Source organism: Podarcis bocagei (assembly GCF_964188305.1).
Source record: "Podarcis bocagei genome assembly, chromosome: W".
NCBI classification, from domain to species: Eukaryota; Metazoa; Chordata; class Lepidosauria; order Squamata; family Lacertidae; genus Podarcis; species Podarcis bocagei.
Genome location: NC_138131.1, coordinates 28,799,159 through 28,871,247, shown reverse-complemented (window position 1 = coordinate 28,871,247; position 72,089 = coordinate 28,799,159).

Sequence of the window (72,089 nt, the reverse complement as noted above, 5' to 3'; positions counted from 1 at the left end):
TCATCTCGGCCAATGTCATATAGTCCATCACTTTCATCTGCCATTCTTCCAAAGTGGGTAGGTCTTGTATCTTCCAATACTTTGCGATGAGTATTCTTGCTGCTGTTGTGGCATACATAAAAAAAGCTCTATCTTTCTTTGTCACCAATTGGCCGACAATGCCCAAGAGGAAGGCCTCTGGTTTTTTAGAAAAGGTACATTTAAGTACCTTTTTCATTTCATTATAGATCATTTCCCAGAAGGCCTTAATCTTCGGGCATGTCCACCAAAGGTGATAAAAGGTACCTTCAGTCTCTTTACACTTCCAACATTTGTTATCGGGCAAATGATAGATTTTTGCCAGCTTGACTGGGGTCATGTACCACCTGTATACCATTTTCATAATGTTTTCCTTTAAGGCATTACATGCCGTAAATTTTATACCGGTGTTCCATAACCATTCCCAGTCAGCTGACATAATGTTATGTCCAACATCCTGAGCCCACTTAATCATAGCCGATTTAACTGTTTCATCCTGTGTGTTCCATTTCAACAACAAGTTGTACATTCTAGATAAATTCTTAGTATTGGGTTCTAACAATTCGGTTTCTAATTTTGATTTTTCCACCTGGAAGCCGACTTTCCTGTCCTGTTTAAAAAATTCCATTATTTGACGATATTGGAACCAATTTTCCACTTTATGCTTCAATTTCTCCTGACTTTGTAATTTGAACTTATCTCCATCCTGTTCTAAAATTTCCCAATACTTCGGCCATCCGACCTCCATATTGAGTTTTTTCACTGCATTAGCCTCCACTGGTGACACCCATCTAGGGGTTTTGTTTTCCAATAGATCTTTATATCTTATCCAAACATTAAACAATGCTTTTCTGACAATGTGATTTTTGAAGGCACTGTTAACTTTATCATACCAAAGATATGCATGCCAACCAAAAGCGTTATTGAAACCTTCCAGATCCAAGATGTCTGTATTCTCGAGGAGCATCCATTCTTTGAGCCAGCAAAAAGCTGCTGCCTCATAATACAATTTTAGGTCCGGCAGGGCAAAACCCCCTCTTTCTTTAGCATCTGTCAGTATTTTAAATTTAATTCGGGGCTTTTTGCCCTGCCAGACAAATTTCGAGATATCTTTGTGCCACCTCTTAAAACATTCCATCTTATCAATAATCTGCAAGGTCTGAAACAAAAATAGCATTCTAGGCAATACATTCATTTTAATTACTGCAATTCGGCCTAACATTGACAGTTTCAAATTTGACCATATTTCTAAGTCTTTTTTAATTTCTGACCAACATTTTTCATAGTTGTCCTTATACAAATTCTGATTCTTGGATGTTAGATAAACCCCTAGATATTTGACCTTTTTGACCACAGTCAAACCTGTTTCCTCTTGAAATTTCTCCTTTTCCATATCTGTTAGGTTTTTCCCTAAAACTTTGGTTTTTAGCTTTGGGAGAAAAAGGTTCCCTCTCTCTCCAGAGGGTTCCTTGTTCTCCAAATGTCTATCAAGTCCATATTTTCTGTCATTTCGAAAAAAGTCTTAGGGAGTCTCCCTTCTTTAGTGACTGTTAGTCTTTGTGCCTTGTCCATATTAGTGGAGACCACGCCATTCATGTCTCCCATGATTATCATATTGTAATCCAAATAGTCCGTCAAAGTTTCATGAAGTCTCTTAAAGAAGTCAGATTTGCCTTCATTTGGTGCATAAATTCCAACAACTAAGAATTTTTCTCCTTGTACTTGTATCTCCACAGCCAGATATCTCCCTTGTTCATCTTTGAATATCATTTTTGGAGCCCATTTCTCCTTCACATATATTACAACTCCTCTCTTCTGAACTTTATCTGATGAGATAAATTCTTGTCCTAGCCTTTTATTTGAAAGTAATCTCCTATGGGCTCTGGTTATGTGAGTTTCTTGTAAGCATATCAAGTCCAATTGTTCTTTATTCAATATATGAAATACTTGTCTTCTCTTCAAAGGCCCATTGAGCCCATTACAATTCCAACTAAGGAATTGCAGAGCCATCTTGTTATTTTCTTAAGGCTCCTCCAACAGCTCCAAGTTGTTGCTCTTCTTCTGATGGTGGTGGTTTTTGTCCAAACGAGAGATTCAGGATGTCCAGTGCTCTCCTCTGTTCTGCAAGTACGTCCACAGTCCCCTTCTGTAAATCCTCCTGGTATCTTGCCAAAAATTTGTCTTTATCTTGAATTGTCTTTATTTTCACTTTCTTTGCCTTGTAGTCAAATGACAGTCCTTGTGGAAACTCCCACCTAAAGCGAATAGTGTTCTTCTTTAGCAAGAGAACCAAGTCCTTGTAAAAGTTTCTTAAATCCAAAATGTATTTTGGGATGTCTTTGAAGATCTGTACAGCTGAATTTCCAATTTGCAGGGCCTTTTCAAAGTGTAATCCTAATATTTTGTCTCTTTCCTCCTTGGATCTGAGTGTGATCAAACAGTCTCTCGGTGTCTTTCTATCTTGCTTTTTACCCAATCTGAAGGCAGTCGTAATTTTAAATTCGTCTTCCTCAAGGTCCCAGCAATCCGCAAACTCCCGTGTCAAGTATTCCACAAGGCTGTCTCTTTCGTTCTCCGGAATCAGTCTTAATTTTAAATTTCTCTCTTTCCTCTGTAACTCCCACAAGGCCAAAGTTACATCATGCTCATAGACCTTCTTGGCAAGCGGCTCTAGCTTCTCCTGTGTCTCTCCGGCAGTGGCTTTGGCCTCCTCGGCAATTTGGCGCGTAGTGGCGTTCTCCTCTACCAATCTATTTATAGATTCTGTATTCTGGTTTAATCTTGCTGATATTTCTGTTAATTTTTGTGTGTTCTCTGAAGTCTGTTTTGTCAAAGACTCCAGGGTTTGGTTTATCTTGAGCAGGGCCTCTGTCACAGCTTCCATAGAAACGGCTGCTCCTTTGTCTTGACCTGTTGTTCCTGCTGATCCGGCTGTTGCGCCTGAGATTGAGCCTCTTTTCTTTGCCTGTTGCAGCTGCAACTGTTGTTGTTGCTGTTGTTGCTTAATCTTGGCTCTTGTGACTATCTCTTCTTGTGGGCCACTCATGTCAAGGTCAATTCCCACGGGATTTGTTCTCCCTTGGAAAATTCCACTGTCTTAAGCCGTGCCGAACTTTACTTTATCCTCTAGAGGGAGCAAATCAAAATGGCCATAGGGCAAAATTTCCAAGTACCAAAACAAAGGAGACAGTCCAAAAAGTAAGAAAAAGGGAGATTAACACAGTCAAAGTCAATGTTACTAAATACTTATAACTTCAAATTGCCACAGTTGCCCAATTTATACTGTTTCTTCTTATGATATACAATAGTCAGGCAGTGTGGAAACTTTGTATCAAAGTATCACTTCACAGGGAAGAGTCAGTTCAGTGTACTAAGAAGGCAGACCGTTTCGTACATTCAAACAGATGAGACAGCAGAGGTTTTTTTCCTCCAAATAAGTCATGCAGTTAATGGTCAGATTCGCCTCCCCTCTGCCCTGCTTGCTAGAGGGGAGATCAAAGGTTTAAATGTCCGGTTTAGCTGATCAAAGGACGGATTTAAACGGATGCAGGTTTAGAGCTCCGTTGCTTTCGCTTTCATGCAGTCGGGGGGAGGCAGACTTCCTTTGTTTAAATCTCCCCCGTTTTTAGCCCAATTTTTAAAATTGAAAGAGTCCCGGTTATTTTTCAGTTCTTACTCACGGGGAATCAGTCCGAATTTCTTTTCAGGAAGGAATCGGCGCTCTCCGCTTATGGCGACGCGGCTTCACTTCGCAGGCTGGGTAGCGACTCTCAGCACCACGCTCACTCCCGATGTCGATCCGTAGCCTTTAAAAAGGCTCTTTCACGGTACCGGGGGGCGCGAAGGTGCCCACCGAGTCTCCTTGTTCTCAGGCTTCAGCGCCTGGGATTTTAGGGGTCCCCCGCTTGCCGTAGCGGGTAAGACCCGAACTTGCGAAGCAGTCCTTCTCCGGAGCTCGGAGCTAGGACCGCCATTAAGCGCTGGCACCGACCGGAAGTCCTGAATGCATTCGACTTCCAGTGGCCCAGATCCTTTATCCTCTCTGCGGAGAGACCAAGATGCGCCGCCGTGGTTGCAGCGCCGATCCGAAAAGAGTGAGCCGCAAATTCACCCGCGGGTAGCCCACATGCGGCCAAAGCCCTTCGCATCACCCGTGTAAACTGATGCCTGGCCAAAGGTGAGCCGTCGGCATGAATTAAGAGGGGGCCTGGGCTACCAGGCCTTAGGTAAAGAAAACGCCTCGTATCCCTAACCGGGCATGGGCCAGGGCCTTGCACCGCCGGCAACCTTAGAAGGGCCCCCCTCCCCTGCTGGTCGGTCTTGGAGCTCCTAACTTGGACTATAAGCTCGTTTGTTGACAGGGTCAGATCACCAAAGAGGATACCCCTCCGGGCTTGGACAGCCCCTCCATCGCAAACCACCTCCCCTATGCGAAGGGCCCCGAAGAAGGCTATGGAGTAGGCAGCCGAGAACAGGCGAGCCTCATATTTTGACCAGCATATGGCACGTAATTTTTTGTGTATTTGGGTCAGAACCAGGTGGTTGCTGCCGGCGCCACCCATCTAAAGCCTTACGCACTATAAATTTGGCGCATGGGTCAGTGTCGAAAAATGTTTTGCCAAAATATTAAATCCCCTGCAGACTGAATATTGAGAGTCCTGGGGCCCTGCCCAGCTCCCTCAAGTGAGCTAAATAATGGAGGACTTCCCTCGCTGAGGGAACCGGGTTGCGTTTTGACTTGGGAAACTTATTGCGGAACACTAGGAAGTCGGCCCACGCTTTCTTGTAGGATCTCATTGTGGAAGGGGCGACTGCACCGAATACTCCCTTCAACACTTCTTCCTCCCAAGACTCCAGAGATGCTCCGGGAAAGGCATCGATGACTGTTCCGCATCCGGCGCTAATAAGTGGAAGCGCTCCATCTGAAAGCGAGACAGAGCATCCGCGATGTCATTATTAATGCCGGGCACGAATTTGGCCGAGAAATATATATTGTTCTCTAGACACAGGAGGACGAGGCACCGCAACAAGTTTCCCACCCTAGGGGAGCGGGTGGCCTGCCTGGCAAGAACCACTACCACTGCCTGGTTATCTGTGTTGAAGCAGACCCTATGATTGCGAAACTGGTCTGTCCAGAGGTGCACTGCCACCAAGATGGGGAAAAATTCAAAAAATGTGAGGTCCCGGGAGATAGGCTGGCCCTGCCAGTCTTTTGGCCACCTTTCTGCACACCACTGGCCCCTGAAATATACTCCGAAACCTAGGGACCCCGCAGCATCTGACTGAACCTGGAAGTCGGCATCAAGCGTCAAGGAGTCCTGCCACAGGGATATCCCATTATAATTTTCAAGGAATTGCAACCAGACTTCCAAATCTGCCTTGACTTCTTTTGAGAGGCGAACCCTATGCTGTGGTGCCCTGAGACCTGCCGACAGTCCTGCCAGCCGGCCACAGAAAGGGTGACCCGGGGCCACTACCCTACAAGCGAAATTTAAGTGACCTAGCAGAGATTGAATTTGCCTTAAAGTCACCTTCTTCAGCGGCAAAAGCTGTAGTATTGTCTCTTTAAGGGCACACAGTTTTTCCCGAGGCAGTCTGGACGTTTGGGCTATAGTATCTAATTCAATGCCTAGGTAAACCAAAGAAGTGGAAGGCCCCTCAGTTTTTTCTGTGGCTAATGGCACCCCTAGCTCGCCTGCTAAGGCGGTGAAGGCCTCCAGGAGGGTGGAGCACCGCTGCCTGCTATCGGCCACCAAAATAAAATCATCGCGGTAATGCGATATGCCCGACGACCCTGTCCTAAAGCGTAAGGCCCAGTCGAGAAATGTACTGAACGACTCAAAAGCTGAGCATGCCATGGAGCAGCCCATAGGCATTGCTTTGTCAATGAAATACGCCCCCTCGAATCTAAACCCCAGCCAACGGAAGTCAGCCGGATGCACGGGAAGAAGGCGAAACGCCGACTCAATTTCACATTTGGCAAGAAGTGCCCCACGCCCGAACTTGCGGATCATTTTTACTGCTTGGTCGAAGGAGGCGTATTTTACTGTGCAAAGCTCCTGGGGGATCGCATCATTAACCAACCCTCCCCTTGGGTATGAGAGGTTGTGGATCATGTGGAATTCCCCTGGGGTCTTTTTTGGTACAATGCCCAACGGGGATAGATGAAGACCTTCCACTGGAGGCTCAACAAAAGGACCTGCCACCCTACATGCACTGATTTCCTTCTCTATCTTTTTCTTTACTTCCTCTGGCCTCTCCCTGACTGATTTCTGATTTTGTGGGTCCCTGGTGTTAGGGGGGAAAGATACAGGGATCCTGAAACCCGTGGAGAACCCCTCCCACAGGTACTGTGCAGCTTTTCGATCGGGATATTGATCCAACAGGGTTTTGAGGGGCTGAAGGCGGATGGGGGAGAAGGCTAAGCCAAGATGCAAGTTACTGGCGGCCACCTGGCCCTTGTTGGGAGGATCTGGGGGCACCCCTGTTATTACCGTGGGAGAACCCCCGGGCCCCACGAAAGGGCTGCTGCTTGTTCTTGAAGCATGCAGAGGCAGGGTGGTTGCCCCCAGCACCGCTCACATTCGTGCAGATACTTACAGGAAGGCCGCGAGCATACTCCCCTGTTGTATTCCCAGCAATGGCGGTGCCGACTAGCCTCTGTCTTACCCGCCTTGGCTGAGTCTTGGCCTTTCTTTCCGATGTACGGGTTGACGTCCTCGCCCCAGAAATTAGGATCTGTCAGATCCCATCGCGTGGAAGGCAGGAGAGAAGCGTTTCTACGGAAATTCTCCTTGTACGTTAGAGCGGCATTTTGCCCCGCGAGCGCGTGGGCCCTCCTCACGTGAGCCAGGTACGCAACCAAATCCATGGAACGCCGCGGATAAGCCACACAAACGACTCCCATAAATACCTGGTATCCATCCAGCCAGTTCTCGAAGGTGCGCTCTGCCCTAGGCATCCTATACCTCCGCCTACCATAGGAGCGCCTCTTCTCACCTTTACCCGTTATCTTAGTCAGGGGAAAAAGGGTAAACATGTCAACATAGTCACCATTGAGGATCTTATTCCTCTTCTTCTGTGACAAATGGTTCCCCAAAATATAATCAGTGGGTTGATTAGTAGCGACTTTTACATCTTCCACCAATGCCCCATCCTTCCATTCTAGCACACCATTAAAGGTTCTACGATGGGAATTGGCCCTCCTTTCATGTGCCCAAAGTGGAATCCCATGATTCGCCTCACCCAAACCCCAGTAACCATCCAAGGGGCCCTCGCTATCCGAATCCGAGGATGATGTACCTGAGTCATCCTCCGTCTCGGACTGCTTACTTATTTTCTTCTTCGAAGAGGTATGTTTCTTCTTGGACTTTCTTTTCCCTCCTTGCACCTCGACGTTGGCTGGGTTCATGCTGGCGGCTACCTGGACAACTTGGGGCTGCGCGTGCTCCTCCTCCAAGGCGGAGCCCGCACTGTCCTCGGTAGAGCTGTGCTGGGTCTGCTGCTCCTGAAACACACTAGGGATATCTACAACGTGTGAGACAGCGCTGCCACTGGTACCCGTGGCCGTCGCCCTCCCCTTCCCGGTACTTTTTGCAGGCGCCTTTCCTTTACCACTGCTTTGGTTGGCTTTTCTAGCGATGGCTGCCTGGGCACGGGTATTAGGGCGGCTGACGGTAGCCGTGACCGACGGGGTGCTAACTCCACCCCCCGCTGAGCTGCCCTGCTGCCCTTGACAGCTGGGAGGAGTATCCGGTATCACGACCTGTGATGGTTCAGGGACCGGCGGGGACAAAGTCCCTCTGGACCTGCACTGTTTGTAAAAAGTTTCGAAAGCTGCCATGAAACATTGGGCAAAAGCTTGGGGATCGTATGGCATGGCCAGCACCTGGGCACCACCAATGCCTGCAGCGAGTGCGGCTTGATTACCTGAGGTGGATGGTTGCTGGTCCCCACCGGAAGCCATTTGCTCTCCTGACGTAGCAAGGGTAGGTACTAAGACTATTCGTTCGATAATACAGTGCTGTCCCCCCCTAGGATGACTGTGTTCCCCGCTAGTCAGTGCTCACTAAGATGACCTAAATTGTGCTCAGCTCAGAATTGACTGTGAACTCCCCCCTAGTTCTGTATATCCTAAGCAAACTTACAAACCACCACCGGCCAATGCCCAGCTGTTGGCAACACCACCTAAAGCTGCACCCAGTTCAGTATTGTTTACAATGACTTGGCACAACGTTGAATCTGGAAGGGCTGGTTGCCCTAGTTCAGAATTATCAACACTGACCCAGCTGTTCCTTTACCTGTGGTACTGGCTGCCAAGTTCAGTACTATCGGCACTGGCTAAGGTTCAACTTAAAATAGAAATGCAAGCTGCAACAAAGTTCGATAATCTCAACACTGGCTTAGCCGCTACTTAACTCTTTAGACGTTAGCAGAACTAATTCCAAGAAATACCTACGCTGGTGCAGCTGTAACTTAAACCAGTAAAAGCTAGTTCAGAACCACTAGACGTTGGCAGGACCTATTCTAATAATACCTACGCCGGTGCAGCTGTGACTTAATTCAATAAAAGCTAGTAAGACCCACTAGCTCTATTAAGTAAAAGAATTAATTTTTTTTTTATAAATCAAATACTGCTATTATTAGCATTTAACTATATATTGAATTGTATATCCTAACCAGTAAGCTCAAATTAAATTTTCCTAACCAATAGGTTCAAGCAAAACCCAAATCCCAGTGAGTGAGGACGTTTATATTTATAGAGGCTATTAGTTCAACTTCCTGAATGAAGGAGAGGGCTTAACTAACCACTGCCAAATAATCTCCACTATACCAGGCACTGTGCCCCAACAGCATAAAAGCCACTTAATTATTTACAGCACTCAGCACTTTAGCACCAACAGCATAGAAGCCACTTAACACTATACCAGGCACTATGCCCCAACAGCATAAAAAAACCACTTAATTATTCCCAGCACTCAGCACTTTAGCACCAACAGCATGGAAGCCACTTACAAATACTAAAGCACACAGCACTTTTGTCCCCCAGCCGAATGAAAACCAAGCAATCCAAGAATTAACCCCCGATGCCTTCAGACTTACTGCCTAAATCAATGCACAACTATACCCTGAAAAGGAAAGTTCCTAATCAGTAAAACTATGAAACCGCGTACGTAAAGGGTCTGATTGAACTGTGTGCAAACCTTGCTTGCCCAATTGCCGCTTGCAAAGCTGCTACCTCTGCTTTTTTTTTCAAAGAATACTCTGCTTGCATTCAGAATATGTTCCTAACGCCACACCTAAAATGGCCGCCCGTGCCTCCACAAGTGTCCCTTCCCAAGATGGCGGCCGTGATCTCTTCCCCTTACCTCAACAAAGATAGCCGCTCGCACTACCACCACGTGTGCCCACAAAGATGGCGCCTGTTCTCTGCCCTTAACAAGCCCTTAACAAAAATGGAAGCCTCTGCTTTAAAACCCACACTTAGTGGAGGCGGGGGTTAGAACGGGGGGCGCGGACCTGGCGCTAAGAGGGAGAAAAGCAGGAGAACAGCTAAGTGAGGCAGCCAGCCGTTAAAGCCAAGAAAGTAACAAACAACCAAACGCACAAACAAAATAGCAAACTGAAGGGGGAAAACCAGGAAACCCGAGAGCACAGCAAGGAAGACAAGAAAACAAACCGCTGGCGAGTACCCCCGCGATCCAGCGAGAAGGGGGGAGCGGAAGGTGGCTGCGCTCCGTGTACTTTACCCCTCCTGCTCTCCGCCTTCAAACAATACGCTCCCTGCATTGCCTGATCGTCGGTGTTGCAGCCGCTGCCTGGTCCTCCAAACTAACAAGGTAAGTGTCCTCCACGCGCAGGCAAGCAAATCGGAAAGTTCCCAAGGAGCCGCTGGTGCCTCCCAACCTTCTTTCTGCCGTCAAAACACCCCAGCAAAAGTGATTTCAGCTCTAGTGGAGACTGTGGTCTCCTTAGTGATTTAGCTCTGTAGGTGTGAAGCCAAGCACGAGGCAGAAGGTGCGGCTCGCAACGGCTCCAAAACAGCGACGAAAACCTCACAGAGAAAACCCGCTCAGCTGGAAGGGGCAAAGAGGGCGGTCCCTGGGCGTGCCTAGCCTTAAATAGGCTAGACCACGCCTCCCCGGCCCGCTGATTGGCGGGCCGGGTCGTCGACACGCCCGGGGATTCCCTACTCTCGCGGGGGCAAAGGCTAGCCCCGCGTGAGGATGTGGGAGGATTTCTGCCCGCAACCCCCTCTCCTCTCAAGTCGGAAATGGCTTTCTGGGAAATGATATATAATGAATTGAAAAAGGTAATTAAATATACCTTACTGAAGAAACCAGAGGCCTTTCTCCTGGGCATTGTCGGCCAATTGGTGTTAAAGAAGGATAGAACTTTCTTTATGTACGCAACAGCAGCAGCAAGATTACTCATCGCAAAATATTGGAAGACACAGGAGCTACCCACACTGGAAGACTGGCAGATGAAAGTCATGGACTACATGGAATTGGCAGAGATGACCAGCAGAATCCGTGACCAGGGAGAAGAGTCGGTGGAGGAAGATTGGAAGAAGTTTAAAGATTACCTGCAGAAGCACTGTAAAATTAAGGAATGTTGAAAGGACGTTTGATTGAAAATAAGTGGTACTGGTTAAGAGATGCTTATGAAAATGTAAATAGGGAATGATAATTGGAAATGGATATTTATAATAATAGGTTAATATATGGAGTAAGGATAAAATGCTAGAGGGTAAGGATTTGCTGAATTTAATATTTGAACTGGAATACAAAATGGGAGGTGTGAGGAGGTCAAGAAATTAGTGAAGAAAACATAAGATTTGAAAATATCAATACATTTTTAGCCGTTTGGTGGTTTTTTCCTCTTCTTTTTATTCTCCATTTTTTATTTTTTTCTATCCTTCTTCTATCAACTGTTTTTCTACAGTGTATTTTTTATTTGTCTTGTTTTTGTAGTTTAAATGTTTAAACGTTTAAATGTTGGATTTTGTTTTTATTGTTTCTTGTCTGTGAAAAATTAATAAATATCATTTTTTTAAAAAAGTGCATTAACACCGAAGAACACGACTTGTAATAAGCGAAATCCAAGATTCTTCTTTCTATGTAGCTGGAACCCAAAACAAGCTGTTTGGCTTTGTTTAGGCTTATTACATTTCTCTTTGCTAGGGTTGGGGTTATGGTTAGGGTTAGAGTTACTGTTAGGGTTAGGGTTAGGGTTAGGGTTAGGGTTAAGGTTAAGGTTAGGGTTAGGGTTAGGGTTAGGGTTAGGGTTAGGGTTAGGGTTAGGGTTAGGGTTAGGGTTAGGGTTCGGGTGAATTACCACCGAAAGAACAATCCAAGTTTATTTGTTCTCCTTCTATTGAGATAGAACCGAAACACCTATGGTTCATTTCAGCTGATAACAAACATGTCACTCTGCGATTTTTGAGTGAATGTGCATTCTATAAAATAAATGAATCTTTGGAATATCTGACAAAACAAGGTGCGGATAATAGTAGACAATTGGCAGAGCTCTCAGCAAAACTTGATCTGAACACGCAAAGTGTGAATGAACTCAGCAAGAGGGTGTCTTCAAATACAGAGACTATTAATAAACTTCTAGAGGACTCTGCCACTACTCGAAAGATTGCAGAAGAAGCTAAGGTTTCTGCAGATGCCACTCAGGAAAGGATAATACCAGTCTGTAAAAAGTTAGAAGACCATGAACTGGCTTTGTCTATGCTCGAGATACAAAGGATGGAGAGAAATCTGAGATTGAGAGCAGTGCCTGAAAGCGAAAAAGACGACCTGGTGGACTTCCTTTCTAAAGAATTCTCGGACTTTTGGCAACAGGAGTTGGAGAAGGTAGAAATTAAGATAGTGTCTGCGTTTAGATTGGGCAGAAGACAAGGCAGAAAGAAGCCAAGGGACTGCTTGATAACTTTAAGATCAAAAGAAGAAAGAGATAAAATGTTGAATCTGCATTTTCAAAGAACTCTGGAAATTGAAAATGCTTTTGTGGAGATTTTCAAAGATATACCAAAACATATTTTGGATGTAAGAGCCCATTATAAAGAGCTGGTTGATTTATTGAGAAAGAACGAAATACCCTTTAGGTGGGAATTCCCTCAAGGCCTATCCTTTAAATACAAAGGAAGGAAAACCAGAATAAGATCTGTCCAAGACAAAGAGCAATTCTTACGAGACAACGAAGAAGATCTTGTGAAAGGGACGGTCGAAGTGGAACCAACCCAAGCAGTAAAGGAAGCAACAGACATTTTGAACTTAACATTTGGATTGAAATCACCGATGGAAGGTGAACAACTACTTGGAGCAGTGGGAGGAAAAAGTAAATAGCAACAGGATGGCTCTGCAACTTCTAAGTTGGAATTGTAATGGTCTTAACCTTCCCCGAAAAAGACGAAATGTTTTTCATATATTGAAAAAAGAACAATTGGACTTGATTTGTTTACAAGAAACTCATGTGACAAGACTGCATAGAAAACTACTTATCAACAAAAGATTAGGATAAGAATTTATTTCATCTGATAAAGTTAAGAAAAGAGGAGTGGTAATCTATGCAAAGGAAAATTTCCCCCCGAAATTGATGTTTAAAGATGAACATGGAAGATTTTTGGCAATTGAAATTCAAGTTCAAGGTGAAAAATTCTTGATATTAGGGATCTATGCACCAAATGAAGGGAAGTCGGAATTCTTTAAGAAGCTGCATGAGATTTTACTGGACTATTTGGATTACAATTTAATCTTGTTGGGAGACATGAATGGAGTAGTATCTACAAATATGGACAAATCACAAAGACAGGTAGTTTCCAAGGATGGGAGACTACCAAAGACTTTTTTTGAAATGACTGAAAATATGGACTTGATTGACATTTGGAGAACAAAGAACCCTCTTGAGAGAGAGGGAACTTTCTTTTCTGAAGCTATGATGACATGGACTAGAATTGACCAAATATGGGTTACTAGTGGGATGGCTCCAAAGATAAAGAAAGTGGAAATCTGCCCAAAAACCTGCTCCGACCACAATGCCGTAAAGATGGAGATGAAGTTAACAACAGCTGGTTCCTTTAGATGGAGGATGAATGACACCTTATTTAGAGATGAAGAGGTCTACAAAAAGGCTCAAAAAACTTTGAGAGACTATTTTGAAATAAATTTAAAAACGGATGTGGAAAAATGAGTAATCTGGGACGCAAGTAAAGCTGTTATGCGAGGATTTTTAATACAACAAAACTCTATAAAGAAGAGAAACCAAAATGAGAAGAAGGATAAGAAGGAAAAGATTAAAGAAGGAGAAAAGAAATTGAGATCTAAACCAAAGTCCCAGGAGATATTGAGAGAAATTAAGTTACATCAGACACAATACATGGAATTGATGAACCAAGAAATAGAATGGAAGATTAAGCAAATGAGACAAAAGACATTTGAATCTGCGGATAAGTGTGGTAAACTTCTGGCTTGGGAATTGAAGAAAAGGCAAAAACTAAACACGGTTACAAGCCTAGAGGTGGAAGGAAAGAACATTTATAAACCAAATGAAATTAGAAACTGTTTCCAGAGTTATTTCAAAAAATTATACTCACAAGGGCCGCAGAATGAAAGAGATATAGATGAGTTTCTTAAGAAATTTGGTCTACAAAAAATCTCTCATCAAAGTAAAATAGACCTGAATCAGAAAATAACTGAACAAGAGATAGAAGGTGCCATTCAAAACATGCAACTGGGCAAACCTCCAGGACCAGATGGGTTGACTTCCAGATACTACAAAGCCTTGAAGGAGTAGTTGTTACAACCTTTGAAGGAAGTCTGCAACGAAATTTTGGAGGGGAAAAAGGCACCAGAATCATGGAAAGAAGCGTATATCACACTCATACCGAAAACAGAGACTGAAAAGACTCAGCTTAAGAATTACCGCCCTATATCATTACTTAATGTGGATTACAAAATTTTTGCAGACATTTTGGCAAAAAGATTGAAAAAAGTATTGGTGGAAGAGATTCACAAGGACCAAGCAGGCTTTCTCCCAAGAAGACACTTGTCAGATAATGTGAGGAACATAATAGACATTTTGGAATTATTAGAGGTGAACATAAACACTAAAGCAGTTCTGATATTTGTGGACGCGGAGAAAGCCTTTGATAATATTTCTTGGAGTTTTATGAAGAAGAATCTACATGGGATGGGGGTAGGGCAAGGATTTGAGAATGGTATGGGTGCAATATATTCTGAACAGAAGGCTAAGTTAATTGTAAATAATGTGGTAACGGAAGAATTTAAAATAGAAAAAGGGACACGACAGGGGTGCCCAATTTCCCCACTACTTTTTATATCAGTCCTGGAGGTTTTGCTAAACATGATTAGAAGTGATCAGCTGGTTAAAGGGGTTCAGGTCGGAGCCAAACAGTATAAGTTAAGGACCTTTGCAGATGACTTGGTACTTACTTTACAAGAGCCAGACACTAGTACGAAAAGGGTTTTAGAACTAATTCAAGAATTTGGTCAAGTTGCAGGATTCAAGTTGAATAAACAAAAAACTAAAGTTTTGGAGAAAAACTTAACAGCTATGGAAAGGGAGAGGTTCCAGAATGAAACAGGGTTGACAGTGGTTAAGAAGGTGAAATACTTGGGGATTAATATGACATCTAAGAATGTGAATTTGTTTAAAGATAATTATGAGAAATGCTGGACAGAAGTTAAGAAGGATCTAGAAATATGGTCAAATTTAAAGCTTTCCTTGTTAGGCCGAATTGCAGTTATTAAGATGAATGTATTGCCTAGAATGTTATTTTTATTTCAAGCATTGCAAATTCTTGACAAGATGGACTGTTTCAAGAGGTGCCAGAAAGACATTTCTAAATTTGTCTGGCAGGGCAAAAAACCCAGAATAAAGTTTAAAATTTTAACGGATGTAAAGGAAAGAGGGGGATTTGCCCTGCCGGACTTAAAACTGTACTATGAATCAGCAGCTTTTTGCTGGATGAAAGAGTGGCTGCTCCTCGAGAATACAGATATTTTGGACTTGGAAGGTTTTAATAATGTATTTGGATGGCATGCATATTTATGGTATGATAAGGTTAAAGCGCATAAAGCTTTTAAAAATCACATTGTTAGGAAAGCATTATATAATGTCTGGATCAGATATAAAGATTTGTTGGAAAATAAAACCCCAAGGTGGCTGTCGCCAATGGAGGCTAAAGCCGTGAAAAAACTTAATATGGAGGCCAAATGGCCAAAATATTGGGAAATTTTGGAACAAGGGGGAGATAAAATGAAATTACAGAGTTATGAGAGATTAAAGTCTAAAGTACGAGACTGGCTCCATTACTATCAAACCTCCGGCGAGGTTCGCAAGAAGGAGGGGAAAATGACCAAGAAGTGTTTTCTCTGCCAACAGCCGGGACATTTTGCCAGAGTCTGCCCTCAGAGAAAGGCGTGGCAAGGAATGGTGGGGGCAGCTGGTGGTGAGCAGGAGCAGGGAAACGGCAATGCTTGGCTGCAGGAGAGCGGGCACAGCAGCCAGGCGAGCAACCAGTGAATGTGCCCAAACCAGACCCCCCCCCCGGGCAGCCATAGCCATAGAGGTGGTGTTAGAACTCCCTAACGGACACCCTATTAAGGTGAAGGCATTGCTGGATTCTGGCAGCTCTTGCAACTTCTTTAGCAGGGATTTTGCACTAGAACACCAGCTCCACGTGGTGCCTCTAGAACACCCCTTGCAAGTAACGGCCATTGATGGGAGAGAACTCTTGGGGGGGGGAAGTGACCCACCAGACCCCTCCCATGAAAATGAGGGTCTCCAGACACACTGAGACAATTGCCTTTCACGTTGCCACATTAGCCGGGCCACCAATCATACTGGGAATGAGCTGGCTGGCACTGCACAATCCAGTAGTGGGGTGGCATCAACGGACAGTCACCTTTGGGTCAGCTCACTGCGTAGAGCACTGCCACGAAGGGGAAACCCTGAGGATGGCAGTAGCCAGGGTGGCAGGGATGGCGGTGGGAGAAAAGGGGAGAGTACCACCTCAGTATGCAGACCTGGAAGAAGTCTTCAGTGAGAAAGAGGTGGATAGACTGCCCCCTCACAGGCCCTTTGACTGTCAGATCAACCTGCTCTCAGGGGCTCAGTTACCAGTGGGTAAGCTGTACGCCATGTCGGACAGGGAGATGCAGGAGTTGCGGAAGTTCATTGACAAGAACCTGAAGAGGGGTTTCATACGAGAATCAAGGGCGGTGGGGGGCAGTCCAGTGTTCTTTGTAGACAAAAGAGACTCCAAAGAGCCCAGATTGGTCGTAGATTACCGCGCGGTGAACCGGGTATCAGAACCAGTGACCTTCCCTATGCCCAGAATTGATGACATTTTGGCCAGGGTAAGGAAAGGGAAGGTCTTTACCAAGCTGGACCTTCGGGGGGCGTACAATTTGATAAGGATGAGAGAGGGGGACGAATGGAAAACCACGATGTTCACCCCTCTGGGGGCCTTTGAGTACCTAGTTATGCCCTTCGGATTACAATCCGGTTCGACCTGCTTTCAAGCTTTCATGCACCACGTGTTGGGGTCCCTGCTGTACAAGAATTGCGTGGCCTTCCTAGATGATGTGCTAATCTACTCGGAGAACGAGGAGCAGCATGTTAAGGATGTCAGGGAAGTGCTGAAGAGGCTGCAGGAGCACCAGCTGTGGGTCAAACTGGAGAAATGCCAATTCCACGCCCGAGAGGTTGAGTTCCTGGGCTACAGGTTGTCGGACAAAGGCTTAGCCATGGACCCAGGCAAGGTGCAGGCGGTACTAGAATGGAAGACTCCCAAGACCCGGAAGGACGTGCAGAGGTTCCTGGGGTTTGGAAACTTCTATAGAAAGTTTATCAAGAACTTTGCCCACTTAACGGCACCCATAACTGATTGTCTCAGCAGCAAGAAGAAGTTTAAATGGACAGAAGCGGCTCAGCAGTCTTTTGAAAAGCTAAAGAGGGCATTCGCTTCGGAAGAGCAACTCTTACACGTGGATCTGCAGAAGCCTATGAGATTGGAAACAGACGCGTCAGACAGAGCGGTGGGAGCTGTGTTGCTCCAGCCGGGAAATCGATCAGAGTGGAAGCCGTGTGCCTTTTTTTCAAGGAAGCTGAACAAGTCCGAACAGAACTACACAGTGTATGACCGGGAACTGCTTGCAATTCATGAAGCCTTTCGACGTTGGAGACATTTTCTAATAGGCGTGCAGCACAAGATCCAGGTGTGCACGGACCATAAGAACCTGGAATATTGGAGGACTGCACGAGTTCTCAACCAAAGACAGGTGCGATGGGCACAGGAGTTTTCCAAGTTCTTCTTTGAAATTCAGTATGTGCCGGGAAAGGAAAACGTCAGGGCAGATGCCCTTTCCCGTAAACCAGAGTACTTGGAAGGAGAGGGGGTGCCGGAAGTACGACATGTGATACCCGAGGACCAATGGGTGTGTGTGGGAGTGTTGGTAGGGAGACAAGAACTAGCCGGGTTGACGAGGAATGACGAGTACGCACAAACTAAAATCAGGGAGATACGAGACGCAGAAGAAAATCAGGGGGGGGGGTTTGAGGAAAAGGAGGGGGCTCTGTACTATAAGGGAGCATTGTACATACTAGAAGGGGACCTGAGGAGAAGAGTACTCAAACAACTACATGATAACCCCACGGCGGGACATTTTGGTCAACACAAAACCATGTTGCTTGTCACCAGGCAGTTCTGGTGGCCAAGAGTGAGGGAAGATGTGCGGAAATACGTACGGGGGTGCGAGCACTGCCAGAGGGCTAAAGGGGAGAAGGCAGCACCTGTGGGGTTACTGGAGCCCTTACCCACCCCTGGAAGGCCCTGGGAGGTGGTATCCATTGATTTTATGACCGATTTACCCAAGTCCAGGGGGAAAACAGCAGTCATGGTGGTAGTGGACTGTTGATTTATTAGTGCGTGACCTGCTAATTGATTTACGGTCCAATTAGCTCTTTACAGCGGTCCGGCACGCTTCCCACTCAGCGGCGCAATCTGCTTCGTTCCGTCACGCCTAGCAGAGTAAAACACAGTGGCAAACTGTCACGTAGCTTCCGACAAATACACAGAGCACCAGATTGTCCATTTACAGCTCTTTATTGCATCCTTTCTCAGAAAACTCCAGGACTTCTCGCAGCCATGACAAACTGCGTCTTTCTCAAAGACCGAGAGGAACAGTCAGAAAACTCCTCTCAGCTTCCAAAGCTGACGTCAGAATGTTGAGGCATCATGGGAACAACTTAACCTCTTAAGTTCCGACTCCCATACCCCCTCTGCATCACATTCTGACAATACCTGTGGAACATCCACATGCCTATCAGACTTACACTGTGCGAAACTTACCCACGCACCTGTGGCCTGATATCTTTCAGGTGGAATACCCTTCGTTGTGCGACTGGATCGCCTGGGCACAAATTCAGATGCTTCCCCTGACTCACCATCACCAGCAGGTGTGTCCTCAGCATCACGGGATTCCCCCTCTGACTTAACACGTTTTCGAATCCTCTCCATCACACTCACTGGAGAACTAGGCTCACTCTTGGCCTCTCTTTTAACAACTTGTGGAGATGCCCCACCCTGCTCCAGACCTTGGTCAGTGACCTGATCGTCATCAGCAGACTCAGCCTCTCCTTCCTCCCCCTCAGAACCTTCCTGCTCTGAATCAGAAAGACATTCTGATAGAACATCACGCTTGACAGGAGTCTTTAACCTTTCATCCTGTTCGTAGAACTCAGCGTGTTTGCTGATCAGCATTTTACTCTGATCACCTGATGGGAACGCAAACCTCCATGCACGCGCTGCTGGCTCATACCCACAGAAGATCATTTTCCGGAACTTGGATCCATCTGGCCCCTGCAAAGCTTTAGGCACTGGCACAGATGCGTCCGAACCAAACGTACGCAAAAAATGAATCTGGGGTTTCCTGCCATGCAACAAACCAAAGGGTGTGTCACCTATCATTGAATTGTAGGTCCGATTCCAGGTGAAGCCCACATACCTGATTGCCTCCAGCCAAAACTTTGGTGGCAACCCAGAATCTGCCAGCAACACCTTTGCAGCCTGGACCAGAGCCTCACATCGGAGCTCTGCCACCCCCCTCTGATTGGGTGAAGTCACTGTGTGACGTATCCCTTTCTTGCGAAAGAACTTCTGCAAAGCAGATCCTGTAAACTCAGCACCTCTGTCACTTGTGACTGCTTGCACTTTGGTGGAGAACCTTAGTTCCACCTCCTCAATCCAACTTCTGATCAGCTGAGCTGCATCTTCCTTGGATTTGAGCCCAAGAGTCCAGGTATTCTGTGTAAAGCTATCCTGCATCGTCAGCAGAAACCTGGCCCCTCCCAGACTTGGTTCCTTTACGGGACCCAATAGATCTATGTGAACAAGTTCAAAGGGTTTGGTGTGTACCCTCTCCACCTTTGGGTAACTGCACCCTTTTACCTTTGCCTGTCTGCATGCTTCACATTTTATTACACATCCACATTCTACAATGTGACAGCCTTTGGCGACCTCAGGCAGCGTCTGTAGTTCTTCTAAAGAACCATGAGCTGTCCTAGCATGCCAAACATGGGCACATGACACATGAGCGGGAACTGTAGCACCCAGGGCTTGTGCTTTCTCAACCTTCCCCTCACCCTCCAGAGACGTTTTAAGAATGAAGAGATCATTCTGCCCCTTTTTAACCTTGGCAAGTATCCTCCCTCCTTTGGAGATTGTGCAGACATCATCTTCGAAACAAACCTTAAACCCCTTTTTTAACAAATAAGGCACAGACAAAAGACAGTGGTGTATCCCTGGGACAATACAGCACTCCAACTGCTCCTGTAAAATAGACATAAAGACAGTTGCAACGTTAGTTACATTTCTTTTCTGTCCATTTGCAAAAAGTACAGTTTTTCCAGCAGAAATTGCTCTGCAATTCCACATCTCGACAGCAGGGGTCTCTGGAATCAAGTTGCGATTAGCTGCAGAGTCTATCACAAAACAAAACTCTGAGCCTTTCTCACAGCTGTTCTCAAACAATGCCATACTGGCTGTTATTTGATAAGTCTCCTCCTGGTGTTTGTCACATCCACCTGCCTCAGTCCCACGCCTGGCTGCTCTCCCAGGCTGGTTGCCATGGAAACCCGACTGGTTCCCATGGGAGTTGACCTTGACAACATCCTGCCTTGCCTCCTTGCTCCGGTGGGGGCAATTACGCCGCAGATGTTCCGTAGAATTACACACGTAGCACCGACGAACGGAAAAACACTGGGGTGAGCTCTCAGCTAGCAAAGCTTCCGGGACACCAGCTCCGCCCCCTCTGAAACGGTACTTCCCCTCGGCATACGCAGTGGAAACTTTTCCAAAATGACCTTTGGGCTCCTCTGCCCCCCCGACACTTCCAACAGCACTCCGTAAGGCTGTACAATCAGGGCTTCTGGCTGAGCACTTGGCATTATCCTGCTCCTGGCCTCCCGCTGAGCTTTGACACAAACCCCTCAGCACATTCCAGGCTTCACAGGCCGACTCAATGCCTTCCAAATACGGCAACAGCTTAGCGTGTACGCTTGCTCTCAACATGCAGATCTCAGCTCTCTCAGCTTTCCTGCATCTCTGTCCACCAGCCCCGCACTTTCAGCAGCAGCCGGTTCGCTTGGGGACGGTTGTTTCTTGCTTACGTCCCACAAGCCAGTTGCCCAAAACCAGGCTCTCACCCTTCTAACCCAGGTCTCCCACGACTGGGTGGTGAGCTCTTCAAGCTTCTCAAGCGGAACTTCAAACACCTCTAGGTCATCTGCCATGGTTCTCCCGTTCTCCCCAGGCGCCCCAAGCTGTACTCACAGATCACCAGCTCTTCCGGCTCCTGTCCGTGGAGAAACGATTCCTTGCTGCTCTTGGCACTGCTGCATTCAGCACAGGCATTCAGCACAGGCAAACCTTTGCGTCTTTCAGCTAGCTGCTTGCCTCAGATACAGGCCTCCGCTTCCGGTCAGCTTCACTGCCTCCGAACGCAGACTTCAAACATTCCGGCAGCCTCCAGTGACAGCTTTACAAGCGGTAATTACGGTCCATAACCTGTTGATTTATTAGTGCGTGACCTGCTAATTGATTTACGGTCCAATTAGCTCTTTACAGCGGTCCAGCACGCTTCCCACTCAGCGGCGCAATCTGCTTCGTTCCGTCACGCCTAGCAGAGTAAAACACAGCGGCAAACTGTCACGTAGCTTCCGACAAATACACAGAGCACCAGATTGTCCATTTACAGCTCTTTATTGCATCCTTTCTCAGAAAACTCCAGGACTTCTCGCAGCCATGACAAACTGCGTCTTTCTCTCTCAAAGACCGAGAGGAACAGTCAGAAAACTCCTCCCAGCTTCCAAAGCTGACGTCAGAATGTTGAGGCATCATGGGAACAACTTAACCTCTTAAGTTCCGACTCCCATATGGACTTGATGACCAATATGTGCCATTTTATTGCTTGCTCGCATGCAGTGACAGCGGAGGAGACAGCTAGGCTGTTTATAGATCACGTTTTCAGGTTGCATGGCGCCCCCTTGATGGTTTTGTCCGACAGAGGCAGGCAATTTACTTCCAGGTTCTGGACGTCGAAGTGAGCTTCTCTTTTTTTTTTATTAATTTTTTTGTTAAATTTAAATACAAAGAAGAAATTTACAAAAAAAAAGAAAGTAAAAAAGAAAATAAGAAAATAAGAAAGTACACGGAACATAGTAAAATCACAAAAGCCAAAAAAACACACAAAAAGAACAAATACGCACCAGAAAGTTTACATACAACACTTAACATTCAGCATCTACTTCCTTCCGTACTGGTTTTGGGTTTTCATTTTTATACATTATACTTTACAACTGGTGTTGGTTTTTAGTTTGCACATCGGAAGTTTTATATTATACCTACTATAGTTGGTAAGTTTCTAAAATTGCCTTCCATATAAACTGAAAATTTAATCCATTCCTCATTTAACTTTGCGTTTTTTTGATTTCTAATTCTTTGTGTCATCTTTGCCAATTCAATGAAGCCATATAGTTTTGATTGCCAATCCTTTACTGTTGGTAGGTTTGTGTTTTTCCAATTTTGGGCGATTAACATTCTGGCCGCTGCTGTTGAATATTGAAACAAGGTTTTATCTTTATCCCTTATTTCTTTTCCCACCATCCCCAACAGGAAGGCCTCAGGCTCTTTAGGAAATGTGTATTTAAATATTTTTTTTAATTCGTCATATATCTGATTCCAAAATTTTTTTACTTCCTCACATGTCCACCACATGTGTATAAAACTGCCTTCTTTTATTTTACATCTCCAACATTCCTTATTGCCAGTCTTGTACATCCTGTTTAGTTTTTCCGGTGTTAAGTACCACCTGTAAACCATTTTTTCTAGATTTTCTCTAATTGCAGCGCTTGCCGTAAATTTTATTCCCTCATTCCAAAGTTTTGACCATTTTTCATATTCAATTTTATGCCCTAGGTCTATCGCCCATTTAACCATGACTTCTTTAATTTCTTCATCCTTTGTGTCCCATTCTAGTAAAATGTTATACATTTTAGATAATAACTTGGATTTACTTTCAATTACTTCAATTTGAAATTTAGATTTTTTTTCATTCATTCCTAATTTTTTATCTTCCGTCCATAATGCATTAATCTGGTGGTATTGAAACCAGTCCTTCAGCTTCTCCTTCAACTCCTCATATGGTCTTAACCTGCAACTATCTTGGGATCTTATTAGTAAATCTTCGTATGTCAATTTTTGTTCTTCCGAATTTATCTTCTTAATTAGTACAATATCTGTAGGGGACAGCCACCATGGTGTTTTCCACTCTAACAGTTTTTTATTTTTTCCCCAGACTTCATAAAGGGGGCCTCTAATAATGTGATTCGTGAATCCTTTATGTACCTTCGCTTTGTTTAACCAAAGGTAGGCATGCCAGCCATACCTATTGTCCACTCCTTCTAGGTCGAATAGGTCAGTATTCTCCAAGATTATCCAATCTTTGACCCAACACAAACAAGCTGCTTCATAATAGAGTCTCAGGTTAGGGACGGCAAGTCCTCCTCTCTCCTTTCTGTCTGTAAGCAGTTTGAATCTAATTCTAGGCCTTCTGCCTTGCCATATAAACCTCGAGAGGGTTTTTTGCCATTCTTTAAATAATTTGGGTCCTCTTATGACTGGAATGTTTTGAAATAAGAACAGCATCTTGGGTAATATGTTCATTTTTATAGCTTCCATCCTGCCCAGCCAAGAGAGTTTAACTCTGCTCCACACGTCCAAGTCTTTTTTAACTTTATTCCATGTTGCCGAATAATTGTCTTCGATTAAATTTATATTTCTTGATGTAAGCCAAATTCCTAGGTATTTTATTTTTCTAACCACTTTAATTCCGAATTTCCTCTCTAATTTCTCCTTTTCATCATTATCCAAATTTTTTGTCAGCATCTTTGTTTTTGCTTTATTTAATTTGAAACCCGAGAATCTCCCATATTCCTCTAATGTTTCCAGGGCTTTATTGATGCTTTCTTGCGGTTCTCCCAAAGTTAATATCAAGTCATCCGCGTAGGCTTTTAGTTTGTACTCTTTTGAACCTATTTTGATCCCTTGTATCTCTGGCTTTGATCTTATCTTATTTGCCAGAATTTCCAAAACCATTATGAACAAGAGTGGGGAGATGGGGCACCCCTGCCTCGTTCCTTTCTCTATTTTAAATCTACTTGTAAGATTGTTATTTATAACCAGCTTGGCAAATTGGTTTGAATATATCGCCTGTATTCCTTTCAGGAATTCGCCCTCTATCCCTGCTCTTTCCATGGTTTTTAACAAGAACGACCAAGAGATGTTGTCGAACGCCTTTTCTGCGTCTATAAAGATTAAAGCTGCAGGTATCTCATTTTTAATCTCCAGATATTCTATTAAATCGATAACGTGCCTCACGTTATCTTTCAGAAATCTGTTAGGTAAAAACCCCGCTTGGTCTTTGTGAATTAAATTTGTTAAGTACTTTTTCAGTCTGCTTGCCATAATGTCAGCGTAGATTTTATAGTCATTATTTAACAGGGATATTGGCCTGTAGTTCTTAATATTCAGTTTATCTGTATCTGGCTTGGGAATTAATGTTATAAAGGCTTCTCTCCAAGACTCAGGTATTTTCCCTCCTCTCAGAATATTATTCATAGTATCACATAGCGCGGTTGACAGTTGATTCCCCAGAACTTTATAATATTTGGCCGATAAGCCATCCGGCCCTGGCGCCTTCCCCAGTTTCATTTTTTTCATCGCATTTTGGATCTCCTCCATGTTTATGGGTCTATTTAGTTGATGTCTTTCTTCTTCTGTGATGGTCTTCCCTTTACAGTTCTCTAAATACCGTTCTATTTGGATTGGGTCTTCTTCACCTTCCTTATACAACAGTGAAGTGAGCTTCTCGATGGCCAGACACCCGGAGACCAACGGACAAGCAGAAACAGTCAATAGCGTACTTCAACAGTACCTACGCTGCTACGTCAACGAAAGGGAGAACGATTGGGTGGAAAAACTAGCGGTGGCCGAATTTGCATACAATAACGCTGAACACGTGTCCACGGGGATGAGTCCCTTCATGGCCAATTACGGGTGTCACCCCAGGGCCTTCCCAGGGGAGGGGGAGGGGAGGGGGAGTGTGCCGGCGGCCAAACAATTTGTGGAAGAAATGGAAGCTTTACACCAACAACTTAAGGTTAACCTGGAGAGGGCTAAGGAAGTGTACAAGAGGCAGGCAGACAAGCACCGCAGAGAAGGGGAGACAATAAGGGTTGGGGACCAGGTGTGGTTGTCAACCCAAGGGTTACCGTTCAAAGGGGGGGGGTGTAAGAAATTATGGCCAAGGCGACTGGGACCCTTCGAGGTAACCCAACAGGTGAATCCTGTGACCTTTAGACTCAAATTGCCCACCAACATGAACCTACACCCGGTGTTCCACAGGTCCTTGCTCTCACCGTACCGGGAAGGGAGGGAATTTCAGGGGCGAGAAAGAGAAATCCCCATGCATCCACTGGTGGAGGAAAGGGAATTTAGTGGTCACGCAGCGGAAATTCTCGATTCAAGGTGGAGAGGGAGAAGGGTGGAATATTTGGTGGCTTGGGAAGGGGAACCAGAGTCGGAAAACACTTGGGTTCCTGCAGAAGAGATCAGGGATGAGTATCTGCAGGAGGAGTTTCATAGCAGGTTCCCAAAGAAGCCCAAACCCCTAGGAAGGTTCTGGGAAGAGCAATTTGGCACCACGGATGATGAAGAAGAGTTTGAGGGGTGGCCAGCCTCCGAAGAGGAGGAAGGAGGGGTATCCGAGGGAGAGGAATCCAACTGGGGAGATTGGGCAGCGGAAAGAGACAGCAGCAGATGGGGAGCGGTGTTTGAATCTTCTGAGGAAGGGGATAGCTCCTTCCCAGGGTTTCCCATGTCGCCGTCCAAGGAACGGAAAACCGCTCAGCTGGCAAGGGGAAAGAGGGCGGTCCCCGGGCGTACCTGGCCTTAAGTATGCTAGGCCACGCCTCCCCAGCCCGTCGATTGACGGGCCAGGTCGCAGGCACGCCCGGGGATTCCCTGGATCTCGCGGGGGCAAAAGGCCAGCCCCCGCGTGTGTGGGAGGGGTAACCCGCAACCCCCTCTCCTCCCAAGGTCGGAAATGGCTTTGCGTGGCAAGTCCCCTCCCCCATGTGAAATGAAGACACTGGACACATTATATAAGGTTAATGGGCATAAAAAGGCCACAACTGTATTGATTACAGAATTGAAAGGTATTGGCCTTAGGCATTGGCTCCTATCGACTACCCGGCATGGAGACCGGGAAGGGTTATCCACAAGCCGTGGGAGTCCTGTTGAAGTACGCCAACTAGGATCCCACGGGTGTCACCGCTCGGGGGCGTGCCAGAGGCCCTTACCTCCCTAGGTTTCGGACAAGGCAACGCCCCCCGGAGTCCTCTACCGGACTACCCTTTCCTTGGGGGAAGGTGATGGCGCTTCCTTCCCCCCCATTCATTTGCATAACAATGAACCCCTGCCAATGAACCCCACACCTTCGTTGCTGTACTGGATGCCTGGGTGTCCTATGACGCACCCGCCTAGAGCCACCACTCTACGTTCCACAGCCCGCTCCAGGACCTTTCTTGCTTTATTGATTCCAACCGGGCTCACACAATCCCTCCATGTCCTCCTCTCAAGCAACGAGGACCACAAGTTAGTAATGTTTGGGTAAACCGCCATCAGATCAGCAAAATCGTCAAAAATGTTCCATCTCAAGTCAATAGCTTTGCGGTACGCCAGGTCGTTTTCCCCCAACTGGATAACCAGGGCATCAGGTGGGCCCTCCGAGGCAGCTCTCGCCATCACGGCTGGCTTGAATTCGCTCCAGCGCATCCCTCTTCGCGCTATCCACACCAGCTCCACATTTGCGGGACCTCCGCTTGGCACGCCCACGCTGCGCAGAAGGCTTCCGCGCAGAGAATCTAGGAGGAGACTTGGAGTCAAAGAATTTCTATGTTGGAGGAAGTTTAGGAGACGCCCTCTCACGGATTCTGCCAGCGACTAAGACAGTCGCGTTGTAAGGGCTGTCAAACCAGGGAAAGGTTTAGCTATACGACCAGCTTGGAGCAGTTTGCAGTTTACGCACAAGTAACCCCAATTCCCATTACACAAGGCCTTGAAGGAGTGGCTATTACAACCTTTGAAGGAAGTCTGCAATGAAATTTTAGAGGGGAAAAGGGCACCAGTATCGTGGAAAGAAGCTTATATTACACTCATACCGAAAACAGAGACTGAAAAGACTCAGCTTAAGAACTACCGCCCTATATCGTTACTTAATGTGGATTACAAAATTTTTGCTGACATTTTGGCTAAAAGGTTGAAGAAAGTATTGATGGAAGAGATTCACAAGGACCAAGCAGGCTTTCTCCCAGGAAGACATTTGTCAGACAATGTGAGGAATATAATAGATATTTTGGAAAAACTAGAAGTGAATATAAACACTAAAGCAGTACTGATATTTGTGGATGCGGAGAAAGCCTTTGACAACATTTCTTGGAGTTTTATGAAGAAGAATCTACATGGGATGGGGGTAGGCCAAGGATTTGAGAATGGTATGGGTGCAATATACTCTGAACAAAAGGCTAAGCTAATTGTAAATAATGTGGTTACGGAAGACTTTAGAATAGAAAAAGGGACATGACAGGGGTGCCCAATTTCCCCTTTGCTTTTTATATCGGTCCTGGAGGTTTTGCTGAACATGATTAGAAGGGACCAGCTAGTTAAAGGGGTACAGGTCGGAGTTAAACAGTACAAACATAGAACATTTGCAGATGACTTGGTACTTACATTACAAGAGCCAGACACTAGTACTAAAAGAGTTTTAGAATTAATTCAAGAGTTTGGTCAAGTTGCAGGATTCAAATTGAATAAATTAAAGACTAAGGTATTAGAGAAAAACTTAACAGCTACAGAAAGGGAGAGGTTCCAGAATGAAACGGGGTTAACCGTGGTTACGAAGGTGAAATACTTGGGGATTAATATGTCAGCTAAAAATGTGAACTTGTTTAAAGACAATTATGAGAAATGCTGGACGGAAGTAAAAAAGGATCTAGAGATATGGTCAAATTTGAAGATTTCACTGTTAGGCCGTATTGCTGTGATCAAAATGAATGTATTCCGGAGGCAGCGCGAAACGGCAATGGCGGTCCTCTTTGCGCTGTGAAGAGGGGCTCCGCGGAAAAGGGTCGTCCGCTGCGGCAGAGCGGAGACCCGTTAAGAAAACCCACAGGCAGAGTGAGCTTGTGGTCGTGGGACTCGGCGGGCACCAGGAGCGACCCTGGAAACGAAGAAGGAACCCCGTAAGGGGCTCCGGAACGTGAAAGGGGGAGCGGTGCTGTGAGTTCATCGCTCTTTCCGCGGAAGTGAAGCCGCGCGGCTGCTGCTGATGAGCGCTGACCTTTCTTCTATGAATATCCGACTCTAAACAACATACTCGTGAGTAAGAACCACAAGATTGGGGAACTAAATTATTGAATTCGGCTGAAAACGGGAGACGTCAAAAGGGAAGTCCGTCTTCCGATTCTGCTTAAGTTCAAAGCAAAGACCTCGACAAGCGGGAAGCGCTGAAAGAGGGACTTTAAAGGGAATCCGCTTATACTGTGCAAATTCTGACTTCGCTACTTATAAGTAAAGAGGATTACTTTTGTGTAAATGAACTGGACTTGGACTGGGATTGCGCCTTCTCTTGGTGGATTACAAAATTTTGAGAAAAAATAGTCTGCGGACTGCCTGGATATAAAGATCTGTCAATTTGCGGAAACTGTATCTAAAGTTTCAACGTGCTACATTTGAGCCTTACTGTGGGATACAAATAGGGAACTGTTGCATGCACCATTATTGAGACTTTCTTTTCAACTCGGGCAAAGCTCTGCAAGTTTAAAGGAATGTTGAAGGTACTTCCTATTTTTTTCTTCTTTGTTGGTCCATTGGGAATTTAATGGTGGAAAGTTTTTACTTTTTTTTTTTTGACTACAGGGGAGCTCCCCCTAGAGGACTGTGGATTATTTAGTCTCTGAGAACTGCTTATTGTTTTGTTCATCTTCTGCCTGGATGTTTTTATTCTGGACTGTTTTTCCCATGGGATTTACAATTTGACCTTGATACATAGACAGCTGTGGAATGAGTGGCACAGGGAGAACAAGGGCTGCCAAATCAAAACCAAAACAATCTGAACTGTTGCAAACAACTTTGACTGCGCAGACACGTAGATCATCTGTCCCAACTGTCCTAGGCTTGCAAGAAGGAGAAATCAAGCAGCCAGACCTAGGGGATATGGCTTCAGGAGGGCTTGACCCAGTCTCTAAAGAAATTTTGGAACAATTGGCAGCTTTAAACAGGAAAGCGGATGAACAGGCGGAAAAATTTGATCAAGTGACAGCCACTATCAACAAATTGACTGAGCAAGTTTCCCAAAATACACAAGCAATTGGGAATATTCAAACAACAACAGCAGAGAATCGCAAACTGGCTGAAGAAGCGAATCAAAAAGCAGAACAAGCCAATAAGAAAATTGAGGAAGTAAGAAAGGAAGTAAGGCCACTGAGCAGGCAAATCAACGAACAACAGGCCTATCTGTCCATGGTGGAATTGAAAAATCGGGAGAACAATTTTAGATTGAGATCAATTCCAGAACTTGAAAAAGAAGATTTGATTGGCTTTTTGACAGCAGAATTTTCAAAGTTCTGGGGTATAGCGGAAGATAAGGACTTTAAAATCGTCACCGCTTTCAGACTGGGAAGAGTGGTGAGGAAGGATAGATCTAGAGACTGCCTGATCATTTTAAGATCTAGGCAAGAAAGAGATAATATACTAGGCCTACATTTCAAAAATCCACTGGTGATTCAAGGCAAGAAAGCAGAAATCTATAGAGATGTTCCGAAACAACTTTTGGATTTAAGAACTACATATAAAGACCTAGCAGGACTGTTGAGAAACAACACAATTCCCTACAGGTGGGAGTTTCCCCAAGGAATATCCTTTAACTTCAAAGGGAAAAAAGTAAAAATCAGATCAGCAGAGGACCAAGAGAAGTTTCTACACGACTACGGGGAGGACCTTCGGAAAGGAGTGGCAGGAGTCTGGCCACCACCTTCGCCTGAATCAACACCAGGGCCACCTGCAGGTCTGGACGAAAAGGAAGTCGACTCCCTATTAGGACTTACAAACTGATTCAGGATGTCTCTACAGCTGCTTAGTTGGAACATTCATGGCGCAAATTCCCCGGAGAAAAGAAGAAAGATATTTCATATTTTGAAAAAAGAACAATTGGACATTATTTGCTTGCAGGAAACACATGTGACTAGGCTCCACAGAAAAGTGCTAATTAACAAAAGATTAGGTCACGAATTTATTTCTTCAGATAAAGTTAAGAAAAGAGGCGTAGTGATTTATGCAAAGGAGAACCTGTCGCCGAAATTTCTGTTTAAAGATGAGCAAGGAAGAATCATGGCAATAGAGATACAATCACAAGGAGAAAAATTCTTGATAGTAGGAATCTACGCACCAAATGAGGGGAAATCGGAATTTTACAAGAAGCTGCACGAGACAATGCTGGATTATTTGGACTATAATAACATCATCATGATGGGAGACATGAATGGAGTGGTCTCTACTTATATGGACAAGTCACAAAACCAAAATTTGACTAAAGATGGCAGACTACCTAAAACTTTTTTTGAACTAACTGACAGTATGGACTTGATTGACATTTGGAGGACAAAGAACCCCCTAGGGAAAGAAGGAACATTCTTCTCTGAGGCCCACCTATCATGGTCAAGAATCGACCAAATATGGACAACTAGAGGGCTGGCACCTAAGACTAAAAAAGTGGAAATCTGCCCAAAAACCTGCTCCGACCATAACGCCTTGAAAATGGAATTGAGACTTACTCCAGCCGGTTCCTTCAGATGGAAAATGAATGACACTCTGTTAAGAGATCAGGAGATCATGAAGAAGGCCCAAAAAACCTTGAAAGATTATTTTGAAATAAATTTAAACACTTCGGTTGAAAAGAGAACAATCTGGGATGCAAGCAAAGCTGTGATGAGAGGGTTTCTGATACAACAGAATACGATTAAGAAAAAACTCTGGAGTGGAAAAAAGGATAAGATATTAGAGAAGATAAGAGACGGAGAGAAAAAGTTGAGACTAAAACCAAAATCAAAAGAAATTTTAAGAGAGATTAAATTCCACCAAGCACAATATGCGAAATTGATAAACCAAGAAGTGGAATGGAAAATCAAACAAATGAAACAAAGATCTTTTGAATCGGCGAATAAATGTGGAAAGCTGCTAGCATGGCAGCTGAAAAAGAGACAAAAATTGAACTTTGTCACCAATCTGGAGGTTGAAGGGAGAAATATTCAGAAACCAGAAGAAATTAGAAAGTGTTTCCAGAGATATTTCAAAAAACTGTTCACGCAAGGGCCACAGGAAGAGACTGAGATAGACCAATTTCTAAAAAATAATGGATTACAAAAATTATCTCAAGAGAAGAGAACAACCCTGAATTATAGAATAACACAACAGGAAATCGAGAGTGCCATTCAGAATATGCAATTAGGGAAATCTCCAGGCCCAGACGGACTTACCTCCAAGTATTATAAGACATTAAAAGACTTCTTGATTCAACCATTAATGGAGGTATGTAATCAGATCATGGAGGGGAAAAGGGCACCAGAATCGTGGAAAGAAGCATTCATCACATTGATACCTAAATTGGAATCTGAAAAGACCCAACTTAAGAATTACCGTCCCATCTCACTCCTTAATGTGGATTATAAATTTTTTGCTGATATTTTGGCAAATAGACTTAAAAAAGTGTTAAATGAAGTAATTCATAAGGACCAGGCTGGCTTCCTCCCTGGTAGACATTTGTCTGATAACACTAGGAATATTATTGACATTTTGGAATTATTGCAGACCAATATCAACACGAAAGCAGTTTTAATCTTCATAGATGCAGAGAAAGCCTTCGACAACATTTCTTGGAAGTTCATGAAGAAAAACTTGGAAGGGATGGGAGTGGGACAGGCGTTTCAAAACAGTATAGAAGCAATTTATTCAGAGCAAAAGGCCAAATTGATAGTGAACAATGTGGTGACGGAGGAGTTCAAAATTGAAAAAGGGACACGACAGGGGTGCCCTCTCTCCCCTCGGTTATTTATTTCAGTCCTGGAGGTGCTTTTGAATTTGCTTAGGAAGGACCGGTTGGTGCATGGAATACAGGTTGGAGTGAAACAATATAAACTGAAAGCTTTTGCAGATGATTTGGTGTTAACACTACAGGAGCCAGAACCTAGTACAAAAAGAGCTCTAGAACTGATTTATGAGTTTGGTCGGGTGGCAGGATTTAAGTTGAATAAGCAAAAAACCAAGGTTTTGGGGGAAAATTTGACACCTTCAGAAATAGATGGGTTTCAGAAGGAGACAGAGTTAAATGTGGTTTAAAAAGTGAAATACCTAGGGATTAATTTGTCTGCTAAAAACTTGAATTTATTCAAAGATAATTATGAAAAATGTTGGTCAGAAATCAAAAAGGATTTTGAAATCTGGTCAAGACTTAAACTTTCCTTGTTGGGACGAATTGCTGCTGTTAAGATGAATGTATTGCCAAAGATGTTGTTTTTGTTTCAAACCCTACAGATCGTGGACAGAGTGGAATGTTTTGGAAAGTGGCAGAAAGATATTTCGAAGTTTGTCTGGCAGGGCAAAAGGCCCAGGATAAAGTTTAAAATATTAACTGATGCAAAAGAAAGAGGGGGGTTTGCCCTGCCGGACTTAAGGTTATATTACGAAGCTGCATCTTTCTGCTGGATGAAAGATTGGTTCTTATTAGAAAACACTGATGTCCTAGATCTGGAAGGGTTTAATAATGCTTTTGGATGGCATGCATACTTGTGGTACAACAAGGTAAAAATTCGCAAAATGTTCAAAAACCATATTGTCAGAAAAGCTTTATTTATAGTCTGGACTAAATATAAGGACTTGTTAGAAAACAAGACCCCGAGGTGGCTATCACCAATGGAGGCTAAGGCCCGAAAAAGACTCAATATGGAGGTTGGTTGGCCAAAATACTGGGAGATAATAGAAAAAACCAGAGATAATTGGAGATTGCAGAGCTTTGACAAATTAAAAAACAAGGTGCAAGACTGGTTGCACTATGCTCAAATTCAAGAGGTCTTTAAAATGGATAAAAAAACAGGTTTCCAGGTGGAGAAATCAAAGTTAGAAACAGAACTATTGGAACCAAAATTCTATCAAGAATGTATAACTTGCTGCTTAAATGGAACACTCAGGATGAGATAGTCAAATCAGCCATGATAAAATGGGCTCAAGACATTGGGTACAACATCATGTTTGAAGACTGGGAAAGGTTATGGACCACCGGTATGAAATTTACGGCATGTAATGCCTTGAAAGAAAACATTATGAAAATGATATACAGGTGGTACATGACCCCAGTCAAGCTTGCTAAGATATATCATTTGTCTGATAATAAATGTTGGAAATGCAAGGAGGCTGAAGGGACATTCTTTCACCTCTGGTGGACTTGCCCGAAAGTGAAGGCCTTCTGGGAAATGATCTACAATGAGTTAAAAAAGGTATTTAAGTATACCTTCCCCAAGAAACCAGAGGCCTTCCTTCTGGGCATTGTCGGCCAGAAAGTGTTAAAGAAGGATAGAACTTTTTTCATGTACGCAACTACAGCAGCAAGAATTCTTATCGCTAAACATTGGAAGACACAAGATCTACCCACGCTGGAAGAGTGGCAGATGCAATTGATGGACTATATGGAACTGGCTGAAATGACTGGCAGAATCCGAGACTTGGGTGAAGAAAAAATGGAGGAGGACTGGAAAAAATTTAAAGACTACCTACAAAAACAACATAAGCTATATGAATGTTACGGGTTTGCGTGGCTGGGAAAGTCTAGCTTCAGCAATTAAAATTTGATGATCTGGGAAATTAAGTTATAAATTAGGAAGGAACTAAAGTTTAAACTAATCTTTATGTCTATTTTAGGATAAAGGCAATTTGACAACAAGTATTTTAAACTTAAAGTATAACTATTTGAAAGTACAAAAAACGCATGAAACAAGGTAACAATTTGCTGATATCTTTATTGTAAAGAATGCAGGGAGAGGGAGACGTGGGGAAGTCCAGATGGTTATGAAAAGATGTTTTGGAAAAATGAATTTTTCTGTTCTGTTGTTTTTCTTTCTTTTTTCTTCTTTCTTTTCTTTTTTGTGGATTCTATCATGTATTTGACTTTACATTTATATCTGGAAAAAAGCAATGAAATATTATTTTTAAAAAAACAAAATGAATGTATTGCCTAGAATGCTGTTTTTGTTTCAAACATTGCAAATTGTGGACAAGATGGATTGCTTCAAGAAGTGGCAGAAAGATATTTCGAAATTTGTGTGGCAGGGCAAGAAACCCAGAATAAAATTTAAGATTTTAACTGACATCAAAGAAAGAGGGGGATTTGCCCTGCCAGACTTTAAACTTTACTATGAATCAGCAGCTTTCTGCTGGTTGAAAGACTGGCTGCTTCTTGAGAACACAGACATTTTGGATTTAGAAGGCTTCAACAATGTTTTTGGGTGGCATGCATATTTATGGTATGATAAGGTTAAGGCCCATAAAGCTTTTAAAAATCATATTCTCAGGAAAGCACTATATAATGTCTGCATTAGATATAAAGACTTGTTGGAAAATAAAACCCCAAGGTGGTTGTCGCCAATGGAAGCTAAAGCTGTGAGAAAACTCAATATGGAGGCCAAATGGCTGAAATATTGGGAAATTTTGGAACAGGAGGGGGATAAAATGAAATTGCAGAGTTTTGAAAAGTTAAAGGACAAAGTGCGAGATTGGCTCCATTATTATCAAATAATGGAGGTTTTCAAGTTGGACAGGAAAATTGGCTTTCAGGTGGAAAAATCAAAATTAGAAACAGAACTGATAGAACCCAATACTAAGAATTTGTCAAGAATGTATAACTTGCTGTTGAAATGGAATACACAAGATGAAACAGTGAAATCAGTTATGATAAAGTGGGCACAAGATATTGGTCATAACATTATGTTTGCTGACTGGGAACAGTTGTGGAACACCGGTATGAAATTTATGGCATGTAATGCCTTAAAGGAAAATATTATGAAAATGATCTATAGGTGGTACATGACCCCGGTCAAGCTTGCAAAAATTTGCCACTTGTCTGACAATAAATGTTGGAAATGTAAAGAAATTGAAGGTACTTTTCTTTCACCTTTGGTGGACGTGCCCAAGGATTAAGGCTTTCTGGGAAATGATTTATAATGAAATGAAAAGGGTATTTAAATATACCTTTCCTAAGAAACCAGAGGCCTTTCTCTTGGGCATTGTCGGCCAATCGGTGCAAAAGAAAGACAGAACATTTTTTATGTATGCTACAACAGCGGCAAGAATACTCATAACAAAGTAATGGAAGACACAGGATCTACCCAACGACTTGGATGATGGACTCAAGGGCATCCTGATCAAATTTGCTGATGACACCAAACTGGGTGGGGTGGCTAACACCCCAGAGGACAGGATCACACTTCAAAACGACCTTGACAAATTAGAGAACTGGGCAAAAACAAACAAGATGAATTTTAACAGGGAGAAATGTAAAGTATTGCACTTGGGCAAAAAAAATGAGAGGCACAAATACAAGATGGGTGACACCTGGCTTGAGAGCAGTACATGTGAAAAGGATCTAGGAGTCTTGGTTGACCACAAACTTGACATGAGCCAACAGTGTGACGCGGCAGCTAAAAAAGCCAATGTAATTCTGGGATGCATCAATAGGAGTATAGCATCTAGATCAAGGGAAGTAATAGTGCCACTGTATTCTGCTCTGGTCAGACCACACCTGGAGTACTGTGTCCAGTTCTGGGCACCACAATTCAAGAAGGACACTGACAAACTGGAACGTGTCCAGAGGAGGGCAACCAAAATGGTCAAAGGCCTGGAAACAATGCCTTATGAGGAACGGCTAAGGGAGCTGGGCATGTTTAGCCTGGAGAAGAGGAGGTTAAGGGGTGATATGATAGCCATGTTCAAATATAGAAAAGGATGTCACATAGAGGAGGGAGAAAGGTTGTTTTCTGCTGCTCCAGAGAAGCGGACACGGAGCAATGGATCCAAACTACAAGAAAGAAGATGCCACCTAAACATTAGGAAGAACTTCCTGACAGTAAGAGCTGTTCGACAGTGGAATTTGCTGCCAAGGAGTGTGGTGGAGTCTCCTACTTTGGAGGTCTTTAAGCAGAGGCTTGACAACCATATGTCAGGAGTGCTCTGATGGTGTTTCCTGCTTGGCAGGGGGTTGGACTCGATGGCCCTTGTGGTCTCTTCCAACTCTATGATTCTATGATTCTATGATTCTATATGTGACTAGCAGAAATGACTGGCAGAATCCGAGACCAGGGAAAAGAGACGGCGGAAGAAGATTGGAAGAAATTTAAGAATTATCTTAAGAAATACTGTAAAATTTATGAATTTTAGAATGATATGGTTTTTAAAATCAAATGGAGTACAGCTGTAAAGATAAAGTGAAAGGAAAGTAAGGATGATAATTAGATAAAATTAAGGGTGAGGATTTGCTGAACTAAATTTTTGAAATGGGAATGCAGAAAGGGGAGGTATGAGGAGGTCGGTGAAAGAAGTTTTATGAAAATAAGGTATTGAAATCATACTTGTTCTTTTTATTAGTTTATTTTTGTTTGTGTTTGTGTGTATTGATATGTTTGTTATAATTTGTAAAATCCTAATAAATATTTATTTAAAAAAACAAAACAAAAAGATGGTGTTGTGTTATTTTGGTTTCATTACACACACTTTGCGATTTCTGGGTCAATGTGCATAAACACCAAAGAAAAGCCCGGACAGCCCCGTGGTTTTCCCCGGAGCTGAGGGCGATGAAACAATCGCTGAGGTGGCTAGAGCGTCGGTGGCAGAAAACTCACTCCGAATCTGACCGGACACAGGTTAGAGCTCATCGTCGAGCCTACCAAGTGGCGATAGCGACGGCGAAGAAGACTTTCTTCACCGCCTCTATTGCATCTGCAGAAAATAGTAGCAGGAGACTCTTTCAGGTGGTCCGCAATTTAACGGAACCACCTTTACCACCGGGGCCTTGTAAAGACCCCAAGATCTCCTGCAACGATTTTGCAAAGTTTTTTGCAGATAAAATCACTCATATTCGGAAGGAGCTAGACACCACCGTGGGAGCAGGGCTGGGGCGGGAGAGTGCTGGAGCTCTGTCTGGTCAAGTTGCATGGAATCAATTTCAATCCGTTACCCCCGAGGATGTGGACAGGCTGCTTGGACTCGTGAAACCAACCACCTGTCTCCTTGATCCTTGCCCATCCTGGCTAATAAAAGCAAGCCGGGAAGGGCTGGGCGATGGGCTCTGCGGGGTGGTGAATGCTTCCCTCTGTGAGGGAACATTCCCAGATCTGCTGAAAGAGGCGGTCATTAAACCGCTTCTTAAAAAACCATCTTTAGACCCGGCCAGTATGGCCAACTATCGCCCAGTCTCAAATCTTCCATTCTTGGGCAAGGTGATTGAGCGTGTGGTTGCTGAACAACTCCAGGCACGCCTGGAGGATGCGGACCATTTGGATCCCTTCCAATCGGGGTTCAGGCCTCATCATGGGACTGAAACTGCCTTGGTCGCACTGGTTGATGATCTCCGGCGAGCTAGGGACAAAGGTGAGAGTTGTTTCCTAGTTCTGCTGGATCTCTCAGCGGCCTTTGATACAATCGGCCATAACATCCTTCTGGACCGTCTAGAGGGGTTGGGAGCTGGGGGCACTGTTATACAGTGGTTTCGCTCCTTCCTCCTGGGCCGTGTTCAGAAAGTGGTGGTGGGGGATGAGTGTTCAGACCCTTGGGCCCTCACTTGTGGGGTGCCTCAGGGTTCCGTCCTCTCCCCCATGCTTTTTAACATCTATATGAAGCCGCTGGGAGAGATCATCAGGGGGTTTGGACTGGGTGTCCATCAATATGCAGATGATACCCAGCTCTACCTCTCTTTCAAATCAGAACCAGTGAAGGCGGTGAAGGTCCTGTGTGAGTGCCTGGAGGCGGTTGGAGGATGGATGGCGGCTAATGGATTGAGGTTGAATCCTGACAAGACAGAAGTACTGTTCTTGGGGGACAGGGGGCGGGCTGGTGTGGAGGACTCCCTGGTCCTGAATGGGGTAACTGTGCCCCTGAAGGACCAGGTGCGTAGCCTGGGAGTCATTTTGGACTCACAGCTGTCCATGGAGGCGCAGGTCAATTCTGTATCCAGGGCAGCTGTCTACCAACTCCACCTGGTACGCAGGCTGAGACCCTACCTGCCCGTGGACTGTCTCACCAGAGTGGTGCATGCTCTGGTTATCTCCCGCTTGGACTACTGCAATGCGCTCTACGTGGGGCTACCTTTGAAGGTGACTCGGAAACTACAACTAATCCAGAATGTGGCAGCTAGACTGGTGACTGGGGGCAGCCGCCGAGACCACATAACACCGGTCTTGAAAGACCTACATTGGCTCCCAGTACGTTTCCGAGCACAATTCAAAGTGCTGGTGTTGACCTTTAAAGCCCTAAACGGCCTCGGCCCAGTATACCTAAAGGAGCGTCTCCACCCCCATCGTTCTGCCCGGACACTGAGGTCCAGCGCCGAGGGCCTTCTGGCGGTTCCCTCATTGCGAGAAGCAAAGCTACAGGGAACCAGGCAGAGGGCCTTTTCGGTAGTGGCGCCCGCCCTGTGGAACGCCCTCCCATCAGATGTCAAAACGATAAACAACTACCTGACATTCAGAAGACATCTTAAGGCAGCCCTGTTCAGGGAAGTTTTTAATGTATGATATTTTAGTGTTTTTTTGGTTTCTATGGAAGCCGCCCAGAGTGGCTGGGGAAACCCAGCCAGATGGGCGGGGTACAAATAATAAATTATTATTATTATTAGGGTTAGGGTTAGGGTTAGGGTTAGGGTTAGGGTTAGGGTTAGGGTTAGGGTTAGGGTTAGGGTTAGAGTTAGGGTTAGGGTTAGGGTCAGGGTGAATGACTACCGAAAGAACAATCCAAGCTTATTTGTCCTCCTTCTATTGAGATGGAACCAAAACACCTATGTTTGATTTGGACTGATAAAAATCATGTCACTCTGCGATTATTGAGTGAACGTGCATTCTAACCCCAAAAACACCAATTTGAAATAAGCCCAATCAGAGCTTTATCATCTTCTTTTTATGTAGATGGCACCTGTCAGGGCTGCCTCAGGTCTCAGCTCACAAAAGACCAAAGCCAACCTCTTCTTATATACAAGGGTGTTTATTGCAGTTCATTATTGGTTCCACAACCGAGGCGTGCAGCCCCGCGTCTCTTTCTCCTAGACATTAGAAGTCCCCTCTGAATCGGTCCCACCCCTACACCAGTTTAATAAGCTAACGCTGCCCCACCTCTTTCTCTCTTTCCTTTTCCGCAGGGTCTTTCTGCCCATCGGGGTTCCTCCCCTCCTGCTTTCTCCTGAAGCAGAGTCTCCAGACTGCTCCTGCCCCCTCCTGCGGGCTTTGGGTCCTGGCCCCTCCTCCTCCGGGCTCCCTGTTCTCCCGCGCGCCTCCTCATTTGAACTTGGCGCGCGCGCCCAACTTCTGACCTTCCTTTTGACAGTTATGCTACTCCCCTCACTGCTTTCCTCCCCTTCCGGGAGAACGGCTTGCTCTGATCCCTCCCCTTTCTCTGTCGCCGGAGCTGCTCCCTCTGACACACTGGACCCTCCCCCTCCCTCGCTACGCTCTGGTGGGGAGGCTGGCCCTGATTCCCAGCTGCCGCTTTGGGGTCCCCTGCTGGCCCACCGCTCCTGACACTTTCCCCCCGGGGCTCCCCTTGCCCTTACCACAGGCGCCCCTTTCTGGGAATCCTCTGATTCGCTGGAGAGACTCATGGAATCCCCTGCGTCATTGCTATCCTCTTCCTCTCTCTCCTGGGATTCCTCTCCATCGCTCTCCATTTCCTGCCTTCCCTGTGCCTCTGTCCCTGTACCCCTGACATCCATCCCCCCCCCGAAGCCCCCCTTCCCCCCTCCCGCTGCTCGGGTGCAGGTTCTGGAAGCTCCTCAGTCGCTGGGGTAGATCTTGGATACAGTTCGTCGACGTCAATCGTCTCTGCTTCCAGCTCATTGCTTGTGTGCTCGAAACCAAGGTCCTCTCCTAACACATCCATGTCCTCCCCCTGTCTCTTTGGACGTTGCTGTCTGCCAGGGCCCCCTCAGCAATCTCCTGCGCCACTCATCCTCTGGTTGGTCGTCCCACCAGTAAGAGCGATCCGTGTCCACCCCCGAGCACGATCCCCTTGGAGGACTCGATTCTGGCGTGGTCTCCTCTGCTGAGGAGAACCCCCGGAAGGTGCTGCCTGAAAGTGTAGGCGTAAAAAGCCAGTCGTCGAAAAATTCCGCTGGCATGGGCCTGTGTGGGAAGAGTGCATGGAACTCGTCCTTAAGAAGGGGTTCTTCCAGAGCATAGCCCGGCACCCAACTGTTGGCACTGGCCGGGGTACCCTCTCTGGCGAGGAGGTATTCTACTCCCTCCTCCCCCCATCTCGAGTCCAGAATTTCTGTGACCTCGTTGAGTGTCTCGGCCTTCGGTGACTTCCCCCCCCCTTGGGGACTCCCTGCGTGGGTCCGGTGCCGTCCCTGGCTCCTGAAACCTGTGTGGGGCTTTGTAGGGCGTAAGCACCGACCTATGAAAGACCGGGTGCATTCGGGAACCTTCTGGGAGGGTCAACCGATAAGCTACGGGGTTGATCTTGGCCTCAACTTGGTATGGCCCCAGCTGTCTGTGTCCTAGCTTCTTCTTGGCTAACGACTTGGTAGGCGCCGCCTGGGCTGCCAACCATACCCAGTCCCCCACCTGTATGTCTTCCCCTGCCCTCCTGTGCCTGTCTGCCTGCACCTTGTAGGCGTGTTTAGCCAGCTCTAAGTGCCGTCGGAGCTCCTCATGGACCTCCTGCAATTCTGCGGCCAAATGCTCCGCTCCCTGCGTCGCTCCCTGCACCGTCGTCTCCACTCCCGGAAAGGTTCTGGGATGCCGCCCATTGTTGGCGAAGAACGGCGTCACCCCCGTGGACGCCTGCTTCGTGTTGTTGTAGGCAAACTCGGCCATCGGCAAGTAGTCCCCCCAAGTCGCAGGCTTCTGATTGGCGTAACAGCGCAGGTACTGCTGCATGATGGCGTTGACCCTTTCCGCTTGGCCGTTGGTCTGCGGGTGTCTCGCCGACGCTAAGTTGATCTTGACGTTCAGGATACCCAGGAGCTTCTGCCAAAAACTGGAAACAAACTGGCGACCGCGGTCGGACAGGATGGATCGCAGCAAGCCGTGCACCCTGAACACGTGGTCTATGAACAGTTTGGCGGTCTGCTCCGCAGTCGCCACCTTCGCGCAAGGAATGAAATGCACCATCTTGGTGAACAGGTCTACAACCACAAGCACCGCCGTCTTGCCTCGCGAACTGGGCAGATCAGTGACAAAGTCCAGCGCCACCCTCTCCCACGGTTGCAGTGGCGTCTCCAATGGTTCCAGCAGTCCCGCTGGTTTCTGGTGCACTGGCTTGGACCTTTGGCAAGTGTCACACCTGGCGACGTAGTCCGCGACCTCCCCTCGCATCTGGGGCCACCAAAAGTCTCTGGCCACTAATTCCGCCGTCTTTTACTTGCCGAAGTGGCCAGCGCTGGGTGCGTCGTGCAACTGCTGCAGAACCTTCGCGCGGAGATCGTCTCCCGGAATGTAGAGAGCACCTTTACGGGTTAGCAGGCCGTCGCGTATCTGGAACTCGTCGTCCCTCGCTGTGCCTCTCCGCACCTCTTCCATCTTGGACTGTGCGAACGGATCCGTCTGCAGGGCGCGACGCACCGCCTCCAGGTCCACGGTGGCTGAAGCGCACGCCCACGCCTGCGGTGCAAAAATGTGCTTGGCTCCCACAGGTGCCGCTTCCTCGAGATACTGCGGTTTCCTGGAGAGCGCATCTGCTATGACATTGTTGTCGCCTGGGATGTACTCAATCCTGAAATCGAAGTCCGCAAAGAACTCTGCCCAGCGTATGTGCCTCTGGCTCTGTAGCTTCGCCGTGCGCCAGTACTCTAGGTTCTTGTGGTTCGTGCGGACCTGCACGGTGTGCTTGGCTCCAATGAGGAAGTGCCTCCACGCCTTGAAAGCCGCGTGGATGGCCAGCAACTCCCTGTCCCAGATGGTGTAGTTCTGTTCCGACTTGCTGAGCTTCCGGGAGTAGAAAGCGCAGGGCCTCCAGTTCCCCTGCGGGTCTTCCTGTAAAAGGACGGCCCCCACCGCTCTGTCAGATGCGTCAGTCTCAACCCTCATGGGCCTGCCGGGATTCACGTGTAGCAGCTGTTCTTCGGACGCGAAGAGACTCTTAAGTCTCCTGAAGGACTGCTCCGCCTGGTCCGTCCAGGTGAACTTCTTCTTCTTGGAGCTGAGAGTGTCCGTGATAGCTGCCGTCTCCCTGGTGAAACCCCTGATGAACTTGCAGTAAAAGTTGGCGAAGCCGACGAACCTCTGGACCTCCTTCCGATTTCGCGGGCTTTTCCAGTCCAACACCGCGCGGACCTTGGCGCTGTCCATGGCTAGTCCCCTGTCGGACAGCCTATAGCCCAGAAAATCCACCTCCGTCACGTCGAATTGGCACTTCTCCAGCTTGGCGTAAAGCCTGTGCTCCCGTAGCCTCTGCAGGACCTCCTTAACGTCGCTCTCGTGAGCCTCCGGCGATTCCGAGAAGATCAGAATTTCGTCGAGGAAACATACGCACTTCTTGTAGAGGAGTCCCGCTAGCACGTGGTGCATAAAAGCTTGGAAATAGTGGGAGCCATTCTGGAGACCAAACGGCATAACTCTGTATTCGTAGGTGCCCAACGGCGTGAACATGGCCGTCTTCCACTCATCACCCTCTCGCACGCGTATGAGATTGTAAGCTCCGCGGAGATCCAACTTGGTGAAGATCTTCCCTTTCCGCACCGTCGTGAGCAGGTCGTCAATCTTGGGCATGGGAAAGGCCGCGGGCTTTGTCTTCGAGTTTATGAATCTAAAGTCTACGATCAGCCTCTTTTGGGGCGTGTCCTTCTTCTTCACGAAAAACACAGGACTGCCCCCTACAGCCTTTGATTCTCGGATGAATCCCCGCTGCAGGTTGTGATCTATGAACTCCCTGAGCTCCTGCAGCTCATCCTCGGACATGGAATACAGCTTCACAGGCGGCAGCGTTGTCCCTGGCAAGAGGTCAATTGCGCAATCGTAGGGCCGGTGGGGTGGCAACTGGTCAGCCTCCTTTTCGCAGAAGACCTCCAAAAACCCCTTGTACTTGAGGGGTACTGCTTGCGCCATGCTGAGACTTAGCTGCTGCCCCTCCTCTTGGCCCTCCTCCTCCTGACCGGTCTGGATGCAATGCTGCGCGCAATAGGACGAGCCGAAAGTGAGCTGCCGCTGGTACCACGCCATGGTTGGGCTGTGCCTATCCAGCCAACTCATGCCTAACACTATAGGTGTGTCTGACAGGCGGGTGACGTTGAAACTGATGACTTCTCGGTGATTGCCAATCTGCATTACCATGGGTGGCGTCTGTTGTACCACCTGCCCACCCAGCAGCTTCCTGCCATCCACTGTGACCACGTTCAATGGCAGCGTGGCTGGTAGGAGCTCTATGCGATGCTGCTTGACGAAGTGCACCCCCACGAAGTCTGCGTTGCTCCCACTGTCAATTGTAATGGGGACTTCCAGGGTGCGTCCATTAGGTAGCTGGAGAGTTGCAGTGAGCTGCACCACTGGCTTGGGTGGCAGGGGGTTTGTATGCTGCAAAAGCACTGGGGACTGTCCTACTGACTCGCCTGGCTGTGCCCCAGCATTTCTGCTTCCAGCCAGGCATTGTCGTTTCCCTGAAATTGCTCTTCAGGTAGTGCTGCTGCAGTTACTGTTGCTAAGGCTGCAGTGTGCTTTTGGAGCCTCTGGGGACACTCTTTGGCCATGTGCATCGCACTGTCACAGATGTAACACTTCCTGTTCCCTCTAGGAGGCTTCGTCTTGACTGCTCCGGACGCTGGGGCTCCGGCAGCTGACTGAGCCTGTGCACCACCAAGTTCCATTGGTTCCTCCCCTGCCTGCAGCTGAGGTGAGGGACGCGTACGTCCTAGATCCCTGGGAAGGAAAGGAGGCGCTCTAGAGGGTGTGTGAAGCTGGCGACCCTCCTCATTGCGCCAAGGGCGTTCTTCGTGGCGCACTCCAATGGCGAGCGCCCGCTGCACAAGTTCTGCTAGGGTTTGAGGTCTGACCCCCCTTGCCAATTCATCTTTTACAGGGCCAGACAACCCCTCCCAAAACAAGTCTCTTACTGCCAGGGAATCTTTCTCCCATTTCAGTACATTCAGCAAGGCAAAAAACCTAGCATGATACTGACGTACTGTAGCCTTGCCTTGCCTTAAACCATGCAGCTCCTTGCGTGCTATATCCACATCCACGGTAGATTGGAAGCAAGCGTCCATGGCTTTGATAAATTCATCTGAGTCCCTTCGAGCAGGACAATCTTCGCGCCACAGATTGCGCAGCCAAGCCCTCGCTTCCCCATGCAAGTGGGACACAATGAACCCCACCTTCTCCTCCTCATCTTTAAAGTCGTCGCGAAGCAAATGCAACGCATATTCGACGTCTGCTCGAAAACTGGGGTACTGCTTCAGGTTCCCATCAAAGTGGGCTACCAAGTTGCCTCCCCTTCTGCCCAGTCCTACGCCTGCAGATCTGGACCCCGGGAATCCCACTTGGCATGCATGATCCCACCTGGCTTGCAGATCCTGGCATCGCTTTTCCGCCTCTTCCCCCTTCTTCTGGGAGACCACTACCGCAGTGGTAAGCTGGGAGACTGTGTTGCGTAGATCAACTATCTGCTCCTCCATACTCATGGCTGCCAAACTTCGTGAGCTTCGCAAAAAAAAAAATTTTGAGTACTTTTGGGAGGGGACTTACTGTCAGGGCTGCCTCAGGTCTCAGCTCACAAAAGACCAACGCCAACCTGTTCTCTGATTCGCTGGAGAGACTCATGGAATCCCCTGCGTCATTGCTATCCTCTTCCTCGCTCTCCTGGGATTCCTCTCCATCGCTCTCCATTTCCTGCCTTCCCTGTGCCTCTGTCCCTGTACCCCTGACAGCACCCAAAACACCTTTTTGCTTTGGTTGGGGGTGATTCCGGTGCACACCCAAAAAACACCATGCGAATTGAAATAAGACCAATCAAAGCTTATTCGGCTTCTTTCTACGCATATGGAAGCGAAAAGACGGTGTTGTGTTATGTTGGTCTCATTACACACACTTTGCGATTTCTGGGTCAATGTGCATTAACACCAAAGAACACGACTTGAAATAAGCGAAATCCAAGATTCTTCTTTCTATTTAGCTGGAACACAAAACAACCTGTTTGGCTTTGTTTAGGCTTATTACACTTCGCTTTGCTAGGATTAGGGTTAGGGTCAGGGTGAATGACCATCGAAAGAAAAATCCAAGTTTATTCGTCCTCTTTCTATTGAGATGGAACCAAAACACCTATCCTTGATTTGGGCTGATAACGAAAATGTCACTCTGTGATTTTTGAATGAATGTGCATTCTAGACCCAAAAACACCAATTTGAAATAAGCCCAATCAGAGCTTTATCATCTTCTTTTTATGTAGATGGAACCCAAAACACCTTTTTGCTTTGGTTGGGGGTGATTCCCAAAAAACACCATGTGAATTGAAATAAGACCAATCAAAGATTATTCGGCTTCTTTCTACGCATATGGAAGCGAAAAAACGGTCTTGTGTTATTTTCGTTTCATTACACACACTTTGCGATTTCTGGGTCAATGTGCATGAACACCAAAGAACACGACTTGAAATAAGCGATCATAGAATCATAGAATCATAGAATCATAGAGTTGGAAGAGACCACAAGGGCCATCGAGTCCAACCCCCTGCCAAGCAGGAAACACCATCAGAGCACTCCTGACATATGGTTGTCAAGCCTCTGCTTAAAGACCTCCAAAGTAGGAGACTCCACCACACTCCTTGGCAGCAAATTCCACTGTCGAACAGCTGTTACTGTCAGGAAGTTCTTCCTAATGTTTAGGTAGAATCTTCTTTCTTGTAGTTTGGATCCATTGCTCCGTGTCCGCTTCTCTGGAGCAGCAGAAAACAACCTTTCTCCCTCCTCTATGTGACATCCTTTTATATATTTGAACATGGCTATCATATCACCCCTTAACCTCCTCTTCTCCAGGCTAAACATGCCCAGCTCCCTTAGCCGTTCCTCATAAGGCATCGTTTCCAGGCCTTTGACCATTTTGGTTGCGATATCCAAGATTCTTCTTTCTATGTAGCAGGAACACAAAACAACCTCTTTGCCTTTGTTTAGGCTTATTACACTACACTTTGCTTGTGTTAGGGTTAGGGTTACAGTTAGGGTTGGGGTTAGGGTTAGGGGTAGGGTTGGGGTTGGGGTTGGGGTTGGGGTTAGCGTTAGGGTTAGGGTTAGGGTCGGGGTGAATGACCAAAGAAAGAACAATCCAAGCTTATTCGTCCTCTGCCTATTGAGATGGAACCAAACAACGTATGCTTGATTTGGGCTGATAAAAATCATGTCACTGCGATTTTTGGGTGATTGTGCATTCTAACCCCAAAAAACCCAATTTGAAATAAGCCCAATCAGAGCTTTATCATCTTCTTTTTATGTAGATGGCAGAGGACCTTTTTGCTTTGGTCGGGGGTGATTCCGAAAAAACACCCAAAAAACACGATGCGAATTGAAATAAGACCAATCAAAGGTTCGGGTTTGGGTTCGGGTTATGGTTATAGTTAGGGTTCGGGTTCGGGTTCGGGTTCGGGTTCGGGTTAGGGTCAGGGTCAGGGTCAGGGTTAGGGTTAGGGTCAGGGTTAGGTTTAGGGTTACAGTTAGGGTCAGCGTTGGGGTTAGGGTTAGAGTTAGGGGTAGGGGTAGGGTTAGAGTAAAAGTGAATTACCACCGAAAGAACAATCCAAGCTTATTTGTCCTCCTTCTATTGCGATGGAAACAAAACACCTTTGATTTGGGGTGATAACAAAAATGTCACTCTGCAATTTTTGAGTGAATGTGCAACAAAAACACCAATTTGAAATAATTTGCAAAAACGGTTTTCTTGTGTGAGTGTGTTCCTTTGTGGCTGACTAGCTGTTCTCCCTGTGCAAAGGTCAGAGGGGGCAGGGTTTTTGTTGACGCAGGTGATTTAGCTGTGGGAGGAGCTTATCAGACCTAGCAGGGCAGCAGTTGAAGAAGGAGCAAAAAGGGTTTTCTTGTGTGTGTGTGTGTGTGTGTGTGTGTGTGTGTGTGTTTCTTTGTGGCTGTTCTCCCTGTGCAAAGGTCAGAGGGGGCAGGGTTTCTGTTGAGGCAGGTGATTAGCTGTGGGAGGAGCTTATCAGAGCTAGCAGGGCAGCAGTTGAAGAAGGAGCAAACGGGGTTTTCTTGTTTGTGTGTGTTTCTTTGTGGCTGATTAGCTGTTCTCCCTGTGCAAAGGTCTGAGGGGGCAGGGTTTTTGTTGAGGCAGGTGATTAGCTCTGGGAGGAGCTTATCAGAGCTAGCAGGGCAGCAGTTGAAGAAGGAGCAGAAAGGGTTTTCTTGTGTGTGTGTGTGTGTGTGTGTGTGTGTGTGTTTCTTTGTTGCTGTTCTCCCAGTGCAAACGTCAGAGGGGGCAGGGTTTCTGTTGAGGCAGGTGATTAGCTCTGGGAGGAGCTTATCAGAGCTAGCAGTGCAGCAGTTGAAGAAGGAGCAAAAAGGGTTTTCTTGTGTGTGTGTGTTTCTTTGTGGCTGACTAGCTGTTCTCCCTGTGCAAAGGTCAGAGGGGGCAGGGTTTCTGTTGAGGCAGGTGATTAGCTGTGGGAGGAGCTTATCAGACCTAGCAGGGAAGCAGTTGAAGAAGGAGCAAAAAGGGTTTTCTTGTGTGTGTGTGTTTCTTTGTGGCTGACTAGCTGTTCTCCCTGTGCAAAGGTCAGAGGGGGCAGTGTTTATGTTGAGGCAGGTGATTAGCTCTGGGAGGAGCTTATCAGAGCTAGCAGTGCAGCAGTTGAAGAAGGAGCAAAAGGGGTTTTCTTGTTTCTGTGTGTTTCTTTGTGGCTGACTAGCTGTTTTCCCTGTGCAAAGGTCAGAGGGGGCAGGGTTTCTGTTGAGGCAGGTGATTTAGCTGTGGGAGAGTAGCTTATCAGAGCTAGCAGGGCAGTAGTTGAAGAAGGAGCAAAAAGGGTTTTCTTGTGTGTGTGTGTGTGTGTGTGTGTTTCTTTGTGGCTGATTAGCTGTTCTCCCTGTGCGAAGGTCAGAGGGGGCAGGGTTTCTGTTGAGGCAGGTGATTAGCTGTGGTATGAGCTTTTCAGATCTAGCAGGAGAGCAGTTGACGAAGGAGCAAAAAGGGTTTTCGTGTGTGTGTGTGTGTGTTTCTTTGTGGCTGTTCTCCCAGTGCAAAGGTCAGAGGGGGCAGGGTTTCTGTTGAGGCAGGTGATTAGCTGTGGGAGGAGCTTATCAGAGCTAGCAGGGCAGCAGTTGAAGAAGGAGCAAAAAGGGTTTTCTTGTGTGTGTGTGTGTTTCTTTGTGACTGATTAGCTGTTCTCCCTGTGCAAAGGTCAGAGGGGGCAGGGTTTTTGTTGACGCAGGTGATTAGCTGTGGGAGGAGCTTAGCAGAGCTAGCAGGGCAGCAGTTGAAGAAGGAGCAAAAAGGGTTTTCGTGTGTGTGTGTGTGTGTGTGTGTGTGTGTGTGTGTGTGTGTTTCTTTGTGGCTGTTCTCCCAGTGCAAAGGTCAGCGGGGGAAGGGTTTTCTGTTGAGGCAGGTGATTAGCTCTGGGAGGAGCTTATTAGAGCTAGCAGTGCAGCAGTTGAAGAAAGAGCAAAAAGGGTTTTCTTGTGTCTGTGTGTTTCTTTGTGGCTGATTAGCTGTTCTCCCTGTGCAAAGGTCAGAGGGGGCAGGGTTTCTGTTGAGGCAGGTGATTAGCTGTGGGAGGAGCTTATCAGATCTAGCAGGGCAGCAGTTGACGAAGGAGCAAAAAGGGTTTTCTTGTGTGTGTGTGTGTTTCTTTGTGGCTGACTAGCTGTTCTCCCTGTGCAAAGGTCAGAGGGGGCAGGGTTTCTGTTGAGGCAGGTGATTAGCTGTGGATGGAGCTTATCAGAGCTTGCAGGGCAGCAGTTGAAGAAGGAGCAAAAAGGGTTTGCTTGTGTATGTGTGTTTCTTTGTGGCTGATTAGCTGTTCTCCCTGTGCAAAGGTCAGAGGGGGCAGGGTTTCTGTTGAGGCAGGGGATTAGCTGTGGGAGGAGCTTATCAGAGCTAGCAGGGCAGCAGTTGAAGAAGGAGCAAAAAGGGTTTTCGTGTATGTGTTTGTGTGTGTATGTGTGTTTCTTTGTGGCTGACTAGCTGTTCTAGCTTTGCGAAGGTCACAGGGGGCAGGGTTTCTGTTGAGGCAGGTGATTAGCTGTGGGAGGAGCTTATCAGAGCTAGCAGGGCTGCAGTTGAAGAAGGAGCAAAAAGGGTTTTCGTGTTTGTGTGTGTGTGTTTCTTTGTGGCTGATTAGCTGTTCTCCCTGTGCAAAGGTCAGAGGGGGCAGGGTTTCTGTTGAGGCAGGTGATTAGCTGTGGGAGGAGCTTATCAGACCTAGCAGGGCAGCAGTTGAAGAAGGAGTAAAAAGGGTTTTCTTGTGTGTGTGTCTTTCTTTGTGGCTGATTAACTGTTCTCCCTGTGCAAAGGTCAGAGGGGGCAGGGTTTCTGTTGAGGCAGGTGATTAGCTGTGGGAGGAGCTTATCAGAGCTAGCAGGGCAGCAGTTGAAGGAGCAAAAAGCGTTTTCTTGTTTGTGTGTGTTTCTTTGTGGCTGATTAGTTGTTATTTGTCCTGTCTTCACGCTTTTTATGATGGAGGACCGCTGTAGCCACCCCCAACGACACATTCTCAAGATGGAGGGGGAGGGAACAGCTGCAGTCGCCTGCAGTTCCTGCACAATGTTTGCCATCTTGCCAAAGGTTGCAGGCAGCTTTACCTGCAGCAATTGCATGTTGATTGCCCTCTTAAAAGACAAAGTCCAGCAACTGGAGGAACGTGTAGCTACGCTCCAAAGAATTAGAGAGCTGGAGCTCTTCTTGGAAGCAACAGAGCACACCGTCTCCACCAAGGAGGAGACAGGGGACTCCCCTGAGAAGGAGGCTAGTTCACCAACACAGGAGCCAGATATATGGAGAAATATGACTCAAAGAAGAAGGAGGCCCAGGGTTCGCTCTGATTGTTTAGAAATACACAATCGCTTTGAGGTACTCTCCCCTAGCATGGAAGACGAAGAGCAGACTCCATTTGAGGATCTCTCCCTCATTACAGTCGATCAGGTATATGAAGATGAGAAGCAAAATCAGTCCTCAGGGAATGTGCAGGCGACCTTGGAACGGACAGCTCACGGAAGAACCCCGACCAAACCCAAGAGGAGGCGTGTAGTGGTGATAGGGGGTTCCCTACTGAGGGAACAGAAGCAGTGATCTGTGGGCCTGACAAGATGTCACGGGAACTGTGCTGTCTCCCCGGGGCTAAGATCCAAGATGTAACTGAACGACTGCAAGGAATCATAAAACCCACTGACAAATACCCCTTCCTCTTGGTTCATGTGGGAACCAATGACACTGCAAGCAATAGCTTCCAGAAGATCGAAAGAGACTACGAGGCTCTCGGCAGGAAATTGAAGCAACTAAATGCACAAATTGTCATCTCATCTGTCCTCCGAGTTGACAACAAACTTGACATGAGCCAACAGTGTGACGCGGCAGCTTAAAAAGCCAATGCAATTCTGGGCTGCATCAATAGGAGTATAGCATCTAGATCAAGGGAAGTAATAGTGCCACTGTATTCTGCTCTGGTCAGACCTCACCTGGAGTACTGTGTCCAGTTCTGGGCACCACAATTCAAGAAGGACACTGACAAACTGGAACGTGTCCAGAGGAGGGCAACCAAAATGGTCAAAGTCCTGGAAACGATGCCTTATGAGGAACTGCTAAGTGAGCTGGGCATGTTTAGCCTGGAGAAGAGGAGGTTAAGGGGTGATATGATAGCCATGTTCAAATATATAAAAGGATGTCACATAGAGGAGGGAGAAAGGTTGTTTTCTGCTGCTCCAGAGAAGCGGACACGGAGCAATGGATCCAAACTTCAAGAAAGAAGATTCCACCTAAACATTAGGAAGAACTTCCTGACAGTAAGAGCTGTTCGACAGTGGAATTTGCTGCCAAGGAGTGTGGTGGAGTCTCCTTCTTTGGAGGTCTTTAAGCAGAGGCTTGACACCCATATGTCAGGAGTGCTCTGATGGTGTTTCCTGCTTGGCAGGGGGTTGGACTCGATGGCCCTTGTGGTCTCTTCCAACTCTATGATTCTATGATTCAATGAAAGCTTATTCGGCTTCTTTCTACACATATGGAAGCGGAAAAACGGTGTTGCGTTATTTTCGTTTCATTACACACACTTTGCGATTTCTGGGTCAATGTGCATTAACACCAAAGAACACGACTTGAAGTAAGTGAAATCCAAGATTCTTCTTTCTATGTAGCTGGAACACAAAACAACCTGTTTGGCTTTGTTTAGGCTTATTACACATCGCTTTGCTAGGGTTAGGGTTAAGGTTAGGGTTAGGGTTAGGGTTAGGGTTAGGGTTAGGGTTAGGGTTAGGGTTAGGGTTAGGGTCAGGGTGAATCCAAGCTTATTTGTCCTCTTTCTATTGAGGTGGAACCAAAACACCTAGCTTGATTTAGGCTGATAAAAAACATGTCACTGCAATTTTTGGGTGAATGTGCATTCTAACCAAAAAACCACCAATTTGAAATAGCCCAATCAGAGCTTTATCATCTTCTTTTTATGAAGATGGAACCCAAAAAATTTTTTTGCTTTCGTTGGGGGTGATTCTGGTGCACACCCAAAAAACACCATGCAAATTGAAATAATACCAATCAAAGCTTATGCGTCTTCTTTCTACGCATATGGAAGCGAAAGACGGTATTGTGTTATTTTGGTTTCATTACACACACTTTGCGATTTCTAGGTCAATGTGCATTAACACCTGTCAGGGGCTCAGGAGCAGAGGTACAGGGGAGAGAGGAAATGGAGAGCGAAGGGGAAGAATCTGAGGGCAGCGTAGGGGAGTACGACAGTGACCCAAGAGATTCCATGAGCTTCTCCAGCGAATCAGAAGATTCCCAGAAGGAGGCGCCGATGGTCAGGGCAAGGGGGGTCCCAGGGGAGACACACCAGAAACAAGGGGCCAGCGGGGACTCCCAAAGCAGCAGCTGGAAATCAGGACCAGCTTCCCCACCAGAGCAGAGTGGGGGGGAAGAGTCCCATGTGTCAGGGCCAGCGTCTCCTCCAGCAGGAGGAGAAGATGAGTCTGGGCTGACCACACCTCCATCGGAGAGTGGGGGAACGGAGGGGAGGTCAGGTCCAGCTAGCCTCCCCGAAGGGGGAAGCAGTGACAGGAGCAGAGAAACGGTCAGGAGGAAGGTTGCCGGCTGGGCGCGCGCGCCAAGTTCAAATGTAGAGGCACGTGGGACAGCAGAAAACCCGGATTGGGAACCAGGTCCTAAAGCCCGCCGGAGGCAGGGGGAAGACTCAGGGGACTCAGCGTCAGATGAGTCTCGGAAGAGTAGGACCCCAGCTGACAGGCGGAGCCAGAGGAGGAAAGAGCAAAGGAAGAGGTGGAGCAAGGCTAGGGTCTTAAACTGGTGTCTGGGGGGAGGGGACTCAGACGGAGCTTCGGCGGTCTAGAGTTTCAGACGTAGAGCTGTGCGCCGCGGCTGTGAAAGAAAAACTGAACTTCAATAAAGACTTTTGTACATAACAACGAACTGGCGTTGGTCCTTTGTGAGCTGGGACCTCGGGCAGCTCTCACAACACCAACCTGTTTGGCTTTGTTTAGGCTTATTACACTTCACTTTGCTACGGTTAGGGTTAGGGTTGGGGTTGCGTTTAGGGTTAGGGTTAGGGTTAGGGTTAGGGTTAGGGTTAGGGTTAGGGTTAGGGTTAGGGTGAATGACCACCGAAAGAACAATCCAAGTTTATTCGTCCTCTTTCTATTGAGATGGAACCAAAACAACTATGCTTGATTTGGGCTGATAACAAACATGTCACTGCGATTTTTGAGTGAATGTGCATTCTAACCCCAAAACACCATTTTGAAATAAGCCCAATCAGACTTTTATCATCTTCTTTCTATGTAGCTGGAACACAAAACAACCTGTTTGGCTTTGTTTAGGCTTATTACACTTTCCTTTGCTAGGGTTTCTGTTAGGGTTAGGGTTAGGGTTAGGGTTAGGGTTAGGGTTAGGGTTAGGGTTAGGGTTAGGGTTAGGGTTAGGGTTAGGGTTAGGGTTGGGGTTGAGACTTCCGGTGGAGCGTGATCTCATCGCAAGAGGGGATTTTTCCGTGAGGGAAATCCTGAGCTACTTCGGGGGAAAAGGGTGTGCTAAAGGGCGTGGAGGCCCCTCAAAATACCTCTGGTGGGTGTCCGGAACGTCAGGATCCCAGCGGGACCAGAAGCGGCTCGCCCGGCTGTCAGGTAGCTTCCGAAAGAAGTGAAGAGAATGGAGGAGCGGAGCGGCAGGTCGAGGGAAGCCATTATCTACCCCCGAGTAGCGAAGTCTTGCAGAGAAAGCGCCTTGCTCTCAAAATAAAAGAAATCCCGGAATAAACTGAAACTGGCGATTAATAAAAGAATAAAAGAAACCCGGAGGAAAAAACAAGAATATTGCGGAGTTCAGCTATTATCCGGAATCAGCACGGACGCAAAGTGATTTGCAGAGCGGAGAAAGGAAAGTGAGTTGCCCTAGCGGCTAAGGAAAATGAGTTTCCCTAGCGGCTGGTCAGACCTCACCTAGAGTACTGTGTCCAGTTCTGGGCACCACAATTCAAGAAGGACACTGACAAACTGGAACGTGTCCAGAGGAGGGCAACCAAAATGGTCAAAGGCCTGGAAACGATGCCTTATGAGGAACGGCTAAGGGAGCTGGGCATGTTTAGCCTGGAGAAGAGGAGGTTAAGGGGTGATATGATAGCCATGTTCAAATATATAAAAGGATGTCGCATAGAGGAGGGAGAAAGGTTGTTTTCTGCTGCTCCAGAGAAGCGGACACGGAGCAATGGATCCAAACTACAAGAAAGAAGATTCCACCTAAACATTAGGAAGAACTTCCTGACAGTAAGAGCTGTTCGACAGTGGAATTTGCTGCCAGGGAGTGTGGTGGAGTCTCCTACTTTGGAGGTCTTTAAGCAGAGGCTTGACAACCATATGTCAGGAGTGCTCTGATGGTGTTTCCTGCTTAGCAGGGGGTTGGACTTGATTGCCCTTGTGGTCTCTTCCAACTCTATGATTCTATGATTCTATGATTCTATTGTTTGTTTCCCTGCATGATTTTTACATCAAAAGTATCTTGTGGAAAGAGGATACTTAATATCAAGAACTGGTTAGAACTAAAATAGGGAACAGAAAGTATCGCTTTGAAAACTGGAAGTACTCGATGAACTGAGGGGGGGGGAGAGAAGAAGGAACTGTTCTCCACTTTCACTTTTAAAGAACAAAGGACAGTGAAAAGGAAGAGAAGGTTCCGACGCCATTAAAGAACTTGAAGCGTAGTAATCAACAACGCATTTTGGTGGCTTTGGTTGAATTAACTTATTTTTGTTTTTTGTTTGTTAATCCTGCTTATGTTATTACTGGAATTGGAATATAGTAATATTTAAAAGACACTAAAGTACTGATTCATTTCCTCAATTCCCTTTTCTTCACTTCCGAATTATGCCATAACAACGGAGGACACCTAGCGGATAGAATAAAATATTGCAATTTGTTTTTTCTTCTTCTTCCAATTTTACGGACTTTAATTAAAGGGTGCTCTCGGATACCAAGACAGACAGACTTTGGATGTTATAATATAGTCCTTCTCCCCCTCTTTGGGTTCGATAATATATATTCCCTTTCCTTTTTGATTACTTTTTTATTATTAGGATTAAAGTGCTAATATTTGAAGTTAGGAATCTGAAGAGACTATAAAATTGAAAATCAAACTGAAAATTGATAACTAAAGCCAAAAGGAAGAAGCAGACTGGGTAACTAAGTGGATTAGCCTGAGTGGAGGCAAGAAGAGGAACAGGAACCTGCTTGGTTGCTGGAATATATTTTGGGGTTATATTGGTATTATTTGGGGATTGTGTAAAATTTTGTAAACTTACTTGGCATTTTGGTTGAGGGGTTACAAATTATAATTTAGAAATTGAGATATAAAAATATTTTGGTACGTAATAGAGGGTTTTGGGTTAAATAAGATATAATGTCGAATCCAACAAAGAGGATGGAGGGGGGGACACCAACAGAAAGAAAAGGATCCAAGCAAGAAATAGACTTCAAAGCAGATATATTAAGAATGTTTGCGGAAATTAAACAAAGTGAAAAAAATTAGAAGTAAAATTAGAACAAGTAGATAATAAGATTGGGAAAATGGATTAAAAAATGGACGAAACAGTTAATGAACTGAAAGGGCAAATAAAGGAAGTATTTAGAAGAACACAATCCGTGGAAGAGGGATTGAAAAAGACGAGATTAGAAATGAAAGATGTGAAACGTGAAGAAGATAGGATTAAAGTGGAGATGATGGAACTGAGTAAAGCGCAAGAAGAAATGAAGGACGTAATAGCCATGAATGAACTAAGGCAGAGGAAAGTTAATTTGAGACTTAGAGCAGTCCCAGAATCACAAGGTGAAAACATTAAAGAGAAATTGATAACAGAATTAGCTCAATGGATGAAATTACCAGTAGAAGAAATGGCAAGATCGGTACAATCTGCATTTAGACTACGTGTAAAAACAACTAGAGTTAAAAAATTTGTAGGAGACTGCTTGATCACATTTAAAGAAAGGGAAATGAGAAATATGATTCTGCAAAAAAATAGAGAAAAAAGACTGAGCATTAATGGGAACTACATAATAATCTTTAAAGACATACCAATTAGATTACTGAGACGCAGAGAGCCGTATAAAGCATTGGTGCAGACGCTGAAGAAAAATAACATAGAATTCAAATGGGAGTTCCCGGAAGGTATTTCATTCATTTACAGAAGCAAGAGGCATAGACTGATAAGCCTAGAAGAAACTGGAAAATTCCTGAGAAAATATAAAGAACTGAGATCAGAAAAAGAAGATAAAGGAGAAGAGGCAGCAGGAGGCGCAGACTCAGAGGAAGAAACAAGAAAGACATCAGGAGAAGAAGAGGAACAGGAGGAAGAAGAAACAGCTAAATTATAAAAGGAGAAACAAATCTATTTAAATTTAAATCACCATGGCGTTAAAAATTTGGAACTGGAACATTAATGAGATGAATGAGGAAAAAAAGGAATAAAATTGAACAAATCTTAAAAAAAGAAAACCTGGACATTATTTGCCTACAAGAGACACACGTAGCAAGAAGACACAAAAGAATATTGATTAATAAAAGATTAGGAAATGAGTTTATATCCTCAGATAAAGATAAAAAAGAGGAGTGGTCATCTATGTCAAAAACCAAATTGAAGCTCAACAAATTTTTAAAGATGAAGAAGGAAGGATAATAGCGGTCCAAATCAAATGGCAGGGAGAAAATCTAATTATAGTCGGGATCTATGCACCAAATGGTAATAAGTCTGAGTTTTACAAAATTCTGGAAGAAAAACTATCTGAATATGTAGATCAGAAAATTATAATATTGGGAGATATGAATGCAGTGGTGTCATTGGAAATGGATAGACTCAGAGATGGAAGAAGTAAGGAAGGGAAGTTACCTAGAACTTTTTTTTCATTGGTTAAAAATTGTAATTTGATAGATATCTGGAGACTTAGACACCCACTGGAAAAACAGTTCACTTATTACTCTGAGCCGAACCAGTCAATGTCCAGAATAGATCAGATTTGGATTTCGAATGAATTAACGCCAAGAACTCTTCGGGTAGAAATCCAAGCCAAAATGATCTCTGATCACAACCCAATAAAAATGAAACTAAAAGGTTTGGAAGAAAGAACTTTTAGGTGGAGAATGAAAGACTACCTTTTAGACGACCAAGAAATTGTTGAAAAAGCACAAAAAAGGTTGACGGAATAGTTTATGGATAATTTGAATAAAGGTACAAAAATAAAAGTGGTTTGGGATGCAAGCAAGGCAGTGATGAGAGGTTTTTTCATCCAGCAGAATGTCATTAAAAATAAGGGTAGAGAAAAAGGGGAAAAAGATATTTTGAAGCAGATAATGGACAATGAGCAAAAATTAGTTAAAAAACCTAATAAGAGAATAAAAGAAAACATTAAAGCTTTGCAATCCCAGTTTGCAATGATAATAAACAGAGAAGTGGAATGGAATATTAAAAAACTAAGACAAAGAAGTTTTGAATTTGCAAACAAATCAGGAAAATTGCTGGCATGGCAAATCAAAAAAAGAAAGGAACAAAACACAATAAATAAAATTGTAGTGGATGGAGAAGAGATAACTAACCCTAAGGAAATAAGGAAGGGTTTCTTGGATTATTACAGAGGATTATATAAAAACAGAGAGAAAAACAACTTGAGGAAAATAGAAAGATTTCTGAAAGAAAAAAAGATGCAGACGATTCCGATAGATAAAAAAGAACAACTGAATACCCCAATAGAGATAGAAGAAATAAAAGAAGTAATAAAAGAATTAAAAAGGGGGAAAGCTCCAGGTCCAGACGGATTCACCGCTAACTACTACAAAGAAATGAAATTCGCATTGATGACACCATTGAAAGAAGTAATGAATAACATCTTAAAAGAAAGAGAAATACCAGAAACATGGAAAGATGCATTTATTACATTAATTCCGAAACAGGACTCAGATTTATTGCAAGTTAAAAATTATAGGCCGATCTCACTATTAAATATAGATTATAAAATTTTTGCAGGAATTCTGGCGAAAAGAATGAAAAACATATTGTTAGAAAGCATCCACGGGGATCAAGCGGGCTTCTTACCTGGCAGGTAAATGAAAGATAATATAAGAAACATAATATAGTAGAATATCTGTCTGCCAGGAGTGAGAAGCAAGCTATAATGATGTTCGTGGATGCAGAGAAGGCATTCGACAATATAATTTGGGACTTTATGTTAAAGCATCTGGAATATATGGAGGTTGGTAAAGAATTTTTCAACGGAGTAAAGGCAATTTACACAGAACAAAAAGCAAAACTGATTATAAACAATGTGGTATCAGAAGAAATAAAGATAGCAAAAGGAACAAGACAGGGATGCCCACTTTCCCCATTGTTGTTTATAACGGTGTTGGAAGTCCTCCTGAATTCAATAAGACAAAATAAGAAGATAAAAGGAATAACAATTGGCCAAAATGAATATAAAGTCAAAGCGTTCGCAGATGATTTGGTAATAACGATAGAAGACCCGACGAGTTCAATAAATGAGGTACTGGAAGAATTCGAACAATTTGGTAAAGTGGCAGGCTTCAAATTAAATAAGAAAAAGACTAAAATAATGACGAAGAATACAGACTTAAGTGTAATTGAAGAAGTGCAACAACAAACAGAGATAGAGGTGGTCAAAAAGGTGAAATATTTAGGAATATGGATAACCCCGAAAAATATAGATTTATTCAAGAATAACTACGAGCCGGCATGGAAAGGAATAAGAAAGGACCTCGAGGTGTGGGGAAAGTTGAAACTGTCATTTTGGGGTAGGATATCTACAATTAAGATGAATGTGCTCCCAAAAATGTTGTTTTTATTTCAGACTATCCCTGTAATTAAGGGAACTAAGATATTCAAAGAATGGCAAAGAGAAATCTCAAAATATATCTGGCAGGGCAAAAGGCCGAGAATTCAGTTTAAGCTTTTAACAGACGCAAAAGAAAGAGGAGGTTTTGCCCTGCCAGATTTGAAACTATATTATGAGGCTTCGTGCCTTTGCTGGTTGAAAGCATGGATAAAATTGGAAAAGAAGGAACTGTTAGACCTGGAGGGATTCGACAACAGGTTTGGGTGGCATGCGTACTTATGGCATGAGAAGAAGAAAATCCATAAGGGTTTCGAAAGCCACATCTTTAGAGGTCCCCTGATTGAAGTGTGGGAAAGGAATAGATATTTATTAGAACCTAAAATTCCACACTGGCTATCCCCACTAGAAGTTATGAGCGTCAAGAAGATCAATATGAGAGGCAACTGGATTACTTACGATCAATTGTTATTCAAAGAAGGGGGGAAATGGAAAATGAAACCGTACGAACAGGTTAAAGAAAATGTGTTTGATTGGCTACATTGTTTTCAAATAAATGAAATGTTCAGGAAAGATATTAAAGACAGAGGATATGCTGATAAAGACTCCAAATTCCAGATTGAAATAATAAATAACGATTATAAAATTTTATCCAAAATGTACAATTTGCTGCTAGAGTGGAATCTGATAGATGAGGAAGTAAAGTCGGTCATGATACATTGGGCCAGGGACATCGGACATAATATACATTTTGAAGAGTGGGAAAATTTTTGGAAAAAAACCTAAAATTTACGGCTTGTATGACGCTGAAGGAGAATATAATGAAGATGTTTTACCGATGGTATATAACCCCTGCAAAATTGGCAAAAATGTAAAAAACTTGTAATAAATGCTGGAAATGCAGGGAAAAAGAGGGGTCTTTCTACCACATGTGGTGGGAATGCAAAAAGGTAAAAGGTTTTTGGGAAAGTGTATATAATGAAATGAAGAAAATTTTAAGGTATACATTTGAAAAAAAAAACCCGAGGCCTTCCTGTTAGGAATATTAGGAAGGGAGATAAAGAGTAACGATTGTAAATTGTTTCAATATGCAACGACTGCAACAAGAGTCCTCCTGACCCCAAACTGGAAACAACAGAAAATACCGACAGTTGAGGAATGGAGAATGAAACTGTTAGATTACGCGGAGTTGGATAGATTGACGGGAAAAATTAGATACTTAAGAGACCAGAGGTTCATTGAGGACTGGGGAAATTTGTGGAACATCTGGAAAATATAAGTGAAGGACAGATAATGCTAGTGGGGTTTAAAAGAGCACTGTGAAAAATGTAGGAGTATTGTCTAAAGAGAAATGGAAGTAAGGAGTCAAATAATGTCAATATAAATTATGAAATGCGTAATTTAAAAAATGACTACGGATGGACTTCTGGAGGCGGCGCAAAACGGTAATGGCGGTCCCCTTTGCGCTGTGAAGGGGAGCTCCGCGGAAAAGGGTCGTCCGCTACGGCGAAGCGGAGACCCATAAAGAAAAACCACAGGTAGAGTGAGCCTGTGGCCGTGGGACTCGGCGGGCACCAGAAGCGCCCCCCAAAACGAAGAAGGAACCCCGTAAGGGGCTCCGGAACGTGGAAGGGCTGGCGCGGTGCTGTGAGTTCATCGCTCTTTCTGCAGAAGTGAAGCCGTGCAGCTGCTGCCGATGAGCGCCGACCTTTTTTCCTGGAACATTTGATTCAAAACTACAAACCCGTGAGTAAGGGGAATTTAAGAATTTCGGGACTAAAGTGACTAAATTTGGTGAAAGCAGGAGACGCAACCAGGAAGTCCGTCTCCCTGCAGTGCTTAAAGAATTAAAGCAAAGAATTTGACAAGCTGGAATCTTTTTAAAGTGACTTTAGAAGTTTGGACTTTTGTGCAACATTTGAACTGGTTTCTAAGAGATTAAGAGAGTTAACTTTTGTTCTACTTTTGTTGGCTTTGGACTGGACTTTCCTCCCCCTTTTGTGGATTTATAAATGACGGAGAAGCCCAAATTCACGGGCTGCCAGTTTAAAAAAGAACTGTCAAACTGCTGAGACTGTTTAACTACTGAAAGTGTTACATTGGAGCGTTATAGTCTGGATACAAATGGGAAAACTGTTTCTCGCACCTCTTTAGAGACTTTGTTTCAATTTTGGGAAAGCTCTGCATGCTAAAAGGGAGCTGAAGGATCCTTTCATTGCGGTTTAAAACTGTTTGGATTTTAATGGCAGAACAACTCTATTTTCTTTTCTGAGGCATCATTACACTCCCCCTAGAGGATTTTGGACTTACAGCTGTCTGAGACCTGCTTTTTGTTTTTATTCTCTACTGCTTTGTTGTTTACTCTCTGGAATTGTGATTCCCATGGGACTTTACACAGCTTGACCTTGGCACGTAGACAGGACTGGAATGAGTGGTACGGGCAAAACAAGATTGGCTAAAGCGAAAGCTAAACATTTAGTGCAAACAACTTTGACTTCTCAGCCACGCAGATCATCTGTCCCAGCTGTTTTAGAGATACATGAAGGAGAAACCGAGCAGACATCATTAGAAGATATGGCTACAGGAGGATCTGCAGCTGTTTTAGAACAAATTTTAGAACAATTGGAAAGTTTAAATAAGAAAGCAGACGAGCATTCAGCCAAAATTGATCAAGCTACAGCCAGTATCAGTAAATTGACTGAACAAGTTGCTCAACATACACAAGCAATTGGGAATTTACAGGAAGTAACTGCAGAAAACCGTAAATTAGCTGAGGAAGCGAATCAAAAAGCCGCGGAAGCCAATCGAAAGGCCGAAGCAGTACAGGTGGAGGTAAAACCTCTGCACAAACAGATAAGTGAACAGCAGGCCTACCTGTCTATGATGTCTATGATCGAACTGAGAAATAGGGAGAATAATCTCAGACTGAGAGCCATCCCAGAACTTGAACAGGGGGACTTAATAGGCTATCTGACATCAGAATTTTCAAAGTTTTGGGCTATTGGAGAAGACAAGGACTTTAAAATCGTAAGTGCTTTCAGACTGGGAAGATTGGTGAAGAAAGATAGATCCAGAGACTGTTTGATTATTTTGAGATCCAAGCAAGAGAGAGATAAAATATTAAGCCTTCATTTTGAAAAATCACTGGTTATTCAAGGCATTAGAGCAGAAATTTACAAGGATATTCCGAAGCAACTCTTGGACCTTAGATCTATATATACAGAATTAACAAGATTACTGAAAGGTAATTCAATTCCCTTTAGGTGGGAATTTCCTCAAGGACTATCCTTTAGCTTTAAAGGAAAGAAAATTAAAATTAAAACAGCAGAAGATCAAGACAAGTTTTTGAACGACCACGGAGAGGACCTTCAGAAAGGAATAGCAGGACCTGGGTCTTGGCCACCACCTCCACCTGTACCTGTACCTGCTCCTGCACCTTTGGGACCAGAGGATCAAAAGAAAGAGACGCCACCACCAAAGGAATAGCAGACTGATCCAGGAAGTCTCTGCAGCTCCTTAGCTGGAATATTAATGGTGGGAATTCCCCGGAAAAAAGAAGAAGAATATTTCATGTATTGAAAAAAGAACAGTTGGACATTATTTGCTTGCAGGAAACGCATGTGACTAGGCTCCATAGAAAAGTGCTAATTAATAAAAGACTAGGCCAAGAATTTATTTCATCGGACAGAGTCAAGAAAAGAGGAGTGGTGATTTATGCAAAGGAGAGCCTGTCACCAAAATTCTTATTTAAAGATGAGCAAGGAAGAATCTTGGCAATCGAGATACAGACTCAAGGAGAAAAAAATTTAATATTAGGAATCTATGCACCGAATGAGGGGAAATCAGAATTTTATAGGAAGCTGCATGAGACAATGCTGGACTATCTGGACTATACCAACATCATTATGATGGGAGATATGAATGGGGTGGTCTCTACAAACATGGATAAGTCACAAAATCAAAATTTGACAAAAGACGGCAGACTACCTAAAACTTTTTTTGAGCTAACTGACAATTTGGACTTGATTGACATCTGGAGGACAAAGAACCCCCTAGGAAAAGAAGGAACATTCTTTTCTGAAGCACATCTGACATGGACAAGAATTGACCAAATATGGATAACTAGAGGACTGGCACCTAAGACTAGAAAAGTGGAAATCTGCCCAAAAACCTGCTCTGACCATAACGCTATGAAAATGGAAATGAGACTAATTCCAATCGGTTCCTTCAGATGGAAAATGAATGACACCTTGTTAAGAGATCAGGAGATTGTGAAGAAGGCCCAAAAGACTCTAAAAGACTATTTTGAAATAAATTTGAATACTACAGAGGAAAAAAGAGTAATCTGGGATGCAAGCAAAGCTGTTATGAGGGGGTTTCTGATACAACAGAATACGATAAAGAAAAGACTTTGGAATGGGAAAAAGGATAAGATCTTGGAGAAGATAAGAGATGCTGAGAAAAAATTAAGATCAAAACCAAAATCACAGGAGGTTCTGAGAGAACTCAAATTCCACCAAGCACAATATGCTAAATTGATAAATCAAGAAGTTGAGTGGAAAATTAAATTAATGAAACAAAGGTCATTTGAATCAGCAAATAAATGTGGGAAACTGCTAGCATGGCAGTTGAAAAAGAGACAAAAACTGAATACGGTTACAAACTTAGAGAATGAAGGGAGAAACATCCAGAACCCTGAGGAAATTAGAAAATGCTTCCAGAGATACTTTAAACTGTTGTATTTGCAGAGTCCTGTACTCAGCGGAATGATGAGCAGTACGTGCCACATGCTTAACTTGCTTTATTTACAGTTCAATGTTGAGAAATTACAAACATGCATCTTGCCTCTGCGGGAGCAGAGAAGCAACCGTCCTTCTCCTCGGAACAAAAGAACACCGAGAGAACAGTGAAAAACAGGAAACCAGTGTACGTCACATCCAGTCTCCCATTCCCGTGGGAAAACCCAACAGTACTCTGACTGTGGAATGTAAACATTGTCTTGTGACAAGCACTTCGCTGCACAGTGAAGAGAGCAGAAACCAACATCCTCCCCCTTTCTGTGAACATCACTGGGCAGCGTGTTCGTACAATATCAGTACAAACCCAACTTCTGTACATAGGTACAGTGTTGATCCCTTGATGCAATCTTGGACAATACATCAGCAGGAATTTCATTACCTGGCATATAGGACACCGTTACGAGTCCCTTCTGAATATGTTCCCTAGCATGATGCAACTTCAATTGCAAGTGCTTCGTGCTTTGCTTACAACCTTCCAAATTCAGCAAAGCCAAACATGCTTTGTTGTCCTGGTAAACCTGGATTGGACATTTGACAGGAATTTTCATGTCTTTGTACAATTGTAACAACCATTCACAATCCTTAAGTGAATAAGACAGTGCATTCAATTCAGCTTCACAAGTACTTAAGCTAATTGTTGTTTGCTTCTTGCATGACCAATCAAATAGACCCTGATTGTACATGTAGCAAACTCCAGACATACTTTTCCTGTCTGTAGTGTCACTTCCAAAACTTGCATCTGCAAAAATCTCAAGACCACCAGACTTCTGATTATTAAATCTCAGTCTGTAATGCATAGTGCCTTTCAAATAGCGTGCTAAGCGTTTCAGAGCTTTCCAATCCTTAACAGTGGGATTGTTAACTTGTCTACTTAGCAAATTACAGCTAAGAGCAATGTCAGGTCTTGAACATCAAGGGCATCCTGATCAAATTTGCAGAAGACACCAAACTGGGAGGGGTGGCTAACACCCCAGAGGACAGGATCACACTTCAAAACGACCTTGACAGATTAGAGAACTGGGCAAAAACAAACAAGATGAATTTTAACAGGGAGAAATGTAAAGTATTGCACTTGGGCAAAAAAAATGAGAGGCACAAATACAAGATGGGTGACGCCTGGCTTGAGAGCAGTACATGTGAAAAGGATCTAGGAGTCTTGGTTGACCACAAACTTGACATGAGCCAACAGTGTGACGCGGCAGCTAAAAAAGCCAATGCAATTCTGGGCTGCATCAATAGGAGTATAGCATCTAGATCAAGGGAAGTAATAGTGCCACTGTATTCTGCTCTGGTCAGACCTCACCTGGAGTACTGTGTCCAGTTCTGGGCACCACAATTCAAGAAGGACACTGACAAACTGGAACGTGTCCAGAGGAGGGCAACCAAAATGGTCAAAGGCCTGGAAACGATGCCTTATGAGGAACGGCTAAGGGAGCTGGGCATGTTTAGCCTGGAGAAGAGGAGGTTAAGGGGTGATATGATAGCCATGTTCAAATATATAAAAGGATGTCACATAGAGGAGGGAGAAAGGTTGTTTTCTGCTGCTCCAGAGAAGCGGACACGGAGCAATGGATCCAAACTACAAGAAAGAAGATTCCACCTAAACATTAGGAAGAACTTCCTGACAGTAAGAGCTGTTCGACAGTGGAATTTGCTGCCAAGGAGTGTGGTGGAGTCTCCTTCTTTGGAGGTCTTTAAGCAGAGGCTTGACAACCATATGTCAGGAGTGCTCTGATGGTGTTTCCTGCTTGGCAGGGGGTTGGACTCGATGGCCCTTGTGGTCTCTTCCAACTCTATGATTCTATGATTCTATGATTCTATCTGGCAATGAAGTTTAGCTTGCCTAGCACACTTCTGTACAGTGTAGTGTCAGAAAATGCTTCTTCAGTGTCTTCTACCTGATAACCTGTTGTCATCGGTGTGTCTACAGGGTTAGCATCCATCAGGTTCAGTTTGTCTAACACATCAGCAATTTTCCGTGACTGGTGTACTAGAATGTTACCACTTTGATCTCTCTCTATTTCCAGAGATAGGTAGTTGTTTACCTCACCAAGATCTTTCATGTCAAAGTGCTCTTTCATTTGAGCTAGGGCGTTATTGTACATTGTGACATCTTTCCAAAAGAATAAAATATCATCAACATAAAACAAACAATACCGCTTCTTTTGCCCCTCCTCTTTGACAAATACACATGGATCAGCTTTCCCTTGTTGAAAACCTAGAGAAAACAATGCTTCAGTGAGTTTTGTGTGCCAACACCGTGCACTTTGTTTGAGACCATAAAGGGACTTCTTTAGAGCACAAACAAATCCCTGTTTTACCTGTACGCCATCAGGTGGAAGCATATAAAGTGATTCACCTAGAGAGCCGTACAAAAATGCTGTATTCACATCGTGGTGACTAATGTGTAGATTCTCCTCTGCAGCTAGCTTGAGCATAAGCCTAATGCTCTCATACCTCACAGTGGGTGAGTAGGTCTCGTGATAGTCTTCACCTGGTTCCTGTGCAAAACCTCTGGCTACCAATCTGGCTTTGTGTCTGACTATCTTGCCATTTTGATCTGTCTTCGTTTTGAAGACCCATTTGCTTCCAAGCAGTTTCATTCCTGGAACTACTGGAACTAGCTCCCATGTTTTGTTCCTTTCTAAGGAATCAAGCTCAGCCTTCATGGCATTTAACCATGGCTCAGCTTCCTTAGAATCCAAATCCTGGATTTCTTGGAAACTTGAAGGTTCAAATACCTTCTTGGAGCTTTTAACAGCTGCTACTGCTGTCTTAGCAAATTCATCAGCAAATCTCTTTGGAGGTCTGCCTTTTGTGGCTCTTTGTGACCTGCGAATCAGCCTTTGGTCTTCAACACTTTCCTCTTCCTTCTTAGGAGAAAAGTGGCCTATTGTGAACAATGGTTCTTCCAATTCTTGATCAGAGCTTTCAGAGGGTCGCATAGAGGCTTTCGCACTCTTGAAATCCTCTGAATTATCCGATTCAGTTTCAGACTCAGAATCAGAACTTTTATCTGTGGGTGTGGGTTGTTGCGGCTGCTTTTGCTGTTGCTTATCCTCAGTTTCATCACTGTCATCAGGATAACATTGGAAAATTCCCACATTCTCCCCCCACTTGGCATTGTACTCAACACTTCTTGTGAGCTTAATTGTCATAGAATCATAGAATCATAGAGTTGGAAGAGACCACAAGGGCCATCGAGTCCAACCCCCCTGCCAAGCAGGAAACACCATCAGAGCACTCTTGGAGTCAGTCAGTCAGTCTTGGAGTCAGTCATCATTATTCTGTAAGAACCTTTCTGATAACCTAGAAAGATACCATGCAATCCACGCTTGCCTAACTTGGAGCTTTGTGGTGAGTGAACCCACATGTCAGAATCAAAAATTTTCATGTGTTTGATGTATGGTTTCTTGCCAAACATCTTCTCATAGGGGGTACAACCAATCGCTGAAGATAACCTGCCATTGTAACTGTAAACAAAACACGAGAGAGATTCGGCCCAATAACTCTCTGGAAGATTGGCATCATGCAGCAAGGTTTTTAACCCTTGAAGCAATGTCTGATTTGCCCTTTCGCAAAGTCCATTCTGCCATGGCGAGCGAGGACTGGACAAATCGTGTTGAATTCCTTTCTCAGTCAGAAAAGCTTCAAACTGCTGAGAAGTGAATTCTCCCCCGCGATCAGTGAAAAGAGTCTTTATCTTTTTACCATGCACATTTTCCAACCAAGCACAGAATTCCTTGAACCTTGGAAAAGCCTCTGATTTCTGCTTGAGATTGTACACATAAATATACCCGGAAAATGCATCAATGAGAACCATGAAGTACCTATTTCCACCCAAAGAGGGTGATAGTGGACCAACTAAATCAGCATGAACAACCTGGTATGGTTCTGTAGCTTGCCTACTAGACACCTTACCTTTCGCAGCCATTTTCACTTTGTTTGCTGCGCATGCCTTGCACTTCATGTGGTACTTGCAGGGTTTAATAGTCATACCTTCAACCAAGGCAAGCATTTTAGATACTGCCTCAAAATGCAAATGACCAAATTTTCGGTGAAAATCATGAATACATCCTGCATGCAAACATTTGTTAGAACCTGCAATGCAACAAGTCTCATTCTGCACAACATCATCATAATACAAAACAAACAAATGATCAACGCATTCAGCATGCAATACATAATCGTCTTTCTTTGTGATGGTGCATTTCTTGTTCTTGAAGGAAACGTCAATGTTCCGTTCATTCAGCTGCATAACACTGAGTAGATTGTGTGTTGCATCTGGTACGTAAAGCACATCTTGTATCGATAAGTCCAAACTGTGAAGAACAACAGTTCCGTAGCCTTGACTGGGGATCGTGTGGTCATCCGCCTGGTGAATCGCACCTTCCTGCGGTGTAAAAGACACGAACAGTCGCTTATCGTTGCACATGTGGTGGGTAGCTGCTGAATCAACAACGAAGAAAGATCTAGACGTCTTCTGGACCTTTGCGACGTTTGGAGTGAAGCGTGAGACCATTGCCTTGTGCTGCGTTGTCCTGGAGACCGGACCTTTGCCTTTGCTTTGGCCTTTTCCACGCGATGAACTTCCGCTGCGCTGCTCTGTCTTGGCCCTGGGATATCTGCATTCCCTCTTCATATGGCCTAGACATCCACACAAGTAGCATTTCACTGCCTTCAAAGCTTTGGCGCCCTCTGGTGGTTCCACTGCACTCAGGGATGACGTCTGTGAAGACTCCCCCTTTCCCATGCAGCTAGCACCCCGGCGATCAGCTTCATTCTGGATCACGGCAGTAACATAGGCTACTGTGAGCTGAGCAGTTGGCTGAACAGCAATCTGAGTGGCAACGGACTCCCAACGTGGACCCAAAGAATGTATTATCATGAAGGAATACACAGCCTCTGGAAAGGTGAGTCCTCTCTGTTGCGACTCATGTCTCAGATTTTGCATCTCCATCAGGTGTGTACGCACATCTCCACCTTCAGCAAGAGCCATACCATGCAGCTTGGCATAGTAGTACATTGAGGAACCAGCTTCTGTCCTCAAGTGAGCCTCTCTTAAAGTGTCCCAAATTTCTCTGGCTGTGGTCTTTCCACACAACAGACAGAGCTCTTCTGGGGATACTATCACTGTAAGTGTTCCCCTTGCTTTGGAATCCTTAGTAGCCCATTCAGCTGTAATTGGAGCTGGGGGGTTGTCTGTAATAACATTAAACAGACCTTCTTTCTGCAGAATTGCCTCTGCATAGAGTACCCAGTCCGTATAGTTTTTCTTATTGAGCTTAGGAATCCCAAAAGCATCAGCCAGCTTTGCATTAGCCATCATTGCTGCTTTAAACAAGCTGTGTCTGTGTACAGCTGCTTCCAAAAGCGCTTGTAAAGGTACTTTTGGTTTTCAAGCCTCCCAAGCCTGTGAGCTTGTGCCTTAGAGCCTTTGCCTGTATCGCGGCAAAACGGCTTTAAAAGTTCAAAGTCCAGCCATAAAACCATAACCTAGGAGCTGGCAGGCTGCCCGGAGCATGAGCACATACCTTCTCATCAATCAAACTTGACGCGCAGAGCAGATAACGCCGATCCGTTTCTCTGTCCCTCTGCCGGCATTCCGACTCGGCTTCTGGAGTCTCCATTCTTCAGTTTGATTGCGTCTTTCTGGGCCCGGAACCAAAAATGTTGTATTTGCAGAGTCCTTTACACAGCGGAATGATGAGCAGTACGTGCCACATGCTTAACTTGCTTTATTTACAGTTCAATGTTGAGAAATTACAAACATGCATCTTGCCTCTGCGGGAGCAGAGAAGCAACCGTCCTTCTCCTCGGAACAAAAGAACACCGAGAGAACAGTGAAAAACAGGAAACCAGTGTACGTCACATCCAGTCTCCCATTCCCGTGGGAAAACCCAACAGTACTCTGACTGTGGAATGTAAACATTGTCTTGTGACAAGCACTTCGCTGCACAGTGAAGAGAGCAGAAACCAACATCAACAACTTTACATGCAAGGGCCGCAAAAAGAGACTGAGATAGACCGATTCTTAAAAATTAATGGACTACCAAAATTACCCCAGGACAAGAGAACAATCCTGAATTACAAAATAACACAACAAGAAATTGAAGGTGCCATTCAGAACATGCAATTAGGCAAATCTCCAGGGCCTGATGGACTTACCTCCAAGTACTACAAGACATTGAAAGACTATTTGATACAACCATTAATGGAGGTTTGTAATCAGATTATGGAGGGGAAGAAGGCACCGGAAACGTGGAAAGAAGCATACATCACATTGATTCCCAAACTGGAAACTGAAAAGACTCAACTCAAGAACTACCGTCCCATCTCACTCCTAAATGTGGATTACAAAATTTTTGCAGATATTTTGGCAGGTAGATTTAAAAAAGTCTTGAATGAAGTAATTCATAAGGACCAGGCAGGCTTTCTCCCAGGTAGACATTTATCTGACAATACTAGGGACATTATTGACATTTTGGAGCTTTTGCAAACAAATATGAATGCTAAAGCAGTGTTAATTTTTATAGATGCGGAGAAGGCCTTCGACAATATATCTTGGAAGTTTATGAAGAAAAATCTTAAAGGGATGGGAGTGGGACGGGGGTTCGAAAATGGGATAGAGGCAATCTATTCAGAACAAAAAGCTAAATTGATAGTTAATAATGTGGTGACAGAAGAGTTTAAAATTGAAAAAGGAACACGACAAGGTTGCCCTATATCCCCTTTGTTATTCATCTCAGTCCTGGAGGTGCTTTTGAACATGATTAGGGAGGACCGGTTGGTGGAAGGAATACAGGTCGGAGTGAAACATTATAAACTTAAAGCTTTTGCAGATGACCTGGTTTTAACATTACAGGAGAACATTACTAGTACGAAAAGAGTTTTGGAATTGATTCATGAGTTTGGTCGGGTGGCGGGATTCAAATTGAACAAGCAAAAAACTAAGGTTTTGGAGAAAAATTTGACACCTTTGGAATCAGAAAGGTTTCAGAAAGAGACAGACTTAAATGTGGTTAAAAAAGTGAAATACCTAGGGGTTAACTTGACTGCGAAAAATCTGAACTTATTTAAAGATAACTATGAAAAATGTTGGTCAGAAATTAAAAAGGACTTAGAAATTTGGTCAAGATTGAAACTTTCCTTGTTGGGTCGAATTGCAGCTATAAAGATGAACGTATTGCCAAAGATGTTATTTTTGTTTCAAACCCTACAGATTGTGGACAGAGTGGAATGTTTTGGAAAGTGGCAGAAAGACATTTCTAAGTTTGTCTGGCAGGGCAAAAAGCCCAGAATAAAATTTAAAATTCTAACTGATGCAAAAGAAAGAGGGGGATTTGCCCTGCCGGACCTAAGGTTATATTATGAAGCTGCAGCTTTCTGCTGGATGAAGGATTGGTTACATTTAGATAACACTGATGTCCTAGATCTGGAAGGGTTCAATAATGCTTTTGGATGGCATGCATATTTGTGGTACGACAAGGTAAAGGTTCACAAAGGATTCAAAAACCATATTGTCAGGAAAGCAATATTTATTGTCTGGACAAAGTACAAAGACTTATTAGAAAATAAGACCCCAAGATGGTTATCACCAATGGAGGCTAAGGACCTAAGGTTATATTATGAAGCTGCAGCTTTTTGCTGGATGAAGGATTGGTTACATTTAGATAACACTGATGTCCTAGATCTGGAAGGGTTCAATAATGCTTTTGGTTGGCATGCATATTTGTGATACGACAAGGTAAAAGTTCATAAAGTGTTCAAAAACCATATTGTCAGGAAAGCAATATTTATTGTCTGGACAAAGTACAAAGACTTATTAGAAAATAAGACCCCAAGATGGTTATCACCAATGGAGGCTAAGGCCCGGAAAAGACTCAATATGGAGGCCGGTTGGCCGAAATATTGGGAAATAATGGAAAAAATCGGAGACAACTGGAGGTTGCAGAGTTTGGAGAAACTGAAGAATAAGGTGCGAGATTGGTTACATTACGCTCAAATTCAAGAGGTCTTTAATTTGGACAAAAAAATAGGATTCCAGGTGGAAAAATCGAAATTAGAAACAGAATTGTTAGAACCAAAGACCAAGGTACTTTCAAGAATGTATAACTTGCTGCTTAAATGGAACACTCAGGACGAGACAGTTAAATCAGCCATGATAAAATGGGCTCAGGATATTGGGTACAACATTATGTTTGAAGACTGGGAAAGGTTATGGACCACCGTTATTAAATTCACGACATGTAATGCCCTGAAGGAAAATGATATATAGGTGGTACATGACCCCAGTCAAACTTGCAAAAATATATCACCTAGCTGATAACAAATGTTGGAAATGTAAGGTGGCTGAAGGGACATTCTTTCACCTCTGGTGGACCTGTCCAAGAGTGAAGGCCTTCTGGGAAATGATTTACAATGAGCTAAAAAAGGTATTTAAATATACCTTCACTAAGAAACCAGAGGCCTTCCTCTTGGGCATTGTCGGCCAGAAAGTGTTAAAGAAGGACAGAATTTTTTTTTATGTATGCAACTACAGCAGCAAGAATACTTATTGCAAAATATTGGAAGACACAAGATTTGCCCACACTGGAAGAGTGGCAGACGCAACTGATGGACTATATGGAACAGGCCGAAATGACTGGCAGAATCCGAGATTTGGGAGAAGAAACAATGGAAGAGGATTGGAAAAAGTTTAAAGACTATTTACAAAAACAATATAAATTGTATGAATGTTAAGAAATTGCATGATTCAGAAAAGCATGGCTCCAGCAACTCGTCTGAAAGATTTAGAAAATTAAGTGATATGCAAGAAAAGGTCGAAACTTAAAATAATATTATGTTT